General features: G+C 43.4%; 1 protein-coding gene across 1 annotated transcript; it reads left to right on the top strand.

Annotated features, from left to right (window-relative positions):
• The first annotated feature begins 15073 nt into the window (after positions 1–15073).
• LOC148148213 (putative G protein-coupled receptor 139) lies at positions 15074–49574 on the top strand. The gene is made up of 2 exons (XM_087994017.1): positions 15074–15254; positions 48655–49574. Exons 1-2 carry the CDS (start codon positions 15074–15076, stop codon positions 49572–49574), a joined length of 1101 nt encoding a protein of 366 aa, XP_087850143.1.
• Positions 49575–72089: the final 22515 nt, after the last annotated feature.

Raw genomic sequence — 72089 nt, 5'->3', positions numbered from 1 at the left:
GACTCGAGATAGAAATTTTTGTAGGTATTTTCAGCATTGGTCAAACCATTAACAGCAAAGTCGCCTTATTGACGGTTCGACATCGTTAGGTAATATTGACTTTTCAATTGTCCGATAAGCACAAACCCACCCATTTGTTCTGTTCACTTTTATGATAACTATATGATGAATGCAGTGCACAAATCACAGTAAGGGGCTTTGGAATGATGCATCTCATTACTACAACCAAGAGCAAATTATTATGAAGTGGAAGGACGCAATTACTTTCCCTTGTAATAACATTGTGAGCTAACATTCACACACAATCATGTTCATGGCAAATGTATCACTGTCTAACGTTCTACAGATAGATCTGGGTACATTGTCAATTGCTTCTGTTCTTCTTATAGCGCAGGAATGTGATGTGTCAATATCAGTGTGTACCTGATGTTAGGTATGGAGGCCATGCTTTTGAAAGACTGGCAATATGTTTCAAACAGCAAATCCTTTGAGCTGTTCACAGAAATCAATGTACTGACTGTGCCCAACCAGCGTGCGCTCACAAATCAAAAACTCAGAGCCCAACTTTGGGCATTGATTGGACAATATTTTTCATTCTAATTTATTCATGGGATGGGATTGAGCCAAAATATATTGCCCTCCCATGTTTCCCTTAAGGAGGTGGTGGTAAGCTGCCAAATAAACCACGACAAACCATGCGCTGTAGGTACGTTGACAATACCCTCAGGGAGGGAACTTGAAACAGTAACACTGAGTAACAGCAATACATGTCCCAATCAGGATGGTGGGTGTCTTGGTATTGATCGTTCTGGTGTTCCCATGTATCTGCTGCCCATGTCCTTCTTGATGGTGGTTTTTCAGGTTACTTTGTAAGAGGCTTCGGTAAATTTCTGCAGAGAACTATGTAGATGGCAAGCATTGTTGCTAGTAACTGTCAGTCGATGAGGAGTGAAGCTGCGCTCATATTGATACATGGGGTATATCTCATAACACGCATTTTTAACATGTGTCAAAATGATGGCGGACAGGCTTTCATAAATCTTGAGGAAATGTATTTTTACTGGATTCATAGCCTCTGACATACTCTTAAAGACAATGAATTTATTTCAGTTGGCAAGTGTGGTTCCGGAATAGCACAGGATGACAGACAACAACTGAGGCACAGAGAGTCAAAATGTTTCAATATAAGCCCCTCACTGGAACGGATAATGAATTTATTTGGCCCATCCAGTTCTAGTTAACAGTAATATCCAGTATATTCGTCCTTCGGAATTCTGTTGTGGCGATAGCATTGAATGTGTTGTTAGAGGTGATAGTTGTCTGACATGTGTGTAAGGATAAGGTGACTTGTCGCTTTTAAGCATGCGCCTGCATATTTTGCATGTCTCAGTAATCACATATGATGTTGAATATTACGCAATCATTGGAAAACACTCCCACTTGTGAGTTTACCGTGGAGAGATAGTTTTTTCATTATGCAGCTGAAGATTGTTAGATCGAGAACAGACATCACTCTAAGAACTCAATGATAATGACACTCTCTCTGAGCTTGGAAGTTTGCTTCGAATTCCACCTACTCCAGAGGTGTGTAACAACATATCTGAACAGATTAATATTAAAACATTTTCCCTAAGGAGTCGATTGAGGACGTCGTTAGCTCAATCAGTTGGATGGCTAGTTGTAATGCAGATTCATGACAACAGTGTTGGTTCAATTCCTGCACTGACTGTTTGTACTGTCCTGCACAGTATTGTTTCATTCAGCCACTCCTTTCTGTGTGGCACACTCACTGTCCAGTTAAAGTGCTACTTATTGTCTCTGTCTAACAAGACCGTAACCACATAATCTCTTCAGATTATGGTGCCTTACCTTTCCATTTCTTAATTACAGGCATAACCAGAAACACTTCCCCGAGTTAATCGCTTCAGCGCTGTCGTGGAGCTGAGATCGCTGCTTTCAACCATCTTCCTTTGTACCAGGTATAGCTTGAACCAGTACAGAAGTTTCTCTGATTCACATTTGCTCCACTTTAGCAATTAATTCTTGATTCCACACTTGATCAAGAGCAGTTATGTTAACTTTAAGTGCAGCCACTCCTGACTCAACTTAGAATTTAGCTGTGTGTTTTCTTGTTGTCCATGATTAAACCAAGTTTTCAATCAGGCCAGGGGATGAGTGCCCTGGCAGATCTCAAACTGAGCTTCACTGAACAAGTTGGTGCTGAGAAAGAGCTGCTTGACACCACTGCTGATGACATTTTCCATCATAATATTCAAGATAGGTGTGAGGCCAATAGGGCAGTCCGTGAGTGATGTTTTTCTGCGCATGTACAGGACACACTCGATAGTTTCCCACATTGTCAGGTCGATGCCAGTGCTGTAACCCAGCAGGAACTGGTTGAATGTCATGTTATTATGGTGCACAGCCTTTGCATTATCCAGTCCCTGCAGCCTGCTTAGAGATACCACACGAACTGAATCAAGTTAGTTGAAAACTGTCATCTGGAGGAGACTAAAATAGATCATCCTTTCGGCACTTCTGTCTGAACCATTTTGTGAACGTTTCAGCCTCATTTTTCTATTGTTGTGCTGGCCTCTTCTACCATGTGGATACCTTTGATGATAGAGTTCCGGTTGGAATGCCAGAAGTCCTCGTGAGTGTCTTTGTTTAGTCTGTCACAGGCTGGAAGTGTTGTCCTCGTCTAACTGATGTCCCTCATCGTTTATGTGCATGATGCCGGTTATAGCTGATCATGACTTTTGGTGGCTAGTTTATGCTCATATATCCTGGTGGCTAGTTTAATGCCCTCTTGTCCAATATCATATTTGTTGCAGTCGTTGCAAGGCATTTTGTACATGACGTTCAATCTACAGTTTGTGGTTACGCAGTCATTTAAAGTCATCAAGAGCTGTTTTAATGTCCTGGTAGTTTTGCGGGCTGCCATGATGCCTTGGGCCAGAGTAACCTGGTCGTCATCTCCGAGAGGTCTTTGATGTTCGGAAGGGAGACTCGAGTCTCGGGGGTTCTTCAATTCCCCTGGGAAAAAATACTGAATGTGTTCAAATTCTTCATGCCTCTCATGACCTCTACACTTCCAAAAGATACCCCTCTGTCTCCTACTTTCTAAAGATAAATGTTATAGCTTGTCCAACGTCTTCCTATATCTGAGAGCATTGAGTCCTAGGTAGATCCTTTTAATTTCTATGGCACTATTTTCCCGTTTAATAATATCCTTCCAATAGCAAGGTTAACAAAACTGAACACAATGATCGGACTACGGACTCACCGACATCCTGTACAACTGCAATATAACTTCCCAACGTCTGTACTTCATGTCCTGACTGATGAAGGACAGTGTGCTGGAAGCCTCCTTCCTTGTACTGTGTACCTGTGACTCCACTTTCAGAGAACCGTGCACCTGAACGCGAAGGTATGTCTTTTCCAGTGCACGCTTAAGACTCTGCCATTCATCATGGAAATTGTACCTTTTCTTGATCTTAAAAAATACAAGCCCTCACACGTATCTATATTAAACCACATTTACCATGATTCAGCCTAATTCCCCACCTGTCATAATTTCTCATAAACTTTCTCACTGCCCACGATACTGCCCTTTTTAGTGTGATCTACAAGCTTCCTCATCATGCTTGAACGTTGTCATTGAAGTCATTGAGAAAAAAAACAGTAATGGCCTCAGCACAATTCCCTGTGGAACCGTACTACTCACAAGCACCCAGTCCAACAAGCATCCTTCCACTATTCCCCTCTGTTTCCTACCATCAAGCCAGTTTGTATCCAACTTGTCAGCTCCTTCTGAATTCTATATAATCTATTCTTCCAGAGCAGCCTGCCATATGGAACCTTATCAAAGTTCTTACTGAAATCTACATAGACTATGTATCCCATCCGAGGAGCATTCAATATTCCCTAAACCTGTAACATTTTCCAGTCCACCCCATCCTCCATATACCTGTAATATTCTCCAGTCCATGCCATAATTTCCATTCGTGTAATATTCTCCAGACTCCACAGCTGCTGTTAAATCTACCACATTCTCGACTCTACTGAATGTTTCCACACCCGGCTCAATTTGGCCACTGTAACGATCCACAGCCTTACAGCTGTCCCTACCTCTGAAATCTCATCTAGGCACTCCAAGTCTGCAACTTGCTCCAAACTGTAAAACCCATCCTTGCGCGATTCTCTGACATTCTCTGACAGCTGGTAACTGCCTTTAACCCTGTAAGAAACTCAACCGCCTTCAGACTTCTGTAACTCTATCATCCCAACTAACCCTCAAACACACACTATCACTGAAACACTCCCAGCATTCTAATCGCGGCTTTCAAAGTAACCCTTCTTTCCCAGACTAACCAAAATCTGATAATCACTGTCGGAATTATACTTAATGACCTAGCCTCGACAGCCCTCTGCAGTTTCGCAATCCACAGATTCAATACCCACAGAGAGGCTAAATTCATCCTCATCTCCTTATTGAGTGAGTAAAATCTTGCTGAGATTTGATTGTCTCAGGTCACAGATTCTCACACAAAGTAAAACAAAGCGATGTGGCAAAAATAATTATTCAGCGTAAGGCTGTGGAGATTCTCTACATTAACATTACTAAACCACTTGACGATGGCAGGTTGGTCTGCAAAATCAAATCACAATCTATGGAATCCGTGGTGATTAATAAGTTGGATACAAAATTTTCTTTGTCACAGTTGTCACAGGTATCGGACGGTTTATTTCTGTTTCCAGGTCTGTGGCCAGGGATGTTGTGCAAGAATCAGTGCTGCAATCTCTGTTTGTCCTTTATATCAGTGATTAAGAGGAAAACGTCAGCGCTCTGATTAATAATTTGACTGACGATATGTGGAAGACAATTAGTTATTGGGCTATCTGGGAGTATTGTGGATAATGAGGAAGGATTTAAAAGACTGTAGCAGTATGTCGATCAGCTGGAACACTGGTTGGAGAAATAAAAAAAATGCATTTCATCGTGACAAGTATGAAACGAAACATTTTGGAAGTCAAATGGTAGAGTCAAATACACTACAAACAACCGACTGTGCTATACAGATGGGTCTTGGTTGCATTTCCATAGCTTCCTGAAAATAACAACACGGCATTATGTGATTGTAAAGAAGGTGTACGGCATGTTTGCCTCCCTCGTTCGCAGCATTAATTGCAGACGTTTATATGTCATGCTGTAACTGAATAAAGCTTCAATCGTCTCAGTTTGGAATGGTATGTGTCGTTCTAATCGCCACACGATCGGAAGGATGCGGAGGCTTTGAAGAAGGTGCAAAAGAGGTTTACCAGAATGTTGCCTGGATGACAATGTGACAAGGAGAAGTCGAAGTTTTGCCTGTATGCAAAGGCGTTGACTGTAAGGAGAGGTTGGACACAGTTGGATTGTTTTTCTAGAGTATGGAAGCTCAAAGGCGACCTGCTCCAGATATATGGCATTGGGAGAGGCGTGAATAGTCTGGATGGTCGGAATCTCTTTTCCAACGTGGAAATATCAAATGTTAGGGCGCCTTAGTCTCAGGTGAAAATGACAATTTTAAATTAGATGAACGACACAAGTTTTTTTTTGCACAGAGGGTGGAAGCTGCCCAGGATAATGTAGCAGAGGAAAAGTTAGCAAAGTATTTAAGTGGGGTTCAGACAGAAATACGAACTAGCAGAGATTAAAGAGATATGAGCCACGTGCGGCAGATGGTATTAGTTGATACAAGCATCATGATCAACACAGCCATGGAGTGCCGAAGGGCATTTGCTGTGCTGTACTATTCTATTTTCTAACCTCCCAGTTTCTACCATGGCAAATGCACTCAGAATCTTGGATGTGTATTGAAATTCTCTTTCATTCTTCTAAATTACAGTCTGTTCAAGTTCAACTGACTCAACCCCTTATGATTAGAATATCGGTCCAGCCCCAAGATCAACCGATCATCCTCTGCCCTGCCTGCAAAGCCAGAATTTCTTTCCCTGGGACACTAGTACTGTTCATATTATTCTATGCTTCATTTGATTCGGTACTTGTATAATTTTAGCAAGTCCTCCCTATGTTTGCAATCCATTCCCATTGTAATAAATTACAGCATCTTATTTACATGTTCTATTACCCGCTGACCTGTAAGCTGCAACTTACACAAGAATTCTCAAATCTCCTTGTGTGAAACCAAACGGTGCTAGCCCCTGGCAGTAAGTTGGGAAAAGCTAGAGTGTAATAGATAGGCTATGACGATAAATAATAACTGCACACTTAGAAACAATGGGATACACATGATTTTAGGGAAGGGAAATATTTTTAAACCTGTTTGGATTTTACATTTTGGAGTGACCATTAATGACAGAATTGATAGAGATGTGGTAGAGGACTCTCGGTTTGGGGACGTTTGAAGATCCAGAAACGTTTGGAACAATTTGAATAAGGGTTAAATCTTAGCTAGGGAGAGATTAGGGCCTCTTAAAGTTCAATGAGGTTGTCCATGTGTATCCACTGTTGATGGGGGAGATCTGAAACAAATATCTTGCTGTAGGACCTCCTATTGAGAATGATAGGAAGCTCAGGAATCACGGAGAATAAATTGTGATATCTTGGAAAGTGTTCACGTTATAAAATAAGATGTGCTGGAAGTCTTGAAATGCTAAAAGGTTTACGCAACCTGGGGACATGAGCAGACATATAACAGCACTTCATGAGATGCTCAGGAGGAAATTGAGAGCCGCTTGCAGATATATTTATATCATCGACAGGCACTAAAGACCAATGAGACTGATGAATGTGGTGCATCAGTTGTTGGAGTGGATTCTGAGAAAATAGATCATCATGCATTTGGAAAGGCAAGGAATAATGAGCAACAGTAAGCAAGGGTTTTTGCGTGTAAAGTGGTTTCTGACAAACCTGACTGGTTTTAGAGGAGGTAGAGAAGTGTATACCAAGGTAAAGCAGTACACCTTGTCTACATGGACTTTAACAAGGCCTTTGGCAAAGGTCTGCATGGCAGAAGAAAAGAACATAACAACTACGAGCAGAGGTCGGTCCTCTGGCCCTTCAAGCATGCTCCACCATTCAATAAGGTCTTTGCTTATCTATTCCTGGACTCAGAACAAACTATCAGCGCGCACATCTTACTCTTGCATTAATTTTTCTTGTCAAGAGTATGTCAACCTTAGCTTTAAAACGTTTACTGAAGTAATGTGAACTGCTTCACTGCAGTAGGAATTCCACAGATTAAAAGCGTTTTTGGTGTAAGGGTTCCTTCTCAACTTAGTCCGAATGCTGCTCCTTCTAATCTTTTGGCTATGCCCTCTTCTCCTAGCTTCACCTGCCAATGGAAATATCCTTTCCACGTCTATCATCTCTACTCCCTTCATAGTTTCATTTTTTCCGAGGTCTCCCCGATTGGTTTGAATTCCAATGAATAAAGTCCCAAAATACTCATTGTATCTCCTTATAAGCCAATCCGCTCAACTTCGAAATCGAACTTGTAAACGTCCTGTGCACCCCACCTGTGTCAATACATCCTTCCTCAAGTAAAGAGAACAAAACAACACACCGTAATCCAGGCTTCGCCAATACCTTGCACAGTTGCAAAATAAAACACACTGATCTTAAACTCAATCCATTCAATCAATGAAAGACAACATTTAATTGCCTTCCTAATTAGTTGTTTCACCTTCGGACCAATGTACTCTGACTCATGCACAAGTGCACCCAGGTCCCTCTGCACAGCAGAGTGCTGCAACATTTTACCATTCAAGTAATAATCGTTTCGACTGTTACTCCTGTCAAATTCTGAGGGTGCTGGTGTTCTACTGGTGTGGCCAAAGTTAAAATTCACACAAAACCGGGTTATATTTCAGCAATTTCGTTTGGAAGCAGTGGCTTTCCAATCAACACTCTTTTCATCTACATTCGTCTCTTTATCGATCACTGGCATGTTTTGAGTGTCCTCCATTGTGAAGACCGATCACAAATACCTGTTCAATGCCTCAGTCGTTTAATCATGTTCCATAACTAAATGCCTCAGCTGTTTTATCGTGTTCCTTAACTAAATGTTCCTCATCATCATCTAAATAACTAACATTTACTTTCGCCACACTTCTGTGCTGTAAATAATTGTAGAACATTTTGCTGTCTGAACTGGAACTGCATTTTCTTCTGTGGTAGTTTATCTCATGTTCTACCTTACTATTCTTTGTAGCGCTTTTAGCGGCTCTCTGTTGATCTTTGAAGTGTTCCCAACCTTCTCGATCCATGCTGTTTTTGGAAACTTTGTATCGCTTCTCTTTCAATTGTTAGTCTCCCTTGTTTCCTCAGATAATCATTGCATATTACCCCCTTTTCTTACAGTCGTTTCTTTTCGCTAGAATATTTTTTTTTTTTGCTGAGCATCTTGAAAAACATGCTCTGAATGTCCTGCGCAGCTCGTCAACATATTCACATTAAAATATTTGCTTTAAGTCTATTTGAGTCAAGTCTTCGCTCATTCTATTGTAGTCTCCCGTTTTTAAGCACAGGGCCTTGGCATTTGATTTTGTCTTCACACACTCCATTTGTACTCTAAATTTAAAAAAAAAAATCTATGATCCTTGCAAGAGGATTTCAAACAAACAGGTCATTAATTAATCCTGCCTCATTACATAGGACGAGATCTCGGACAGATTGTTCCCTCATTGATTCCATTCCATACTGTACTAGCCAACTATCACGGAAACACTGAACTAACTCTTCCTCAAGTCGAATGTGACCGAGCTAGTTCACCCAATATTCCCCATAACAATTGCCATGCAATTTTAGAGACTATAGTTATTTGTTTGTTGATTGCCCGCCCCTGACGTATTAATAAGTTTAGATCACACAGGGCCAGGGAGTGCTCACCATCTGGATTCAATATCTGATTGACAAATGACGACAAACTGTTTTCATAGTGGGTTGAGGTCAAGGTGCAGGCCATTGCGAAACAGTGAGCAGTGAGGTTCGGTGCTGGGTCCACTGTTGTGCATCGTTTATATAAACAATTTGTATGTGATAATAAGAGTTATGTATAGCAATTTTACGAGTGACATTGAAATTGGTAGTAGAGTGGACAGTGGTTAAGAGTGGTTTATCTACGAGTACAACGGGATCAACAATACTGCTGATCCATTGTTGAGGTATAGCAGGTGGAGATTTCAAAGACGTTGCATTTTGCGAATATAAACATTGGCGGTTTAATGAATGTTCGTGGTCTGGGTAGTTTTACCAAACAGAAAGACCTCGGGATGCAACGACACAGTTCTTTGAAGGTTGTGTTGCTATTCTTTTAATCTTTCTGTTGAATATGCTACACAGTTCATTCGAATGTTTTCCACTGTTCACTTCCAGCAGCACATTTTAGTCTGTTTACCCTGTTTAGCTTGGTTAGCTCTCCACTCAAACTCATGTAATCGACTTTTATATGATTATCAGCTGTGCCTACTGGTAATTTAAAAAAATCATAATCTCTTTGAATTCCAATATATTACAATTGCGCTGAGGATCGCTCAGTGTGATATCTCTCATTCCCTCACTTTCATCTCCTCATCGATCTGAGAGAGCTATGTTCATAACGACTTGCACTATTTGGTATTCAAAGAAATATGACAAAAAGCATTCCCCACAGTCCAGTTTGAACAACGCTCTTGCGAGTGTGACTGTCCCAGAATGTAGAAAGATTGACGTCTCCCAAAACTATTACAATGCATTTGTTACAAATTCTAATAATTCATGTTTAATGCCGTGATGAGTAATTAAATGTTGCTCAGCAGCCGAGAATCCATTCTCCTGCTGGTGCTTTGACAAGTTGTACCTAGAGTGCAGTCGGCTTCAACTGAATAATCTGAGACCTTTTTTTTTGTAATGCCATTGTCAGGATTACACAATCTGCCTTCCCATTCAGCCTGCGCCTCTGGACTGTTGTATACTATTGAATATTTATGTTCTACAGGTTGTTCACTCTTCTACCACGTCTGTCCATCGAACTTATTTCAGTTAATTTGTCCTTTCCGAAAAAAAATATATAATGTACATGTTATCAGCATTTCCTCTCACTAACCTATTAGGTGATGTACAATTTAGTTCAAACTCTTTCCATTCCTGTTCCTTTCACTTTGTCTTTTGCCATATCTCCAATGCTTTTCCGATACTTCCCTTTTCCTCTTTGAATTTCGAAAGGTTCTTTCACCTGAACAATGTCTCTGCGTCTTCTCTGATTGTTTAAATACCTTTTCATAAACATATGAATGGGATTGGCCAGGACACAAGTCCCAGCAGGGTTATGTTTATTTGATGCGTGCGATGTTGATGTTTCCCGCTGTTCAGTGTTTCTTGCCCGAGCTGGCCTTGAAGTGAGTGGCTTGCTAGACAATTTCAGAGATCAGCTGAGACTCAAACACATTGCTTTTGTTCTGGATTATATACATGTCAGACAGCTGCTGATAACAGATTTCCTACCCTGAAAGACATTAATCTATCAAATGGATATCCCTTGCTGAACAGTCTTGTGAATAACACTCGGCCATCGTCTGACCACTAATAGATCACTCACCCCTGAGTACTGATACAATTCCAACCACGTTCTTCGTGACAATTGTTTGATCCTGATACCTTCCTGAACTCTGGTGCTATCACTCGATATCTATTCATGTGTTATCCGTCTCCATGTGTGTCCAGGTTCCTCTGCCTTCACCTTTTGCAGCTACTCCAGATCCTGATTGAACAGAATTTTCCGCTCCAGAGAGATGAGGTATCAGAGGCCAAGGCGGAGACTGGGATTTCCGTGGTCTCTATGGGCCTCAGCACAATTCTCCAAGTGTAACACTCAATGAATCACTCTATTTTACGATTCTCTCTGTTTCTCTGTCTCCAGTAGGTACGCAAGAAATGCCCAACTGAATAGACTTCACAAAAGCTGGGAGTCTCATCCATCACCATGAATTCCAGTATGTCTGTTGAGCCCGCACTAGGATGAATTCATTCTCCCAGTCGAAGTGGTGTCCTTCTGTGCATGTCCGTACATATAGTAGTGATAGTTGTTCATGTCTTTTGGTGGCTATTTGCTGCTCATGTATCCTGGAAGCTAGTGTCCTGCCCGTGAGACTGATGCAGTTTTTAGTCAGAAGGATGAACGACAACTCCAGGTTTGTGAACAAAAACAACTTCGATTAGCACTGGAATCCAATCCAAAAGACAATGGACTTATGGAAGAAACGGAGCATTCCATTAGACAGAAGGCAGCTTCAGCACTAAACAGGAGAAAACAAGGGACACGCCCCGAATACCCATGGAAGGAAAGCCCTGGAAGGACTGAGAAAATGTAATGATATTGTAATCCTACCGACTAAAAAGGGCACGTGGCCGTCATTCTTAAAGAACACAGTACATTGGAAAGGCAAACTCTGTACTCGCAGACACTGATACCTGACTGCAGGTGGAAATGGATCTGACTCCACAGCATGAAAACTGGATCACAGTGTACTGCGGAATCTCCACAAAGCAGGCGAAATGAACAAGACTGACGGCTCAAGAATGAAACCTGGTAGATACAACACATCCCTGTTCTACGAATTACTGAAGGTCCACAAATCGGGGAGGTGGGGGGTGGGTGTGGGGGCTACTTCAGACCCATAGTGCCAATCATTGGCACACCGAAATACAGATGACCAGAGAAGCTTCACCAAAAACTGAAACAGTTATTAGAAACCTTACGCTACTGAATCCACTCCACCAAACAATTTTGCAGCATCACCCATGCACCAAGTTAGGGGAAGACGAAGTCATGGTTACCTTTGATGTAGCAAAATCAATTAACATCTGCCTGGCCAAAGAAACACTGACTGCACTACGAGACGGTACCAAGGACGTAAGTAACAGACAGCACTAACTCCATCAGAAAGTATAGCATCTTTAAGGTATTAGTCCTGTGTCACACTGCCCACTTCTTGTTCAACGACCAGACAGACAAACAAATCAACGGGACACGCATGAGATTATCAATACCAGAATTCTTAGCAGAAGCAGTTATCCGGAAATTTTCGCAAACAGCCCTTCACATGTTCCAAACCAATCTTTGCATCCGGTATTTGCATGACACTTTTTTTTTATTGCGAAATGGAACAAATTTGAAGAAACCTGCAAACTCAAGAACTTACTGGTATAATATTCACCAAAGATGAAGAGAGCACAAACGGACTCCCCATCCCAGATGAAGCGTTTTTTATTTGTCCAAAACATCGATTTTCCTGCTCCTTGAATGCTTCCTGACCTGCTGTGCTTTTCCAGCACCACTCTAATCTTGACTCTAATCTCAAGCATCTGCAGTACCCACTTTCCCCTTCCGAGATGTCAAAATGAAAACGTTGAGAGTTGGAGTTGTGATGTCATGCTGTTGCTGTACAGAACATTGCTGAGGTCACCATATTGATCAGCATTGATTATCAAATCTCCTCTCAGCGTGCTCTGCTCCAAACATTCCTCATAACTGCACTTTGACTGTCACAGACTAATGAATTTCCTCTGTTCTCTCTTCAGTTCAATTCTTTCCTTCCATGTGACAAGGTGACCAGAACTGCACTCAATCCACAAATTGCGAGTGAATTCATTATTTCCACATTTGCAGCAGAAGCTTCATGCACTTATATTCTGCGTTTTGGCTGATAGAGGAAATGAAGCCATTCCCTCACTTAAAGATATTATTGAAGTATTCTTTTACCTTCTGCGTGCCCCTCAATTGTTTGCCTTGCACTTCTCTTAGTTGTTTGCTTCATTCACCTGGGTCCAGGCGATTCTGTTTTTAAATTGCACGCCTTGTGTTCCCTTGTCAAATCCAAGTACATGACATCAAGTTGCAAGTTACTGTCTCAAGCCAAAGCAGAAAGATTAATTCTGCCTGATCCTTCTGAAACAAATCCAGCTCGCCTGCCTGGGACTCCCTGGGCAGAAACCCAGCAAACAAAAACATTGCATTAATGCACTAAATCTCAGTCTGGTGAGAGAAAAAAGAATGTAATTAGGAAAGAAATGGTTTTAGAGAAATTATTGGGACTTAAAGCCAAGATAGATTTATGGAATTGGAATCATGTATGAGAAATTGACCGACTGATACATTTTGGTGAAACAATCGATTCAACACATTGGGTTATCAGAAAAAAATCAATAAATACAAGATAGTGGGCAATATTAAATATTATGGAATTGGGCAAAATTCCATGTCAGCTCTCCCATGTTTTAAGAATGGGAGAGCTGACAGAAAGCAATATGTTTTTGGATCGTACGAATTATGTGGTAGTGTGGTTGTGTTCGACGAGCTGGGAATTTATGTTGCAGACGTTTCGTTTGCTGTGCCTTCAGCAATCTTTTTCATCATTTCCTTAAAAACTTCAACGAACTTTGAGACACACTATTTCCCACGCACAAAGCCCTGATGTCTACCCCTGAGCACTCCTTTGTTTTCCAAATACAAGGAATTCAGTCCCTCAGAAAATACTCGAAGAGCTTGCCCACACTGACGTCAGGTTCACCGGTGTGTTATTTCCTGGCATTTCCTTATCACCTTTCCGAAATAATGGTACGACATTAGCCAACCTCCAATCTTCTGGCTCCGCGTCTGTGGCTATCCATGATGCAGATATCTCATTAAGATGCCCAAACAATCAAATCCTTAGCATTCCAAGGGGTTTGGTGTTACCACTGATGAGGTTCCCGGGCTGTATCCGCCTTTGTGCATTTTAATACTGTAACTCTTCCTCTTCTCGATTATAGACACTTCCCAAAATATCACTATTTATTTCCACAATTTATCTAGATTCCATAAGCTTCTCCACAACTACATGAAGTATTCATATAGTATCTCATCAAACATCTGTGGTTCCACAGATAGGTGGATTTGTTGTTCTCTCCGCAATTACTCCCTCGCCCTGACTGCATTTGTAGAATCCCTTTGGATTCTCCCTGACCCTATTGACTGAAGCTTTCTCTGGTTCACATTTGCCCACTTGATTTCCATCTTGCGTATGAACCTGCTGTCATTATACTCCTCAATGGATTCAAGTGATCACTGTTCTCCAAACCCATCATATGCATTTTTCTGTTTCTTGACCAGACTCTCTGCTTCTAGTCATCCAAAATACTTCACAACTGCCAACATTGCCCTCCTCTTGAACAGTAATATACTGCTGCTAGTCTTTGTAATTTCGTTTCTGAAGATATCCCATTATTCAGCGCGTAATCTCTCCAAATTACTTTCGAAGTGCTTCGCTAAAACGTGCATTATTGGCCTTAATAAATTTAGAACTTGAATATTTATATCAGGACAATTCTTCTGCATATCTCTTTTAGAGCCAACAGCTGCTGCAGAACAAGCTCAAGACTTCCTGCAACATGCACGAAAGGCTGAATGGTCTCCCCCTGTCACTTTCTTTCAGAAAGACGGTGATAGACTATTACCCCCTGTTCCGGAGAAGCCTAAACCAATGATCTAAATGATATCTAAGTGTTACGATACGATTTGGAATCAGGGTACTTCACAATAGGTGTAGCATTACATGATGTCCATAGGCCATAAATATTGCTACCGTGATTTATGATCTCTGTTAATTTTCCAATCAGTCACGTTCTGCCGCTGGTCTCGTATAAACAGGGTGGAAAATGCACCACTCTGCAGTGGCATGGCACTATTCCCCAATACAAGCACGAAGGATTAAAAACATTGAAAGATTTATGGTCCATCCTTCAAAAACTCTCATTCATTCCATCCATACCCTCTCAGTAAATGTTACCTTTTATTAGGGCATTGAAAAGTGATGAAAGGAAGAGGTTAACTGAAACTGTTTGTACAGTGACTGTGATTAATGAGAGCCTCCATGGATTCAAATTATCCCAGTGGAGGGTTTACATCTTTTAATGAAAACTGCTCTCCATTCACAGTGTTATACCAAAAAATGAGTAAGAGCCACTAAAGCACGAGCAGGAATCAGCAGCTCCAGGGAGAGGGGAAGGACAGATCAGAATCTTATAGCATTACACGGGAATGTTCCAACAATGGATCAGAATCTGAGTACATTATACCGGAATATTGCAACAGTGGACAGGGATTTATCGTGGAATATTTGGGCTCTCTCTACATATTACGATTATTTGCCATTGTCAGGGCGAATTACATATGTACTTAACATTATCCAATATATTTATTATCCAATCCTGGCTATCGTTGGTGTCCCTGGTAAGTCTTACTTTTCAGTTATTAATTACATACACCGTTTGTGAACACAATACTGTTATTTTCATTTACTCGACTCTCCTTGCTGCTGCTGTTGTACCAGTTGAGAGTCTGAATCCAGATATTCACTCCACAAACTATCTACATCAGTCAAATTGTTAATGCTCTCTCTCTCTCTCTCTTTCCTTCTGGCAGAGTCCCTTGTGTGTCTCTATGTTGATCCTTCAGTTTCAGCTGTGAACCACAATTCATTGTATCACTGCCCCTGTTATTTGAATATTGTGAATGTGGAGATTAGTCTCTTCTGTTCTGATTACAAACATCATTTTCTTAATCTCACTCCAATTTCGAGCCAATATCTGAGCCTGAAAGAGACAATGTGCAGCTGTGGTGATCGCTTTGACCATGAACTGATTCCTGCTACCATAACTCACCATTCTAATTGTCATTCATAACAACTCCAGAATATATTTCACTGGCTCAGCCTATCTGGGACATTGACCTATGAAATACAGTCTTACTGATGTCAATAATCTGCTGCTGACAATTCCAGCATCAAACCTGAAGAAGCAAATCTGGGTTGACACTCCATGGCTCGTATCTGAAATCGCACCGAAATTTGATCCATCTTGTGCGCAGTGACTTATATTGCTATTGGGATTCGTAATGCCATTATTTTAATATTAACAAACATGACATCACCCCTTCCAGTTACTCATATTAAAATGGATTTCCTCCATGGTTGTACTTTGTCCCACAATGACTTTCACATCGACCACCGCCTCAGATACAGATGCAAGCACACATAAAGAACCTTTCCTTGAACTGGTACGTACAGATACAGAAATAAATTTGCGGGAACCCCAATTACTGCAAATCTTCACTTGTTCAGCAGATATCTAGTTCACGGCTCACAGCAATATACTGACACAGGTTTGAAATACTTCCAATGTTGGACACAAGCTTGGTTTACTGACCAATGCACGAGCACTGTCTGCACAGTTGTCTGTGCTTTTCTGTTACCTTGTCTCAGTTTCTACTGCCCGGGCTGGTTCTGTGAGGCAGTTTCAGAATGTGATGTGACGTGCCATGTCAGTTGACCTGGCAAAGCCGTTTTTCAATGTTCTCATTCTTTTGAATTAAACCGTCCAAAGCATAACACTTTTGCCTTTCTTTCCGCTATATTTCCACAACATGTTCTCAGTTAATGAATTGTTTGTTTCTATCTTTTCGTGAGTCTCCTGTCCCTCTGTATTTTTCCCTGGTCATAGTATCTGAGTCACATCTTTGAAACTTGTTCTGTGCCAGTCCTCTGAACGCCTTTGTTGGTCCCTCCCAGCTGATCGTGCAGTCAGTAACGGGGATGACCCCAAGTATTATTGTACAGGACAAGGCATCTAACTTGAAGCTGAGGGGCTTCTGGCTGACTTTTGCTATTGAAACGTTAATGGAGGTGCTGGGGATTGTTTGTTCGAGGTTGTGCTATAATTTGCCTCAGACGATCACGGGGAACTGAGCATTTTGTAACTCAATTCTGGACGGCGCATGTGGACCGTACTTACACCATCTGGGTCGGCAATATGAACAAGTGAAGCAGAGGTGCTGCGAGGCGAAGTTCTGAAACAATGGAGTGAGTGCGTGTGGGGAGAGGGCTCTGCTGTATCTGTCTGTGTCTTAAATAGACACACTCTCACTCTCCCTCTTTCACAAGCTCACACTTATACTCTCTCAGACACGCACACAAGCCCATGTATTCAAATATTTGGTGTGAATATATATTTGCTGATTTGTATTTGCAGATAGATTATATTTTGTTTAAGACCATAAAATATATGGACATCAGATAGTGTGACATTTTATGAAGTCCTACTTGGAAATAAAACGGGTCTGGCACCAGTTGAAAACACAGACAGACTCAAAACCTCCACACGCCTAAAATACATGACCTGACCAGAAGGGTCCCCTCCTTTACATCGATAATGCCTTAAGTTATCTCCAGGCAGTGATTTGACATAAAGTCTGAAATTTGAATACTGCTGTATCAAGCCCTTCACCTCCATTCTCACTGACTAAAGATGTTAGAGCCATCTTACATGTATTGAATCTATGTGCATAAGTTGCATGACATTTTGATCTTTTCCTCATAAATTATCTCTCTCTGGTCTTCATTTTCACTAACGCCTGACGAAGCTGCAGCGCTCGAAAGGCTAGTGTTTTGAAAAAATTCCCTTTGGACTATAACCTAGTGTAGTGTGATTTTTTTTTACCTTGTCCAAGCCAATCCAACACTGTTACCTCCATAGCACGGCATTCATTGGTTAGCCAATCATCTGTCCAACCAATTTTTTTTTAAGCCGGCAGGTGCTTGTATTGCATGGCCATAATTCGTGGTGCACCTTATGCCAATGCCATCTGGATGTCCAATTACAATATATCTATAAGATGCCTTTTCTCCATTTTGTTTGACACATTTATGTATAAACTTGGCAAACAATTCATACTCGACTTATCCTTCTTAAAATCATATTGACTGTAATGGACTTTACTTGGACTTTGACAATCCCCTATTATTAATCTTTTAATAACAGGTTTCAACAACAGCATCAATTCCAATAGTTTGCTCTCTACTTTATATCCCCTTGTATGGCTGGTTATTCTAAGTGCTTACATTTCTATAACCTCTACGTTCCCAAATAATTTCCCGTGTAACAGACGCAAAACGCTCAAAGATCTGCTCCGATTGCTGGGTACAGGCATGACTGGCTGAATGGATTCATTTTTGTCCTGGTTTACTTCATTTGTTGAATGTACTCCGGGTGTTTCGAAAATTATAGTCTCGATGCTCTGAATGTCCTGCTCCTTTTCCTGACTAAGCCGCTCAAGATCTGAATGTTCTCCTCGTGTTGTTGTGGAGACTTTTGGGGATTTACAGAATCGTCCTGCTATGGTGCAACGTTTCAAGAGGCTCAAGTGACTTCTCAAGAACGTCGAGAACAGGCTCGAGATCCTGAACAGTCTCCTCCTACATCGCTGAAATGAGTTTCAGAAAGTGACTGTTTTGCTCCTGGTCCAATTCAACAGAAATGCGATTGAATTACCTCCTTATGTTTACGTGCAAAAAACTCAACAAGCTTCACGTCTTTCTGCTGTTCTTGTGCAACACACTCAATGGGCGAAATAGCCTTGCTCCAAACTGACAATTTCCCCTCACTTTGTGGCTTCTTCCAATTGTAGTTTTTCATCATTGAGAAGGCTGAATAGTCTCATTCTTCTGTTGTGTAACACGATACAGGTGCTGCATGGTCAATTATGGGTCCTATGGTGTTGTATCGATGGACTAATTGTCTTCTATCTGAAACAGAAAATGAGGATACAGGAATTGAATAGCATCCTCCTTATCTGCTACAACAGGTTTGAAGACGTTTCTCTTGCTGTTCTATTGTTCCAGGCCCGATATCTGAATTGGACTCCTCAATTTGCCGTGTAATTGCTTTCTATTGGTGAGCTTTAAAACAAATCCTGTTATCCTTGTAAATTTTAATAGGTGTTCCATCAACCTGCCCATCTCTCTCTCTCATCCGTTAATATGACGTGTGCCTTAGTTGTTTAAAGTGCCATCTCGTTAAACAAAGATATCCAGGGTTTAAATCTTAGAGGTGCCGACACGTCACATGAACCAGTTCTTGCTTAAACTTCTCTCAACCCCATCTTGCTGTTCCATTAGGATGTTGATTCCACTTGGTGATGTAGAAGGAGACAGACATTGACTGAACGTGATTCCCGTGTTTAAAGGAAACAGTGTTCCCATTCCTGTTACCTGGGCTTGACAGAGAATTTTGGCTCACTGGATTTATCACTTCCTTGTGCTGCGAGAGATGCAGCAAAACCCTCAGGAGCTGGGAGCAAATTTCACTCATGGATTCAGTTCAATTTGGTCGTGTGGCTGAGTTGGCTAAGGTGCTGGATTTAGGCTTTGTATCAAAGTAAGTGTGGGTTTGTATCGTATTGCTACCACTTATAAGTGTTAAGGTGTTAAGTTGCATCTTGTTACGGGTGAGTTCTGTTCAAGTTGAACGCAAAAAAAAACCTGTTTTGTGTAAATCGATATATGATGCGTGACAGCACAGAAGCGTCAGAATATGAAATTATCACATTCACTTCATATTGGAAAGTTCCCTTTCCGATACTGGGCAGAAACAAGGCTTTGCTAATGCTTCGATGTGCACGAGAGTTCCTTCGACCACACAGGGTAGCGTGGTGGTTAGCTCTGATGCCTCGCAATGTCAGAGACCTGAGTTCAGTTCCAGTCAGGCATCACTGTCTGTGTGGAGTTTGCATATTCTGGTCTTGTCTGGATGGGTTTCTGCAAGGTTTTCCAGTTTTCTCCCACAGTCCCAAGATGACCAGTCGAGGTGGATTGGCCAAGATCAATTATCTAAAACATCGGGGACGTGCAGACTGGGTACATTACATTACAGTGTGGAAACAGGACCTTCGGCCCCACAAGTCCACACCGACCCGCCGAAGTGCAAACCACCCATACGCCTACATTTACCCCTTACCTAACACTATGGGCAATTTAGCATGGCCAATTCACTAACCTGCACTGTGGGAGGAAACCGGAGCACCCGGAGGAAACCCACGCAGCCACGGGGAGAATGTGCAAACTCCACACAGTCAGTCGCCTGAGGCGGGAATTGAACCCGGGTCTCTGGCGCTGTGAGGCAGCAGTACTAACCACTGTGCCACCGTGCCGCCCACATTAACTATGCAAAATGCAGAATGACAGAGATTGTGTAGGGTGTGAGTGTGCTGTGGAGGATTAGTGTGAAGTAGATGGGTCAAATAGCCTCCTTCCAAACTGTCGTGATTCTATGATGAATATAGTACTTTCAGAATAACCTCTGAGTTAATTCTAATCCCCTGTAATGAGTGAGGCTGTTAAATCTGTACAAACTGATCCAATAGTGACTCATTACGATCATGTACAGTAGCAGTAACACTTTGCCAGCCTGCTGAAAGGTTCTCATAGTTTACAGCAATCTCCGCTGTTTGGGGGAACAGACACTGTTGTTGAAAGATCATTGTCCTCCCCCACTCCTCCAGAGTAACAGGCGATCAGGTAAAAAACGTCACAATGACACTTAAGAAGAAGAGATAAGATGTTGCAACATGATATCAATGCTGAGATCAACCTTGCCAAACACCTTGCATGAATCTACTATTAATCTCCCAGAGCCCGCGTCACTCAGATTCCACTGAATCTGCTAAGGTGGAGATTAGGATCAGTATGAAGACGCAAACATGGAGCAAAGTTATGTATTAAAGCAAACACTGCAATGTGAATGTTGGGCATGTTATAAAATAGGAAATTAGATCTAACAGATTCTGGGCACTGCAGAAATCACGAAGCAATTCAATCTGCGTCAAACCTGCATTAAACCAAGGGAATGCTAATGCGCGGAGAAATGGATATCACGAGCATGGGTGAAATGGTTTCCTTTAACATGATGTTGAGCACCAAGTTTCAGATCAGGCTGTTTTGGAATTGGTATTGCATGATCAAAAGAGCGAATTGAAAACCTTGCTGTAAAGGAGATATTGGGAATAGTTAATTTGGCATAACAATAGACAATAGACAATAGTTGCAGGAGTAGGCCATTCTGCCCTTCGACCCTGCACCACCATTCAATATGATCATAGCTGATCATCCTTAATCAGTATCCTGTTCCTGCTTTATCTCCATAACCCTTGATTCTACTATCCTTGAGAGCTCTGTCCAACTCTTTCTTAAATGAATCCAGAGACTAGGCCTCCACTGCCCTCTGAGACAGAGCATTCCACACAACTACCACTCTCTGGGTGAAGACGTTTCTCCTCATCTCTACCCTAACTAGTCTACCCCATAGTTTTAAGCTGTGTCCTCTGGTTCGGCACTCACCCTTCAGCAGAAACATGTTTCCTGCCTCCAGATTGTCCAATCATTCAATAATCTTATATGTCTCAATCAGATCCCCTCTCAGTCTTCTCAACTAAATGGTATGCAAGCCCAGTCTCTCCAGTCTTTCAGCGCAAGGTAGTCTCGCCATTCCAGGAATTGACCTTGTGAACCTAGGCTGCACTCCCTCAATAGCCAGAATGTCTTTCCTCAATTTTGGAGACCAGAACCGCACACAATACTCCAGGTGTGGTGTTACCAGCGCCTATACAGCTGCTGACTCACCTCTTTGCTTCTATATTCAATTCATCTTGTTATAAAGGCCAGCATTCTAATCACCTTCTTCATTACCTGCTGTACCTGCATGCTCACCTTCATTGACTGGTGTACAAGAACACCCAGATCTCTTTGTACTGTAATAATCTGCCTTCCTGTTCTTGCCACCAAAGTGGATAACCATACACACTACACTGCATCTGAATACTCACCTAAACTGACCAGGTCACCCTGTAATCTCCTAACATCCTCCTCACATTTCACCCTGCCACCCAGCTTAGTATCATCAGCAAATTTGCTAATGTTATTACTAATACCATCTTCTATATCATTAATATATATTGTAAAAAGCTGCGGTCCCAGCACTGATCCCTGCGGTACCCCACTGGTCACTGCCTGCCATTCCGAAATGGAACCGTTTATCACTACTGTTTGTTTCCTGTCAGCCAACCAACTTTCAATCCAAGTTCGTAATTTGCCCCTAATACCATGCGCCCTAAGTTTGCTCACTAACCTACTACGTGGGATTTTACCTAACCCTTTTTGAAAGTCCAGGTACAATACATCTTCTGGATCTCCCTCGACCATCTTCAGAGTTACATCCTCAAAAAATTCCAGAAGATTAATCAAGCATGATTTCCCCTTCATAAATCCATGCTGATTCTGACCTATCCCGCTGCTACTATCCAGCTGTGTCGTAATTTCATCCTTTATAATAGACTCTAGCATCTTTCCCACCACTGAGGTCAGACTAACTGGTCTATAATTTCGTTTTTACTCTCTCCCGCCTTTCTTAAAAAATGGTACGACATTAGCCACCCTCCAATCCGCAAGTACTGATGCCGAATCTATCGAACTCTGGAAAATAATCACCAACGCATCCGCGATTTCTCGCGCCACCTCCTTGAGTACCCTGGGATGTAGACCATCATGCCCCGAGGACGTATCAACCTTCAGACCAACAGTCTCTCCAACACCAATTCCTGGCAAATATAAATTCCCTTAACTTCAGGTCCTTCAGCCACTGTTACCTCAGGGAAATGGCTTGTGTGTACTCCAGTGAACACAGTTTTGAAGTACCAATTCAATTCTTCTTTCTTCCCCGTAATATATTCCCCTGTTTCTGTCTTCAAGGGCCCAACGTCTGAACAGAAAACTGATTGTTTTATTTTCAATTGGAAGTGCCTAAGTCACGGAAGCCAGGAAAGAATGAAGAAGGTGATGGCTTCAAATGAACTGAAAATGTACATGAAATAGATTTCAAAAAGCCAGACAATAACTGTTACTTGCAGAATCACTCCAGAGTATGAAGTATGCGTACATCCCCTCAGGGTGCAAATAGCAAAAGAGAAAGGCAACGGAAAGATGGTTAACAATAAAAGCTTAACATTTTATTAGATCAAAGGAAGTGGCTCAGAAAAATTCCATGTATTGTTGAATCAGCGAATTTGGGACACAACAAAGAAGGGTCAATAAACTGAGAAGGAAATCAAAGAAAAGAAAACAATGATGCAGAATAACAAGAAGCATAAAGACTGGCGTAAAGCTTCTAACAATTCTTGAAAGGAAAATAAAAGCAAGATCATATGTGGAACAGTGAATGTGCGGACAGGGTATTGTTTTTAAATGAACAAAAAATGACAGAAAAACTAAACAGTTAATTGTATTTTATTCATGGAGGAAGATTTAGAAAATCTCCCATGAATAGCGTATGACCCAGGAACATGTGTAACTAAAACGCAATCATTTATGCCAGTGACGAGGTAGTAATTGGAAACAAAACTTTATTGAGTTTTGATAAGTCTGATGGACAACACACACTTGATACCGGAATATCAGAGCAAGCAGAAATCGACTTATTGAATGCCTGGAAGATCATGCATTCTTCCAAGTTAAAACTGTAAGGGTATAATCGCATTCTAATAGATTTAAAAGGGGAGGAAAGGTTGAGTCGAGAACTACAGACTAGTTATCTTGTCATCTACATGAGGGAATGTGTTGGGATCTATTACTTAAAAATGCGATATTGGACACTCAGTGCTCGTAGAACTGTGAGGCACTGGAAAAGTAAGGGAGGTCATGCAGCATCCAAGTAGCAGGAGGGATGACGTTTCGGCCATAATTACTTCATCTGGAATGTGGGCGGTGCGATGTCCAGAGGCTGTGAAAAATAGGGTGTGGGGATGAAGCTGGGCTAAGGTAGCTAGGAAGGTGATGGGTCGATACAGTGGGAAGTGACAGTGACTGGTGGAGAAGGCAGGTGGGACAGAAGATGGACGCGGTGGTAGGTAAAGATGGCCTGTCAGCCTCGTTCTGCTTCCATCCCATATTCCTGATGAAGGCCCTCTGCCCGAAACTTCGACTCGCCTCCTCCTCCGTAACTGCCTGGCCAGCTGTGCTGTTCCAATGTCACACTTTTCGGCTCTGACTCTCAAGCATCTGCAGTCCTCACTTTCACTGAGAAAATGAAAGCAAACTTCAAGGGAATGATTGACTGTTAATGAAAGGGACGTCATAGTTTACATTCTTCTTGTTTGAAGATATCTCTTGTAGACATCAACAAATAAGAACTTGTGGATGTGGTATAGTTGAATGCTCGGGGGACATTTTTAGGGAGTTCACACAGTGAGTTCTTAGAAAAAATTTTAAGCAAATGATATTGAGAGGAACCTATGCAAACAGAGTTTGTAAAATTCAGATTTTCTTCATTTAATGGGCATCACGAGATAGATGATGAAGAGTCATCTCGACTCAACGTCAGCTTGCTGTCTCTCCAATTATGCTGCCTGCCCTGATGAGCTCTCCGGCAATTGTTTTCTTTTCAGTACAGATTCCAGTATCTGCAGTACTTTGTTTCCACAAGAAGTAAAAAGATCCTGCGCCAGTTTCACAGAGTGTTGGTGAGAGGGAAGCTGTAGCATTGTGTGCAGTCATGATTTTCTGATATAAGCAAGTATATACTGATCACATATACTGAATGGGTATTCTCCAGTTTAATGCTGCAGATTCGAAGATTGTCCGATGATTCTACGTCTGTGTTCAGTGGAGTTTCAACGAATGAGAGGTGATCGCAGTGAAACATTGAAAATTCACGCCAGTGGGGACTGACTAACTCCGGAACATGAAAAAGTGCAAGCACGCAAAGTTCGGCGGCATCCCAGGATTATTCAGAATTGCAGCAACTAGCAAAATATTACCAGGGAACAATTACTGTCCAATAGAAACTAAGCAGGCAATCTATGTGTGAAGCTCGTAAACATTGTTACATTGTTACATGAAAGCTTCACCCCTGGTTTGTTATGGAGAAGGACGATGCATGTCAAGAATTCGAGAAGATTGACTGTGAAGCTCTTAAACACATTTACATAAAATGCGAGCAGGAATGATTGCTTTTGCCTCGTCTAAAATTAAACAAATCCTCAGTACTTGGTGAGTTTTATCCCATGCTGCTGTGGGATACAAGAAAGGAAAGGCCATGACACTTACCAGGATGCTGCCTGGACTGGAAGACATGTCTTCAAAAGATATGTTCAGGGAGCGAGGGCTTTACTCAAGGAAAAATCAGAAGGATGAGAGGTGATTTGATAGAGGTACAGCACAGGCATAGATGGAGTGAATAGCCAGAGACTTTTGCCCGTGGTGTAAATGGCTATCATATTGGGACATCATTTTCTTGTTTTTGGAGGAGGGTTTTGGGGAGATGCCTGATGTCGTTTCCTGCACAGTGAGGTTTGTGCTCGTGGAATGCACTGACCACAGTATTAGTAGAGTCAGATACATGAGAATACTTTAAACGAGTACTGGATCGGTACATGGAAGATAGTAAAATGAAGGGTGGCTGGCTCCGTTTAATCTGAGAGAAAGATATAAGGTCATCAAAACATGGAGGGCTGAAATTCCTGTACTGTGCTGTAATGTTCAATGGTCAATGTTCTATGCTCAAACGTTTAAGTAGAATCTGGTCACAGGGGATGTGCCAGAGGAATAGAGAACACCCTTTAGATGAAGGGTGGTGGAGATACAACAGGGAAGTATAGACCAATGAATATCAGATCAGTGTTAGGGAAACTACTGGAGAAACCAGAAAAGGAGAACAATGTTCTCCACTTGGATCGGCAATGCAGAATCAGGAATAATCAGCATGACGTCCTTCGAAGGACGTCATGCCTAATAAATGTTATTTTTTTTTTTTGGAGGTGTTCGTTTATATGTGTTGTCAGCAATACCTTTGATAAAGCCCCATAGAGTTTCAAGACAAGTTACACACAAAATCTTCTCAGTAGCAGGAGACAGGGATAAGTGTTGTGTCGCTTATTATTCACAGTAATCATCAATGATATAAATTGGAGGGTGGATGGGGATGGGTTGAGTGAGACATGTAAGTTTGAGCTTAATATAAAAAATTCCCATGTGGTTGGCAGTGAAGAGGACTGTCTTCTGTTACTGAAAGATATGGATGGATAGGTCAGGGTGGGCAGGTCAATGGAATGTAACCCTATGAATATGAGGAGATGCACTTTGGGAATCGGAACCAGACAGGGGAATCCTCAAAGAAGGGCAGCACCATTGAAAGCCCAGAGTGTGCTTTACCACAGATCCCTGATTGTGACTGAACAGGATAATAATTCATCTGAGAAGGCCCACAGGACTGTGGATCTAGCCTTTATTCATTTCAGCACAGAGAGTAAGAGCTAAATAGAATTTTATTTCCCCACAGGTGGAATGCTGTGTGCTGTTTTGGGCGCCATACAACAAGAAGAATGAAAATGCATGGGAGGGGTGCAGAAGGGATGAACAGGCATGTTCCCTGAGATGCAGCATATCACCTATGAAGAGAGGCTTAGAAGCTCGGATTGTTGGCTTTCGAGCAGAGTAGCCTGAGGGGGACGTGCTTCAGAAAGATAAGATTACAAGGGGCATAGACAGACTGGATATATCCGAGCTGCTTTTTTTTTTTGTGGTTAGATAAAAAAAAAAGGAAGCACACATTAGAAGTGAAGCGTTTTCTGTTTTAGACAGGTTTTGATGGTTGTTTTTCCAACAAAGGGTGGAATAGATGTCCTGAGAGAAGCATTACCACGGTAACGTCAGAATCGTTAAAAACGCACTTGGACAGGCACTTGAAGTAAAAAAGCATTCACAGCTACGGGCGACGTGTCGCAAAGTGGGAGTAATGTAGACCATGCTTTATTTCTGATGATACATAGTTTATGGCTCTGTGATTGTCCGATTTTGGGAGGTCAATCGTCGAACATGGAGAATGTATACCATAGAAACGTACAGCACAGAACAGGCCCTTAGGCCCACGATGCTGTGCCGGGATTTAATCCTAATGCAAAATGTAATAATTTAACCTATGCACCCTCAACTCACTGATATCCACGCGCATGTCCAGCAGTCGTTGAAATATCCTTTATGATTCTGCATCCACGACCGCCCTAGGCAATGCATTCACAACTCTCTGCGTAAAGAACCTCCCTCTGTCGTCTCCTCTATACCTTTCTCCAAATATCTTAAACAATGAATCCTTGTACCAGTCAGTCCGGCCCCAGGGAAAGGTATCTGACTATTGACGATCTATTCCTTTCATTATATTGTCTCCCTCGATCAGGTCTCCTCTCTTCTTCCTTCTCTCCAGGGAGAAAAGTCCGAGCTTATTCACCCTCTCTTCATAAGACAAGTCATCCTGTCCAGGCAGCATGCTGGCAAACATTCTTTGCAACCTCTCCAAAGTCTGTATCTTTCTTTCCTATAGTAGGCTGAACAGAGCTGGACACAATACTCCATGTGTGGTCTCACCAGGGACTTGTAGAGCTGTAGCAAAACTGCGTGGATCGTAAACTTTATTCCCCTTTTAATGAAAGCCAAAACACCATGTGCTTTCTAAACAACCCTATTCACTTTGATGCCGACTTTGAGAGAACCATGTACTTGCACATCTAAATCCCTCTGTTCCTGCACACTGCCAAGAATTCTGTCTTTAATCCAAAATTCAACATTCGAGTTCGAACTTCCAAAATCATCACTTCGTATTTATCCAGGGTGAATCCATCTACCATTTCTCAGCCCAGGTCTGCATCCTGTCAATGTCGGGATCTAGAATGGAAAAGCCCTCAACGCTATCAACGACACCTCCAACCTTTGTGTTATCTGCAAATTTAATAACCCACCACTCAGCCTCATCATCTAAGTCATTTACAAAACCTACAAAGAGCAGAGGCCCAAGAATAGAGCCCTGTCGGACCCCACTCGTCACTGACCTTCAGGCAGAACAATTTCCATCTGCAACCACTCTGCCATCCGTCACCCAATCTATTCTGAATCCAGATAGCCAAATCTCCTTGCATTCCATACATTCTGACTTGAAAAATAAGTCTACCATGAGACTCATTCATTTCAGCAAGGCATTTGATAAGGTTCCTCTGGTAATCCTTGAGAATCTTAAGACAGGAATTGATACGTGGCTAAACAGTGCATTAAGAAGTGTTATAAGAAGGGGCTGCCAATGGGAAAGTCAAGAGAAAACAAGTGCAGCTTCTTTTCAGACTGAAATCAGAGAATGGAGAATGGAGAACGGGGAAATGGCAGAACTATGGAGCAACTGCTTCAGTCCTGTCTTCAAAGAAGATGCAAAACAAAAGAAAACAAAAACGTTCTCTGAAATACTAGGGAAACCAATCCTGGTGAGAGGGAGGGGATAGAATGATACTAATACGTATAGACAAGTTAAAGCAGTTTTACAAAATGGGAATCATATCTGAGAGACTGACTGGTAGGTACATCACGGAGAAGCAAAGAATGAAATACATTTGGATTTTCAGAATGACATTTGAATAGGCCGAAGCCTATTGTACAATGTAACATCTGTTAATGATATTAATATCATCTGTTAATATTTCGACATAGTTGTAGAATTGTACGGCTGGCAGGAATCAGGAAGGAGGAATAAAATATTGTTTTTTTTGGAGGTGAAGGCACATGTGATATGACAGGGATTGGTGCCTGGGCCCTAGCTATTCCTGAAACATCACCAACATTTGGTTGAGGGAATCAAATGCAATATTCCCAAATCTGCTGATGGCACTATATGAATTTGGATTGTGAGTTGGTGAGAAGAATTTAAAGGAACTTCAAGGTGATTTAACAAGTGGAGTCAATTGGCGAACACGTGGAAGATGAAGTGCAATGTGGATAGCTGTAACTTTGGGCACTTTGGTGGAAAATAGAGAACGGCAGTCTACCAATTTAAAAGGCATTGGCTGACCAGGATACATAGACCAACAAGTGGGCAGCCGTAACACTGAAAATGATCTGGAACTCCTGGTACAGAGGTCACTGAAAGCATTATTACCGGAACAGAATGCAAGTCGGAACGTTAATGGTGTGTTCACGTTCATTTTCAGGGGAATTTGAGTTCGGGAGTAAGGATGTCTTCCTGCAACTGTACACGGCGGTGGTGAGACCACATGTCAAGCATTGTGCAGCATTGTGCAGCATTGGACTCCTTACCTAATAAAAGGAAAACTTGACATTGTGGGAGGTCAGAGAAAGATGACCAGACTGATCTTTGAGATGACAGGTTTGTTGTGACATCAGGGTTTGAGTCGAATGGACTTGTATGACATGGGTTTTCGAATAATGTGAGAGGGGATCTCAGTGAAACATGCAACATGCTCACAGGGTGAGACAGATTGGAAGCAGGGATAGTAATCTCCCTGGCTGGAATGTCTAAGACAATGAAACAGAGTATACGGTACAGGCAAGCCACTCTGCATTGTGTTGAGAGTAAAGGTCAGTATTCAGACGTTGGTAAACCTGTTAAATTGTCTTCCACATTAGGCTGTGAAACCAAGGCACTGAATATAACTAGGGATTCGAGACCCGAAAGGGATTGCGAAATTGCAGGTGTATGGTGTGGAAATAATTTGTCAGGCTTAGTTAGATTGAACGGGATAGAAGAATCATGTCCTGAAAGGATACCTGCAGTTCCTACTTTAAATGCTTCGAATGGTCAATAATTGATAACTTCCTTGTGTGAGAAGATCAAGTTAAACGATGCGTACAATGTGTGAGAAAAATGCATTGAAGACAATTTCGGCCATGGACTAGAATGGTATTTGTTCAATGTCTTCAATGGCCTATCCCTTGTCCTCTGTTTCTGTGCAGTCTGTTGGATAGCTCTGTACGTGTTGTCACAAACTCTCAGATGTACGGAAGGAAAGCTCTGCAGGATCAACATGAAGGTGTTTCACGTTCCCTCTTCTGATACAGAAGCTGGTGCTGTGTTTAATCATTTTCGACCTCGGAGCAGTTTGATAGAATTGAGTACCTTGCTCAGCTGTATCAGAGACCATTGAAGAGTTTATCACATGTCTGTGTGTCTGGAGTCACTTTCAGACAAGACCAGGAAAACAATGTAGTACTGCATCCTGACATCACACTGGGGATGGGCTTTGGTGCTTACAATCGACATTGGCTTCAAAGTTACGATTACCGATACCAGATCTCAGATCGCGATGTTTTATTAATTGTTTTGAACTTCTACCAACCTCCAGAGTATTAGCCTTGTGTAGTCCAGTGACATTTCCACAAAAGCAACATCTCCACATGGAAAACTATTCGAAGTTTGGGAGAATATTTGTAGCTTGGGTGCTCGTTGTTGTGGTTCTGTTCGCCGATCTGGGAATTTGTGTTGCAGACGTTTCGTCCCCTGTCTTGGTAACATCCTCAGTGCTTGGGAGCCTCCTGTGAAGCGCTTCTGTGATGTTTTCTCCTGAATATTTAGCACTATAAATGCCTGAGGAAACGTCACAGAAGCGCTTCACAGGAGGCTCCCAAGCACTGAGGATGTCACCTAGACAGGGGACGAAACATCTGCAACACAAATTCCCAGTTCGGCGAACAGAACCACAATGGAAGACTATTGAACACCACGCTGAACTGGTACTTTCTGTGCTGCTTGATAGCTTGGTCAAAAGAACTCCCACCAATTTGACTATCGTGATGAGACTGAGGACGTGGCAACTATTCAGATTGTAATTATTCTACTCTGAGTGTCCTGGAAATGGTTGACCTTTTTTCACAATGCCAGGTCCATGTCAAAATTGGAGCTGGAATGAGACAGCTTGTTTTACAGCACAGGTCTTCAGTTCTGTTGCAGGAATGTTGTCAGGGCCCATTGCCTTTGCCATATCTCCTGTACCGCTGTTGCTGACGCCATGTGCAGAGAATCTAATCGAAAACTGCCAACTGTGATTTTGTCGACATCATCCACACAACACTTCTGGTTGTAAACGGTTTCAACACTGCAACATTGTCTTACAAACTGATGTGCTGGGCTTTTCAGTTCTTTGTACGGATAAGCAATTGGTGAGTTGTACGACTGGTAGGTTGTAAATTAAGGCACTGATGTGTGGTCCTGGATACCTGGGTTCATATCTTGGCAGGGAAGGTGTCGGAATTCAAATCCAACAAATATTTGGAATCTTGAGTAAATAATGTAACAAATGCTCACAATATGAAAAATCCATCTGCTTCATTAATGCCCATTAGGAATGTAAACTACACTTTCTTACTTGTTCTGGCCGATATGTGACTCCAGACGCATAGCACAGTGTGAGCTCAGTGAACCACTCTGGTTTCTGATGTGGTTATTTTGATTTTCTCATTCTGTTAGGGACTCGCCATGGTGTCACGCCTCCAATGAAATTCATTTCTCAAAATCCTTTTGCATATTATCTGAAGCATTTACCTTCCAGGAGGCGCATCTTCTGTGTTTAATGTGAATGCATTTATCTCTGTTTCTCTCCTTGTCTGTGATTACGAGCTCTGTGATGTCAGTAATACCAGACTTGTGTCGTTTCAGTATCAATGAATTTGTGCATCTTGCGTTATCGCTCACTTCACATTGTATGACACTCGATGTCGAACAGGGTGTTTCAGGGGCTTTGACGCACGCCTTTCAAACTTGTTCAACAGAAGCAATTGTTGGAGAACGGAAGCAAGTTTGGCCGCATCTGTGGAGTCAAAGCAGACTATGTTTTTAAGTTCCAGAGACGATTCATTTTCGCTTTTATTTTCTCCAGCTATTTTTATTTTCATTTCGAATACCCATCGTAATTTGTTTAATTTAAAAGGTGAGCTGTGCCTCTTGTTGTCTGGAGAAACTCAGCAAGTCTGGCAGCATCTGTGCAGCCAGCGAAACACATTGAATATTTCACATCCAGTGTGACACTTCTTCACAACTGAAAAGGATTGTAAATTTGGCTTTTCAATATCTTCACATAGGTGGGGGGTTAGATGACTGGAAATACAGCACGTGTAGGAGCAATGCCACAACGCAATGGGACTTTAGTTATGGTGAACGAGATAGAGCTGTTAGATTAATGTAAATTAGGATGTGAACGAATGGGGTAAGGACGTGCTGACTTTTGAATGAAATAAGCAAGACTCAACCACACAATTTCCAAGGGAAACCAAGTGGGAGATTGCTTGACAAATGGACAATAGTCATAATGCGAATCAAGCTGAGATGCTTTGGTTTGAATATTGACTCTGACAGGCTAGAACGTACCAGAATCTAAAGTGAGGTCTTAGAGGAGCTTGGATTGTGCTTCATTGAAAATCAGCAGCAGCTTAGGCCCGAAATGTCAGCATGAGAGCAAGGTAGATTAGTGAAGTGTGAAGCAATGAGAAGGCCAGGCTTATCCTTACAGACAGCTGGTTTTTGGACCTTAAGCAGTCTTATTTTTTGACATCGTAAAAGTAAAGGAGACTGCATTGTGAGCAGCAATTACATTGGACTGGATTGAAAGAGTACAAGTGAAATACTGCTTGATCTAGAAGGTGTATTTGGGGCCTTGGACAATACAGTGAAACGGTGAAAACGAAAACGTTGCATCTTTTGCAATTGCATGAAAAGTGCCATTGGGGTGTAGGAAAGTGTTTGGGGTGGTGAAAGGGGTCAGAAGTGTAGTGCTAGAAATGTCCAGCCGGCCAGGCCGCATTTGAAGAGCAGGGAAATCGGCGTTTTATCTCTCCACCCTTGGGGTACACAGCCTCATTCGTGATGAGGACCTTTTGCCCGACTCTAACCTCCAACATCATGCCGTCCTCTCTTTCGCCACGATGGAGGGTGTTCACAGAGGGAATGGCCCCTGTGAATTCCCGACAGTAGATGGAAGGGGAAGATGTGTTTCATGCTGCTGTCCTGCTGGTGGAGTTGGAAGTGGTGTCGAATGATTCTGTGAATGTTGATTCTGGTGCAGTCGGATGTGAGGACAAGGGGATCTCTCGCATAGTTGTGAGCTGGAGAAGAAGGAGTGAGGTCTCAAGCACAGAATATCGGACAGGAACAGCTGATGGCCCTGTCCATGAGAGTTGGGGGAATTTGTCATTGACAGAAAAGGAAGTCATGCGGGAGGCTTCCTACTGAAATATGGAATCATCAAACGGAAATGACAGAGAGACAGGAACTGGAAGAATTTTGTCAGATGATAAGCATCGGTTTATATTCTCCACTTTTTTTCTTTAAAGAATTCGTTAATCACATACTCCCGGTGTCCCTTATATACTTTGCTGATTTTCCCGCGTCCAAGTGTCACACATTAATCTTGAACTACATCTCAGATGATTTGTTGTTCAGCCACATGCAAATGATTTAAAATAATCAGACCTCGAAATTACAGCTTTGTATCTTATGTGGGATGCGAAAATATATCCAGGTGAATGTCAGTGGGTGCAGAGCGGCAGACTCTTAAGCAAACATGTCATAGCACTCAACAATAAATGAAAAGAAGGGCTCGATAAGAAGATGAACTACCCATACTTCACAAATGCTTTCAAGTATTCTCCTCGATCACAAATTGGTGAGAACTAGTGTAGGACAGATTTGCGATGTTTATTGTCGTTCAAGATTAACATGTGTCCCTTGGATGCGAGAAATTCAGGAACATATATAAGGGACACCTGGAGTATGTGACTCGGTAATTCATTAAAGGGGAAAAAAAGTGGAGAATTTAAACCAGTACGTAACATTGTTATTCACGAGGGAAATTATGTGTGTTTCAATGATATAAGCAAGACGGTAATGGGAGGCAAATGCTCAAACGGTCCCTCACACAGGAACAAGGATTTTGATAAAACGGTGAAACTAAGGGTAGACAAGTTAGCAGTTTTTAAAAGAAGTGTTTACAGACAAACTGAGCATTGCGTGAAATGTTCCATAACTGGCCAGATTGCATGAGTATTCCAACGAAAGTGAAGAATCTTCCATGTCGCAAATGCCTTCTCAAGAGAGTGAGACAGAAAAGAGGTAATTATGTGAGAATCTGTTTTTTTTTTTATTAAGGAATTCCAGGGCATTTCGACAAGCGTTAAGCAACATCAGCATGGTTTTGAGAAAGGGGGATGATGATAGCCCTGTAGGATCATGCAACATTTTACCCGAAATCCTTGCAGACAGTTCATTAGGGTTTCAAGAGACTATCCACAAGTACCACAAAATAAAGGTCCCTACACAAGCCAGGAGCCCCCAGTATGACGGATTATATTTGAGCATGGAATGAGGATTAATTAACACAAATACGTCTGAGAGTCCGGAGTAAAAGGTCCTTATCAGGATAAAATGATGTATTTCCTGTGTTACCACAAATATCATTGCAATGGCATTAGTTATCAACGTGTGATGATGCTGGGGTCTCTGTGCGATAAATATCTAAGTTTGCTAATGACTCAAATATATAGGGGAAGTGCTGCTGCAATAAGGATGTGAGGAAACTCAAATTGGATGTAGATCAGCTCTGCGACTGGGCAAATAATACACCGATGGAGTTTATTCTAAAAACTAAGCATGAGGTCATGTACTCTGGCACTGACAGCCAGAAGTCAAGCTATTCTTTAATGTGGAGGAAATCAAAGAAAATTGCAGCACAAAGAGATTGGGGTGTTTCTGTGTATGAAATAGGAAACAGTGTTGCTGAGAAAACGGTGGACTCTGTTCATTTGCACTCCGTTGGTCTTTCCTTGTCCAGGTTGACGTTGACAGATGTGAACAGGGCGGTTAATTCAAAGTAGACAATTTTTCATCCTTTTCTATCTTGTTATCTTTGACAGTCTTCAGGAAGTTTTGGGTGGAATGGATGGAATGGCGAGAGTCTTCTAGACGTTGGTGCAGCTCTTTGGCCAACCTGCAAGTTGGTGTTCCATGTAGCGAGACTATGGGTCTCAGAAGTCTCCTGGTTTGTGTATTTTGTGTAATCCGTAGATGCGTGGTTTGTTGGATCGGTCTGGTTTCATTTTTTTGCAAGTTTTTAAATAGGGCTGTGATTCAGTTCTCGAGTCTATCAGCGCGTGTTGTTAAGTTTTGGGATCGGCAAGTAGTGTGTACGCTTTGTCAATGTAGGACCTTTGATTTAAAATGACCGTCAAGCGTCTTTTTTCTGCAGATAGATTAACAATGAGTTGATCTTTATTGTCATTTTTTCCGTGCGCTCCTTTCTTGTGTATTGAGTGTGTTTCTTTTCTTTTCCTGCTTAATGTTGGAGTGACTGTCTCTCCGATGGTTTGCTGGGTATATTCTGTGATTTGGCTGTTTTTCAATGTGGTTTCTCAAGCTGTTAAGAAATCGTTCTTGTCCACATCTTAATCCTCTCACTAAGACGGCTTTTTAGTGTCTATTCAGGATTGGTAAGATACGTTTATTCTTAAAATCCATGCATCTGTGTTGTCTGTGATGTTACTTTAGAACATAGAACATATTCAATACACTGCATTACAGGGCCATTTGGCCTTCAATGTTTCGCCGCCCTGTCATACTAATCTGAAGCCCATCCCACCTACACTATTCCACGTCCGTCCATATGCCTGTCCAATGACGACTTAAATGCACTTACATTTGGAGAATCTACTGCCGTTGCAGGCAAAGCATTGCATACCCTTACTACTCTCTGAGTAAACAAACGACTTCTGACATCTGTCTTCTACCTATTTCCCCTCACTTTAAAGTTGTGTCCCTTTGTGTTTGCCGTTCCCATACTTGGAAAAAAGCTCTCCCTGTCTACCCTATCTAACCCTCTGATTATCTTGCATGTCTCTATTAAATCACCTCTCAACCTTCTTCCCTCGAACGAGAACAGCCTCAAGACCCTCAGACGTTCCTCGTAAGACATTCCTTCCATACCAGGCAAGCTCCTGATAAACCTCCTCTGCACCCTTTCCAAAGCTTCCACATCCTTCTCATAATGCGGTTACCAGAACTGTGCACAATACTCCAAGTGTGGCCTTTGCAGAGCTTTGTACAGCTGCAGAATAACCTCCTGGTTCCGGAACTCAATCCCACAATTAACAAAGGACAAAACACTGTTTGCCTTCTTAACAACCCTATCAATGTGATGGCAACTTTCAGCGATCTGTGTACATGAACACCGAGATCTCTCTGCTCATCTGCACTCCCAAGAATCTTACCATTAGCCCAGTACATTGCATCCAGATGACTCCGTCCAAAGTGTATCACCTCGCACTTGTCCACATTAAACAATATGTGCCACCTCTCAGCCCAGCTCTGCATCCTATCTATGTCTCTCTTCAACCTACTACATCATTTTTCACTATCCACAACTCCACCGACCTTAGTGTCGTCCGCAAATTTGCTAACCCACTCTTCTAAGCCCTCAACCAGGTCATTTATAAAAGTGACGAACAGCAGTGGACTCATCACTGACCCTTGTGGTATGCCGCTAGTATCTGGACACCAAGATGAACATGTGCCATCATCTACAACCCTCTGTTTTCTTTCAGCAAGCCAATTGCTGATCCAAACTGCTATTTCTCACACAATCCCATTCCTCTGCATTTTGTATAATATCCTACTGTGGGGAACTTTATCGAACGCCTTGCTGAAATCCATACACACCACATCAACCGGTTTACTCTCATCTATCTGTTTCGTCACTTTGTCAAAAAAGTCAATAAGGTTCGTTAGGTACGACCTACCCTTCACAAAACCGCGGTGACTGTCCCTGATCAGATTGTTATTTTCTAGATGGTTATAAATCCTATTTCTTTTAACCTTTTCCAACAATTTACCAACAACCGAAGTGAGACCCACTGGTCTATAATTACCAGGGTTGTCTCTACTACCCTTTTTGAACAAGGGAACCACATTTGCTATACTACAATCCTCAGGCACTATTCCTGTACACAATGATGATTTGAAGATCAATGCAAAGGATCGGCAAACTCTTCCCTTGCTTCCCAGAGGATCCTCGGATCGATCCCATTCGGCCCAGGTGACTTGTCTATTTTCACATTCTGCAGTATTTCTAATAACTCTTCCCTGTGAATCTCAATCTCTTCTAGTCTAGATGCAAGTATCTCTGTATCTTGCTCGCCAACATTTTCATTTTCTCTCGTGTAAGTTTGTTTTTCTGCAGATCTAGGTTTCTGGGTTTTTTTTGTGTTTGTCGTTTTCTAATGTCGATAGCATGTTCTATTTTGTCTCTCCATTCATGGCCCTTTGCATTAGTGTGTGAAGGTTTTTGGTAGAAAACTTCCCTGTTGAATTTATAGAGTCTGTTGTGGGCCTCATTAATCATTTACTGAAGCATTCTGTGGCAATTTTACTCTGCCATTCGCTTGGTACGAGGGTGTACAAGGATATCTGTATTTACCCTCTTACTAAGATGGATAATAAGATGCTACTTAAGACATTTAGGTAGCAGCTGCTTCGTTCGTCATTCGTACATGAAGTCCAGCTGCTCGTGGGCGGACCTCTGTTTATGGGCATTGATTTCTCTTTGACAAAGTCCTTTGACGTAACAGCTCTGTTCACATCTATCAACATCAATGTGGACATTGAAACAGTGACTACACCAAAAGACGAACTAATGACATATACACCAAACTCCACCAACTTCCTCAGCAAGGACAATATCTTCAAGCTATTTAATCCATCCCTTAACACCCACTTCAACTTCAAACAAAGAAAACCTCCAGACAAACCAACAGAATATCCATGGGATCTCCAATGTTCGGTATTCTCTCAGAGGAAGTAATGCAGAGACTCGAACAGACGGTTCTGCCGTCCAACCAACCCAAAATTTGGGTCCACTTCGTGGATTACTCCTTTGTCATCACTAAACGAATCAAATTACAGGAAACTTTCAAGACCATCAATATTATGCTAACCAGCGTAAAATTCACGAAAGGGGAGGAAAACAAAAATAAATTGACGTTTCCAGGTGTCGCAGTAGAGCGAACAGCCAATGTGGAACTTCAACCCAGCATCTACAGGAAAGCAAAACATACGAAACAAATATTGAACTCCTGAAGCAATCATCCCAATGTTCACAAACGAATCTGGATTACAAGATTACTTCAACGAGCCATCACACACTGCAGCGCAGAAAAACTTCAAAGAGCAGAATTTATCAACTATACAGTGTATTAAAAATAATGGGTACCCAATGCTAATGGACCGCTGGTTTTTCAGCAACAAGCCCAAATCATCAGACCAAACACGCCCAGACAGCCGAGCCACTTTCCACTACATCTAAGATACCTCGGAAATTACTGCCAGTGTGCTCCGACCCTTCGCATCATAAAAGGCCGAACACATACCAACACAATAACAGAGCAGCTAATGAACATGAAAATCCCTATACAAGCATCAAGGAAAACTTACATCACTTTACAAATATGTTGCACGAGGTGTACAAACATTACATTGGACAAATATGAAGAAAAATGGCCACCAGGACATATAAACATCAACTCGTCACAAAAATGCATGAGTCACTCTCACTGGTGTACTTAGATACAGATGAGGAGGGCCAATACTTTGACTGTGACAACACACCCATCCTAGGGTAAGCCAGAGATACGCACGTGTATTCCTCGAAGCATGGCATTCCATCTGGAACTCTATCAACATGCAGGTTCACTTGGATTTCATTTAGCATTCCTGAGGCAAAGAACAAGCAATAACATCACCGTATTAATTAATGACACCACATCAAATGACATAACCAAAAAAGGATTCCCAGACACATAATTAGCAAGCAATCTATAGCAGCAGTGCTTCAATCCTGAGGATCGCTGAAGATGTTACGTAGTATGGTGATGCAGCGCCTGAAAACGACCCTTCCAGCTCAGTGAGCAAACCTACATCCAGAGCAGGGAGATCTGGCCATTTGACGACAAAACGTTATCGAAGGTGGAAGACAGAGTGTGGTGGTACAAGACTGCTTTTCAGACTGGAGGTCTGTGAAAAGTGGTGTCCCACAAAGTTCGATACTCTGCCCAATAAGTTATTTGTAATTTATAAATATGATTTGCATGTGAACAAAGGAGGTATACTTAGTCAGATGACAACAAAATTGGAGGCGTCGTGGGCAGCGAAGAAGATTACCTCAGAGTACAACGGGATATTGATCAGATGAGCCAATGGTGTGAAGACTGGATTTTAATTCACTTGAATGCGATGTGCTTCATTTGGGAAAAAAATCAGACCAGGGTTTATACAATTAAATGTAAGGCCCCCTGACGATTGTTGCTGATCAAAGAGACGTTGCAGTGCAGGATCATAGTTTCTCGAAAGTGGAGTCGCACAAAGATATGGTCGTGAAGAAGGCATTTGGTATGCGTTCTTTTATTTATCAGACTGTTGAGTACAGGAGTTGAAGTTCATTTGTGGCTGTGCAGACCATTGTTTAGGCCATTATTCGAACTGTGCGTGTAACTCCATTCTGCTTCCTATCAGACGGATGTTCCTAACCCTGAAATGATTCAGAAAAGACTTAAAAGGAATTTGCCAGGGTTGGACTATTTGAGCCGTGTCAAAAAGAAATCCAACATATTTGATGATCATGATGGGGCAGATGGGGATGGCAGTTGGGCAGAATGTAATTATCCTCTTCTTGGGGACTGGGCAAAGTTAAGTCATTTTCCGAATTGCTGGGGAGACGTCAGAGTTCGAGCTGGAATGAAACAGCTTCCACAGTGACTTCATTTATGATGTAGCACAAGTCTTCATTCCTTTTGGCTGGAATGGTGTCAAGACCTTGATCATATCTTCTGTGTTCAGCTGCTTTTCCACGTTATGTGCAGCGGATCGAATTGATTAACGACTCGCACATTTGAATCACTGGTCATCTTGATGACGTTGCGGTAGATCATAGACTCAACATGTCGGGCTGAGGTTGACACAGATACGACAACCTTATCATATGTATAGGAATGCACAGCTGTTCCTTTACTTGGGATGGGGATATTCGTGGAACGTTCTCCTCCAGTGAGCTGTTTAATTTTCTATCACCATTTGTGACTGATTTTTTTTAAAATTAGATTAGATTACATACAGTGTGGAAATATGCCCTTCAGCCCAACAAGTCTACACTGACCCGCTGAAGCACAACCTACCCAGATCCAGTCTCTTACATTTACCCCTTCACCTAACACTATGGGCAATTCAGCATAGCCCATTCACCGAACCTGCACATTTTTGGATTATGGGAGGAAACCAGAGTATCTGGAGGAAACCCACGCAGACACGGGGAGAATGCTCAAACTCCACACAGACAGTCGCCTGAGGCGGGAATTGAACCCAGGTCACTGGCGCTGTGAGGCAGCAGTGCTAACCACTGCTAACCAGTGCTAACCACTGTACCACCGTGCCGCCCACAATGTGGTAGGACTGCAAAGCTTAGATCTGATCTGTTATTGTGGGGATCATTTCTTCCTCTCTACCTCATTCTAGTTCTGCTGTTTGGAATGCAAGGAGTCAAGTCCGACCGTTTTCTGGCTGATAATCGTCTGTTTTAGGTACACATGATTCTCACCCCAGCATGTTCACCACACTCGTCACTGACTTGAGTGTAATGAAGAATTAGTGGTGAAAGATGAGTTGCAAGGTCATAGACTCTTAACGTAGTGCAATATATAAACAGACCCTTCAACCTAAATCGTCCATGCTCACCAGTTTTCCTAAACGTAGCTAGTCCTATTTAGCTTCATTTGGCACTTGTCCCTCTGAAACTTTCCCATTTATTTATTTACATCTCACTGTCTTTAAAATGTTGTAATTTTACTTGCCTCTACCACATTGTCTCTTAGCTCGTTACATGTACATACTACTCTCTGTGAGAAAAAGCTTCCACTTAGATCTCGTTTAAATCTCTTCGCTGTCAAAGTAATGCTCTGCCATCCGCTTTTGGAGATCTTGCCCCTGGGGTAAAAACCTTTGCTGTTCTTCCTATCAATGTCTGGTATGATCTTATAAACCTCTAGAAGATTACCCCATATTTTCCAATGCAAACGAGAAAAAGTCCGACGCTGCACATCCTATCACTGTGTCTCAAATCATCCTGTCTCCGTCACATCAATTTAAATATGTCTTACCATTTCCCGTTTATAATGTTCTTTAGTATCGCAGGGCGACAAGAATTGTACTAACCGTTGTACAGTCATTACTTGGCGTCGCAACTCCTATTCTCAGTGCTCTGACCAATGAGTGTAGCATGCCTAATAATTTCATACCATCCTTGTCAATTTGCGATAACATGTCAAGGAACTCTGCAACTGCACCCTGGTTCTGTCTGATTAGCAGCACTCCCAGGGCTCGATTGTTAATTGTGTAAATCCTGCCCTACTTTTTCAAACAAAAATGCAGCAAATGACAAAAAAATGTACGATACACCATCTTCCATTGTTCGGCGCACTGGCCCAGTTGAATGAGATGACATTGTCGGCTTAGATAACATTCTTCACACTTCAATATATCGCCAATTTTGAGTCGTCTAAAAACTTAGTATCCCTGCTTCCTATCTTCTCATCCAGCCTATTCAGAAAATTACAAACAACTGTCGATCTTTCAGCGATCCTTGTGGCACGCAGCTGCTCACAGGCCTCTCGTTGCAACAAAGAACCACTGCCATGCTGTTAAGCGAATTGTGTATCTAATTGGCTAGCTTTCGCTGATTCCGTTTGAAATGTCTCCCGTGCAGAACCATGTTTGGCCTCGCTGATGTGCATGTCGACAACGTATGCTGTTGTACCTTCATCTATCTGCTTTGCCACGACGAGGAAAAGTTATGTCAAGTTTATGAGAGACGTTTCCCTCACACACCAAGTTATGCTGACTATCATTAATCAGTTCTTGACTTCCTGAATGCATGTCGGTCCTCTATCTCAGAATTTTCGCCCAACAGTTACCCACCCTGTCAACAGACTCACTGTTCACTAGTTCCCTAGATTTTCCTTTCTGCATGTTTAAAAATAATGTCACAACGTAAGCTGTCGGCCATACTTCCAGCACCTCAACCGTGGCTGTCGATGATACAAATGTAAAACTGAAATAACTGCAGACATTGCAGAAACTAGAACAGAGATTGCTGGTAAATTTCAGCAGGTCTGGCAGTATCTGTGCAGAGAAATGATAGTTAACGTTTTGGATCCCGTGACTCTTCTCCAGAACTCCAGAACGATGCAAATATCTCAACTATGGCGTCCAAAATGTTTCCCTAGCTTCCCACAATGACCCGGGACAAACTTGTACAATCCCTGGATATTTATCTCTGGTTAACATATTAAAAACCTCCAGAATTCCTCTTCCATCATGTGGCCTCATTGCATAACATCACGACGTGTACTTATTTCCCCGAGTTCCAGAGCTTCCATGATTTTATTCACAGTGAGTACTCGTGTAGGATTTCACCATGGAGCAGGAGCAACCTGTAAGACAGCGGACCCAGGGATTCCGAGTCATTGGGAGTATTGTGAACCTAGCATGACCAGGCACTTGAGAACTCGTAGTTAAATCGTGTTTCTTTATTTTTACACTTTCAACGGAAGGACAGCCGTGCTTTAGACTTAGACATTTCTTCTATTTTGTGAAACGATACTGTTCTATGGGGAGGGCAGGTACCTTCATACCTTATGTTGTGTGATGTGTTGCAAAATGTAAACCTTGAGTGAGTACAAGTGACAATTAGTCTTAAAGAGCAGGTTATTCTGCAGTGTTTCCTTACATATATGACTGTTTGATTTTTGTTTTAATGATTGCCTACAGTGTGGAAAAAGGGCTTTCGGCCCAACAAGTTCACACTGACCCTCCTAAGAATTATCCACCCAGACCAATTTCCCTCTGACTCACGCACCTTACACTCTAGGACAATTTCGCATGGCCAGTTCGCCTGACCTGCAAATCTTTGCACTTTGGGAGGAAACCGCAGCACACCTACATGGACATGGAGAGAATGTGCAAACTCAACACAGACAGTCACTCGAGGCTGGAATTGAAACCGGGTTTCTGGTGCTGTTAGAATGCAATGCTGACCACTGAGTCACCGTGACACCCGTTTTTACGAGGCCGAATTCAAAAACAAGTTTTTGTTTGCCATTAATATATTTGTAAACAATCTTCCTATTCTCGTTTAACCTGATGGAGATTTTATCTTCGCGAAACATTGATTCTCATGCTCCTCGGATGCTGCCTAATTGGCTGTGCGTTTACCGCATCACACTCTTCGACTCTTGTCTCCAACATCTGCCGTCCTTCCTTCCAGAATCAAACATAATTCGGCTAGTACTTCCCATGTTATTTCCACATATCTCCCCATGTGATAGTAATAACACTTTCAAGTCATTTCCATTTACCTCTGGAAGATAACTGAATAATTTAACCCAGTTTTTAAAACTTCCTCACTGTCCAATTTAAATTGAGGTACGTCTGATTTAGAATCTTCTGGACTTGGTTTTCCCTCTGTGTTGAAACCAAGAGCATAGTCTCCTTTTGCTTTCCTTCCCCGTCAAAACACCTCTTGAACATATTCGCATGACACACTTTGTGAAATTCCGTTGTGTCTGGAGTTCACTTCACTACATTTTTGCTTTCGACTCGATAATCTCCACTAAACCTTAATTGTAAAGGTTCACCTAACATTGGGAATACCATGAACACCTTATACACGGTAGCAGAAACTCCAGTTTTTGATTTCCTGTCTGCTTCCTGTTCCATTGTATGCTGTGATACATTCAAATGCTGTCTAGCGATCTCCCCACTCTATTTGGTTGTGACCAAACATTTTATGCATGGTCCAAATAGGTGTTCTGTGAATTCTGACTTACCAATTTCTCCTCAAACATTTTTTTGCGATCTTCTCACTTGATGCCAAAAAGTAATTAAAATGGACTGAATTTCATTGATTCATGTGTTGTTTCGCTGATCACTGTGTTTCGTTATTTCCAGTGGTCTCTGCCCTTCTGCAAATTTCCCACTCTTTGCGCGACATTTTAACCGAACTTTACTTAATTATTTTTTTTGTCTCACCTTGAATTCTCGTTACTCAGAACTTTTCTGGAAATAGTCCTTCAGAAGTACATATCTCGTTATCTTTCAACATCACAGATTGAGAGCAAACTGCAAATCTTAATATTGTAACCTCTTAAACTGCTGCTCCTGACATATGCGAATAAACTTTTCATTCACAGTAAATGATTTCAGAAGGTGTGTTACCTCCTCTTTCAATACCTTTGTCCAGCTTGTGCATTCTGGTGTACCTTTTTAATCTTTATTGTGATTTTTCGCTGCCACTCCAAACAAATTCATTGGCTTATTCTTAATTTTTATTCCTACATCTGTCTTCCCGGTATTTTCCTAACCCACCAACATTGTGACTTCACTTGGCCTATCTTTCTGCAGTGAAAACGCTGGAGGTTTTCTTTTAAACTTTACTTTCCACTTCAAGGGATTCCCTTTTATCCTGTGGTCGATTATCCTTTTGATCTTCACTAAGAATTATGTTTCGCTTACCGTTTCCCGAATTTCTGTCGCTGATGGAAAGAAGTTTAGTTTGAAATCCAACCTTTCTTTAATGAACCCATTCATAAATGCCAGCCATTCCAGCTGCTAATCTTGTCTTTTCAATTCTCTGCACTTCCACGTGAGTTCTCACTGATGTAGAAAGTGAATTTTTGGTCTCCTTTCTTCACGCCACTTTCTGAAGTACAATCCACCTCGTCCGCCCTTTCTTCTCTCTCTTTCCCTACAATTCTCCTTCTCTCTGTTCCCTATCTCTCTCTCTCTTTTTTATTTTCTCTCTGCTTTTTATCGTAATTCCATGTCCTTTCCCTCAATCTCAGGGTGCGGCATGTTCAACTGAATGTTAGCTATATCTAAAGATTCTGATGGCGAGTGCTTCACTCAGAAAGCTATAGAAACATATTCTACAACTGCGATCTGCCCAGCTCTTGTTCTGGACAAATATCTCGTCCGGGTTTATAGATCATTGCAATGGTGTAGTCTGCACAGTGTTCCCCTCTGGGCCGGTTGCTTGATTGGACAGAGCAGAACCGAATGGATATCTCCTTTGGATTTATGGTGTTTGAGTTGTTTTCGTGCGGTGAATTGATAATGTGACACAATAAAACTGTTCAGTACGGAAATGTCTTTACATAATTTTCTCATTCTTATGATTGGAACTTCGTCTCACTCCATTGACGTTACAGTGTGACCATGCACAGTACATCATGTTGGTGAATACCCATGTCCCATTGTCTTCGGGTCTCCTCGACGAAATGAAGAATGGCATCTCGGGTAAAGGCTTTGACAAACGGTCCAGTACACACTGCCCCTCACATTTCGCCACCACCAACCAATCAAATAAAATATCCCGTGTGCACTGAGTGCAATTATGCCAGTGGGAACATCACGTAAGTCATCATCAGGCAGATGGAGCAACAGTTTCGATGTCTCAACGGGTCAGAGTGAACCTTCCAGTAGACTCTGTATTGTGAAGTTCTGTAATTCTTCCGTTGATTATCATTTTCAATTTTTTATTTTTTCCTGAAACATTCACAGGTTCTCAATGAACTATGTTATGTGCCAACTGCCAAATCTCTATTGCTTATCATATTACAGGCTCTCCGCATCCGGTGACAACTTCGTTTCCTGACTATATTAGCAGCACTGATGAATTTAATGAGAATGAATTTCTTCCATTTATTAAACCATTGGGAATGTTTGCAAATAGTTGTGGACTCAGCACTGATTACTGTGTCACTGTAGTTGTTAATGTCTGTTAAACTCAGAGACTAATTTATCAATTTTATTGAGTCTTCCGATTCTGTAACCAGTCCACCTATGTTCAGATTTGAAAGTCTAAACATTTCTTAACACTTCCTATGTGACAGGCATGAGAGATTAAACGCTCTCCTCCAATAGCTGAGTAACAGCTTCGAATGGCTGAATGTCGTCATTCTTTTGCTGTTTGGAACTCTTGATGGGCTGAATGATCTGCTTCAGTGTCGGTGTAGGTGTGAATGGTGCTGAAAGTTTTTGAACCATCAGAGAACAGCCCAGCACTGACTTTACGATGGAGGCAAGGACATTGATTTTGCAGCTGCTGGATGCCCAGTTTCCATTTGCTCGGTCCTTTGGAAGTATATCCAACTTCACAGGAGTTCGTGCCAGACAACAGATTGGGCTGTATCTTCAATTTTAAACTGAGAAATTCACAACACGAGGGCTATGTGCTGGCTCCTACTACAGATATTGTTTGGGGCAGATCCATCTGTGACAGGTAGTTTGGCGAGAATGTTTGTTCATCCATCAATTCCCACAGTCTGGCTGCTATGTGTTTGAGTCCTCTCCCTGCTCTGTCAGTGGTTTGCTTATATAGACACTCTTGGTGATCAACATTAAAGTCCTAGACCCAGAGTACGCTCGGTGTCATTGCCACCCTAGCGCTTCTTCATTTATTTTCAGCATTGACAGGGATATACTTGTTGCAAAACAACTGGTGTGGAGGACAGTGGATGTCCACCATCAGGAGATTTCCTAGAACTGTTACCATGAGATGTCTCTAGTTTTGGAATCAATGTTCGGCATTTGCAAAGTAATTCAGACCCTGAATGCATACCACGATGTAGCCAGAGGTGGTCTGTCCTATCGGTTGGACAGGATATACTCAGGGAAGGTGATGGTACTTCATGAAACATTTTCCATCAGTTTTGATTCTGTGAGTATGAGAGCTTCAACCTTTTTCCTGACTGGTCATTTTGAGGAATAAAGGGAACAATGAAGCAAGGAATATTTGGTGAAACAGTTGAACGAATGGTCTTCAATCAAAATGTGTATGTTATCCTTAAAATAGATCAAGGAGTTCACTGCATACTTTGAGGGGAAGTTCATATGATTTAATGGCATTAGAGAGAAATGACTAAAAGATGTCTGACATTGGAAATTGAACATCTGAATCATTTCATATTTTTGAGTGTTATACAAAAAGTCAAAGGAGGTGGGGGAGATGTCGGAATAAGAGATGGCATCTGTTGGATGGTTAAAAAAAGGATCTTTCATGAAATGATCGAGATATTGTCTTCGCTGTATTAGTATTGCAACAATGTGCCAATTGAGTCAACATCCCGCACGTCCCCCCTCAAACCCCATCCCTCCAACCGTATCAAGGACAGAACGCCACCCGGTGCTCACCTTCCAGCCTACCAACATTCGCAAAAACAACATCATCCAAAGACATTTTGTCACTTCCAAATGGAGCCCAACACCCGTGATATATTTATTTCCACTTTCCACAAAGAGCATTCCCTCCGTAACTAACTGGTCAGGTCCGCACCCCCAAAACAACCCACCCTCCCCTTCCTGGCACTCACCCCTGCCGCAGCAGGAATTTCAAAACCTGCACCCACTATCCTCCCTCCCCTCCATCCAAGGTCGCAAAAGAACCTTCCACATCTATCAAGTTTTAAAAACACATCCACCAATATCAATTATTGCACCCGTTGCTCCCAAAGTGGTCTCCTCTACTTTAGAGAGACTGGACGCCTCCTAGCAGAGAGCTGTAGGGAACATCTCCGGGACACGCGCACCAATCAACCCCACCGCCCTCTGGCCCAACATTTCAACTGCCCCATCCACTCTGCTGAGGACATGCAGTTCCTGGGCCTGCTCCACCGACGCTCCCTCACTACCCAAAGCCTGGAGGAAGAACGCATCATCTTCCGACTTGGGCCACTTCAACCCCAGGACATCAATGTTGATTTCACCAGTTTCCTCATTTCCCCTTCTCCCACCTCACCCCCCTTCAACCATCCAGCTCAGCACTGCCCTCATGACCTGTCCTACTTGCCTATCTTTCTTCCCACCTATCCACTCCACCATCCTCTCCGAAGTATCACATTCATCCCCATCCCCATTTTCCCATTGTAAGCTTTGCTACCTTCCCCCACCCTCCTCTTTGACCTAACGCCTCCATCTCCACCCCCACTCACCTACTGTACTCCATGCAACTTTCTCCCCACTCCCATCCCCCCATGTATTTCTCCACTCTGCATGCACCCTGCCTTTATTACTGTTGAAGGGATTTTTGCCAGAAATATCAATTTTACTACTCCTCGGATGCTGCCTGCCCACTGTGTTTTTCCAGCACCACTCTAATCTAGTCTCTCTTCCCCGGACCATTCAACTACTGACATGCACCAGAAAATTGTGGTACCGACATTCTTCAGAACATTCTACACCCGACACTTTCTGAAACAATCCAAAAATAATTTTCCCGGAGCATTCTATAATTGACATTGTCTGGAAAGTTCTATCACTAACATTGTATAAATGATCCTATGACTGACATTGCCAGGAATATTCTTTCACTGACAGTATTTATGAACGGCCGAATGTCAGTGATTTGAACCAAAGATACGATCCCGAGGGGCAATATCCTTTTGCAAGTAGAAGCAGGTCCAGTTCGGACATTTAATGAAGTGAATACATTTTCCCGACGTTTACATTTCTACATGACAGAGCATCCATCACAATTTAGACTGAAAGACAGAAATTTCCAAACTGCGCTTGTCCTTTAGAAACTGGATGAGAAACCTTCAGGACTGCAAAGTTTTCACCCTCTGCACTTGAACTCTCGGGTGAATGAGTGTGTGGGAATGTTCGAGAAAGTATCTGTTATTGTGTCTCCGTGTGCTTGGTGAGGGAGGTTTTCTTGCGTTTTATGTCATACTTTTGTCATTAAGTCAGACCTTGCAATTTATCATTTCAGCTCCAATTATTTGACCAAGTCTATAAAAGCAATGACACATTCAAAAGTGTCACTGGGTCCTCAAAAAAAAAACCGGATAATTTGACTCCAGGCTGATATATAATTTGTGTGTTTTCCATTCTCACAGTTAACATAGTGACGATCTACGTCCTTCTTTCTAAAGATTGTGGATTGTCTCCATATGTCAGACATTACCTGGGTGCCATGGCAGTGGCAGATCTACTGGTCATTATCCTCGACTTGATATTAAGACACATTCCTGTTGTTTATTACGAACAGTTTTATTTCATGTATTACATCCCTGTGTGTAATATCCACGCTGTCCTGCTTTATGCAGCCATTGACTGTTCTGTTTGGTTCACCGTCAGTTTCACTTTTGATCGATTTATAGCAATTTATTGCCAGAAGCTGAAAACTAAATATTGCAGTCAGGAAACGGCGGCTGCGGTCCTTGGAACAGCGACAGTGTTGAGCAGTTTAAAGAACATTTTCTGGTACTTTATGTTCACAGCTAAGTATTGGCTGGAAAACTTCCCCTGGTTTTGTGATGTAAAAAAAACTCTTCGTTACTCCAGAGTCTGGATTGCAATCGAGTTCCTACACCACATTCTAACACCGGCTCTCCCATTTCTCCTGATATTGCTGCTCAATGTTTTCACCGTCAGACACATTTTGTTGACCAGCAGAGCCCGCATGAGACTCCGGGCTCACAATAATGTGAAAGCTCAGTGTGACACAGAAATGAGAAATCGACAAAAATCTGTCATTTTACTGTTTGTGATCTCGGCAAATTTCATCCTGTTATGGTCAACGTTAATGGTGTATTCTATATGGTACCGGATGCATCTTATTGGGTTTTATGCTATTTTTCTACATAGATTTGTGACGGAATTGGGCTTCATACTGCAGCTCCTCAGTTGCTGCACAAACACTGTGATTTATGCTGTAACCCAGAAAAAGTTCAGAAATCAGCTGAAGAATGTGTTGAAATATCCCTTTGCCCAAATTCAAAAATCAATTACATTCCCTCAAAACTCAATACCTTAAGGTCTTTCTCAATTCAATTCATTGTTTCAACAACAAAACAACCTGCCACCGTGATAACCGATTGAGGATCGTGCTGTTTTGTCAAATCTTATCCCACAGGGAATTATAGGGACACATTTCAAAGCTTCTCACAATTCAGGGGCCATTAAGCAAAGAAGCATCCCAATATCTGCATGGTTCACTTCAAATTGTAAACAATAAACGTGTTTATTAAGAAGTTCCAAGCAACAGAGTGAGCTATATTGTTATTTCTGTTTATGTTGAAGAAGCTGAGCTGGAGAGAGACTGACTCAGCACCAAGTCCTGGACCTCAGGGAAAGTAAGAGTAACGGAGCTGATCTCAGGTGATTAATTTAAGTCACTCCATCTCTACTTTCACCTCTGGGTCACTCAGATCGATCTGGCCTTCGGCAGAATTCAACTCATTCGCTTTGTCGGTTTCTATCCATATCTCCTTCCAGCGCTCACACTGTCCCTCTATATATATTTCTCTCTGCTATTTCCGTTAACACACTCAGTTTTTTTGCCCATTCGCCATTCTCGTTCACATTCTCTCTCGGTCTTGCACTCTCTATCTCTTAATATCCCTCTTTCCAAACCTAGCTTCTTCGATTCCTCTCTCATCTTCTGTTGTAAGGAAACAGAGACAGGATTTGGTGGTGCTGTGCATTATTGGTCGTTGACAGAGTAACAGAGGGAACGTTGTGGGGTATCAGTCCGTTGCTTCGGTAAAAAGCTAAGGATTGGGTCCAATGCGTTCACAGGGGACACAGTGGGTGTGAGAACATTGAACGTTACTCAGGTGCAAATGTACGAATTGCGCCACGCTGTGGCCACGATATAACAGTGGGATTGGAACAACAGGGGATTGTGTGCGGATGGGGACGGAGGCCATTTCTAGAGGATTCGCTGAGGAGGGGTTTACAGGCCAGTGCTCAGGTTAGTGAGTGTGGGCGTAAGTGATCTTGACAGAGGGGCAGTGAGTGGGATGGTGTGTGTGACGGTGGAGTAGTAGACGTGGAGGTGAGAGTGACGCTGGAGAAGTGTGAGGCTGAGTATGTATGGCGGAAGGGGAGTGTGCACAAAGTGAAAGAGTTTGTGGAGAAGTGAGCCTGAGGATGGAGTAGTGCCCAGGGAGAGAGACTGACGTTGCAGTAGTCTGTGGGACAGTCCGCGTGGTGGTGGGGAAGTGAGAGTGGAGTGTGTGTGATCGAAGGGAAATGAGCAGGGAAGTGAGTGTAACATTGTTGGAGAGTGCAGAGGAGTCAGCATGATGATGGGAGATTGAATGGGTGTATTTGCATAATGGTGTGGATGTGCCGGGGAATGAGTGTGACGGTGTGGGAGAAAGTCCATAAGTGTGCTGAACGTGAGTGAGTATGCAGATCAGTGAGCATAACGGTGGGTAAGTGAGCGGTGGTGTGTGCTTGATTAAGGGGTAGTGAGCGAGGGAGTGAGCGTGGCCCTGTGAGAGTGTGCAGAGCAATGAGCATGATGGTGGAGTATTGGCTGGTGAAGTATGTCTGAATGTGGGAACGTTGAGGGTAGAACTGAGTACGATAGTGGGGGAGAGTGCAGAGCAGCTCGCATGATGCTGAGGGAGTGTGCACTGGAGTTACTGGACAGAGGGTAGTCTGCAACTGAGTGAGAGTGTTGGTGATGTATTGTACAGTGAGTGTTGGTGTGAGGGTAGGTGAATGTGTAGGGGTGTGGGCGTGACACTGGACGTCGGTGCTGGTTAGTTAGTGTGACAGTGGGGGTGTGGGACCGTGACATTGAGCGAATGTGCAGGGGAGTGAGCATAAAGGTAGGTGTCTGTGTGGGGAAGTGATTATGACGATCTGGGAATGTACATAGGAGTGAAAAATACAGTTCTGACATTAGGATGGTAGAAGTGTCTGCGTGTGAGTGACTGAGATGGTGTTGGATTGTTTGGGCCAGTGAGCGTGGTGATGACCGAGTGTGCTGAGATGTGAACGTGACGGTGCAGGAGTGTGCAGAGGAGTGTACCTGACGCTGGAGTAGAGTGTGGGCGAGTGCGAATGACGATGTGAGATTGTACAAGGGAGTGCGTTTGATGGTATGGAAGTGTGTGAGGGAGTGCACATGTGGTTCAGGTGTGTTCTGTGGAGTGTGAGCGATGGTGGGGTCTTGTGCTGGGGAGTGTGTTCGACAGTGGGGAGCTGTGTGAAGAAGTGAGTGTGACAGTGGAGTAGTGTGAGGGGACTGAGTGTGACAGTGGGTTAGTTTGCAGGGAGAGTGAGTGCGATGATCGTGGAGTCTGCATGTAATGAGAGTGACACCGATGGAGTGAACAACGAGTGGACATGACGGTGTGCAAGTAAGCAGGGGATTAAGCCTGATGGGTGGTTGTGTGCACGGAGGGTGAACGAGATGGGAGCGACGAGTGCAGCAGCATGAGCTTGACAGTGGGGTAAGTGGAGGACAATGAGTTTGATGGTGGGTGTGAGTGCGGTTCTGAATATCTGGGAGTGGAGTATCCACGGAGAGTGAGTGTGACGGTGCGGGAGTGTGAGAACACTGAGCGTGATGGAGGGATAGTGTTATGGTGAGTCAGCATATCGGTGGGGAAATGTGTGGGCAATTGGTAGTGGCGATAGCGGCCCGTGAAAAAAATGGGATCTGTGCAAAACAGTATGAAAATGTGCAGAGGAGTGAACCTGATGGCGCAGAATTATGTGAGGGAGTCACGATGATGTTCGGGACGTGAGCCAGAGACTGAGTGTGATGGAACAGATGTGCAGGGAAGGGGAGTGTGCGTGATAATGAGTGAATGAGTGTAATCGTGGAAGAGTATGAGGAATATTTATATTGACGGAATGGATGTGAATGAGAGAACGAGTGTACTGGGGAGATTGAGCACAGGAGCATGCCTGAAGGTCGGTGAGTTTGCCGGGGATTGTGCATGATGATGGGGAAATTAATGGGGGTATGCATGATCAAGTGGAAGTGAGCAGAGCCGTGACCATGACTTTGGGAGAGGGAGCAGGGGAATGTGTGTGATGGTCATGGAGAAACCGAGGGAGTGTACATGTTCATGGGGTAGTGAGCGAGGGAGTGAGCATTACGGTGGCAGAATATTCTAAGCAGTAAGCATGGCGGTAAGGGAGTCAGTGATGTAGTGAGATTGATGGTGGGTAGTGTGCTGAGACAGTGAGTGTGAAGCTCAACATGGGTGGGGGAATGAAAGTGATGGAGAGACAGCATGCACAGAAGTGAGTGAGACTGTGTGGTAGTTTGCGGGGGAGTGAGTGTGACTATGGGTAAGTGTTCAGTAAAATGATCAAAACAGTGGGAGAGTGTGTGCGTGAGTGAACGTGACGGTGAATGAAAGTGTGGAGAGTAAGAATGATGGTGTGGTAATATTTAGGGGAGTCAGCATGACGTTAAGGGTGTTTGTTGGTGAGTGGGTTTGTTGGAATGCAAGTGTGTGGGGAAGTGAGTGTGATGGTGGGAGAGTGTACAGGTTAGTTAGCATGAAGTAGGGCGTCCGTGCTGGGGTGTGAGCGAAACCGTGTCGTCCTGTGCACGGCAAAAGTGTGTCGGTGGGTTCGTGTGCAGCGAGACTGACATTACAATCGGGGAATGTGCGGGTGAATGAGGATGAGGATGGTGGAGTGTATAACAAGTGTGCATGACCATGTAGAATTGTGCGCAGGAGAGACTCTGACGTTAGCAGAGTGTGCAGTGGAGGAGGCGCGACATTCGGATGAACGGGGGTGAGTGAAAGTGATAGTGGGGGATATGCATGGAGAGCGATTGCGATGGTGGGGTACTGTGTGTGAGAGTGTGAATGACAGGGAGGGAGTATGTGAGGGACTGAGCATGAGGGTATGGATTTCTCTGGCTGAATGAACGTGATACTTGGGCAGTATTCACTGGAGTGAGAGCGACAGTGACAGCGAGGAAGTGTGCAGGAACATGAGCGTCACAATGGCTGAGAACCATCACAATGGGTGATTTGAGGGTGCAGGTGGAGGCATGTGTGTAAGAGTGAGCATGATTGTGGTGTAGTGTGTAGTACGAAAGTGGGGGAGAATGCAGAGAAAGTGAGTGTGATAGTGGCAGAGTGTGCGTTTGAGTGGCAGTGACTGTGGGGGAATGTATGGCGACTGTGCATGATGATGTTAAAGTTACGCAGAAGAGTGAGCCGGATGTGACGTGAGTGTACTGCGGAGTCAATGTGATGGCAGTGGAATCTGCAGGGGATTGAATGTGGGAGAGAATGTGACAGTGGAGTGTGCGAAGGGAAGTGAAAAAACCGGATGAGAGTGTGCAGGGGAATGAACGTGATGCTGGTAAAGAGTGCAGGGAAGTGAGTGTGGTGGTGTCATAATGTTTGGGCGAATACGTGTGACAGTGAGGGAGTATGCAGGGGTTTGAGACTTTAGGTTTGGGAGTGTACAGGGGATTACGTTTGATGGGATGTTACTGTGTGGCTGAGTGAGTGTGAGAAACCATAGAACAACACAGGAGAGGACAGATTATTTGGTTGCTCGAAATGGGAAACTAATCTGAAATCTATAAAACGACACTACTCCATGTTAATCCATATATATATCCAATGAGCATTTAAGTGTCCTTATATTTGGCGACTCTACTACTGTTGCAGGGAGGCTGTTTCTCGCCCCTACTATTCTCTAAATTAAGGAAGGACCTCTGAGAGCTGTGCTCTATCAATCACCCCTCAGTTTAAAGCATTGTACCCTCGTGCAAGCTATTACCATCGGAGGAAAAAGGCTCTCACTGCCCATCATACTTAACATTTGCATTATCTTACATGTCTCATTTAAGTCAACTCTCAACTTTCTTTACCCGACCGAAAACAGCCTCAAGTCCCTCATGCCTTCCACATCTGACCTTCCCTCCTTAGCAGGCAATATCCCAGTAAATGTACTCTGAACCCTTTCCAAAGCTTCCACATCATTCCCATAATGCGTTGACAAGAACATTCCACAATACTACAACTGCAGCTGCACCAGAGTTTTGTACAGCTGTTATCCATAACTCTGCATGACCTCATTCTCTGAAACTGAATCCCTCTCCTAATAAAAGCTAACACACCTTGTGGCTTCTCAATAAAGTTATCAACCGTGGTTGAAACTTGCAGGAATCTATGTACATGGATACCGAGATCTCTGCTCGTCTACACTACCAGGAATCTGACCATTAGCCTTGTGTTCTGCATTCTTGTAACTCCTTACAAAGTGAACTATTTCACACTTTTCGTAATTACCACCTCTCAGCCCACCTCTGCACTTTATCTATGTCCCCCTCTGACTTAAACAGCCTTCAGCACTATCCATAACTTTGCAACCTCATTGTCATCCGCAATTTTACTCACTCATCTTTCTCCGCCCTCATCCAGGCAAAGTATAAAAAAGACAAACAGCAGTGAACCCAACACAGATCCACTCGTAACTAACGTCAGGATGAACATTTCCCATCAACCACCGTTCTCTATCTTCTGTCAGCGAACCAATATCTGATTTTCACGGCCGAGTCGCCCTGAATCTGATAACTCCGAATTCTGTGCAATAGCATACAGTGGGGAACCTTATCAAACGCCTTACTGAAATCCATATGCATCACGACAACCGCTTTACCCTCATCCAACTGTTTGCTCACCTTCTCAAATATCTGAATAAGGTTTTTGAGGCAGAAACTAACTTTGACAAAACAGTGTTCCCTGTCACTAAACATTCTTATTCGTTCCCAGAGGATTTGAATCCTATATGTTTTAACCTTTTCCGACGCATTACCCAGAACCGAATAAAAAATGCCCACCCGTCTACAATTACCAGCATTGTCTCTACTCTCCTTCTTGAACAAATGATCACCATTTGCTAACTTCCAGTCTTCTGGCACTATTCCTGAAGGCAAGAACGACTAAAAGAACAAACCCAACCGCTCCACAATCACCGCCCCTTCCCGCACAACCCGACCTCGTTTCCCAGAGAATTCTAGGTAAATCCCATCTGGCCCAGGGGACTTATCAACTTTCACACTTTCATGAATCGCTAATACCACGTCCTTATGTACCTTAACCTCATTTGTTTTCGTAGCTGGTATCCCAGAATGCGATACGACAAGTCATTGTCTTTTTCCAGGTGATAATACTGACAACAAATACAAATAGATGCGGTGTGTGTGTGAGGGCGTGGGCATAATGGCGTGGGAGCGCCTTTGACAATTAGGTAATGTGCAGCGTAGTGACTCGTGGTGGGGTGTGTGTAGTGGAGTTAGTGTGACAGTGTGCAAGTTGTGGGGGGCATGACGGTGAGGGAATGTGCGGCGGGGTGAGCGTGACTGTGGTGAAGTAAATGGGGAGTAAGTGTGATGGTGGGATTGAGTGTGTCACTTTGAGAGTGTCTGGGAGAGTGCCCGTGACGATGGGTGATTGTGTGCCATTGAATGCACAGTAGGGTACACCATGGTGGATGATTGTGAGGGTCAATGAGCAGAAATTTGTGGGAGTGTGTGGGGACTGTGCGTTAAAGCGGAAGGGTGTGCGGGGCATTGAGCTTGTTGGTAGACGTTTGTGTCGGAGCGAGAACATAACGGTGTGGGAGTGTGTGACAGAGATAGCATGGTGGTGGGACAGTGTGCGGTACAGTGAGCGGGATGTTGGCGGTGAGGACAGAGGAGAGAATGTGACGGTGGGCAACTGTGTGGTGGCGTGAGCATGACATAGGGGTGTGGGCGTGAAGTCAGTGAGCTCGTCGTGGAATGAGTTATGAGCGTGCACGATTATGGATGAATGAGCGGGGATATGAACCTGGTGTCTAAGTCTCTTTGTGGAGTGTGCATAATGGTGGTGGAGTAGGCAGCGGAGTGTCTGCGATGGTTGATGAGAGATAAGCACACTGTGCATGGGTAATGTAGAAAGTTGCGGACTGAGTGCAATCACGGGGAGTGTCTAGGCAAGAGAACGTGACTGTGTGATTGTGTGCGGATGAGTGAGTGTGATAGCGTGAGTGTGCGGGGAAGTGAAATGGGCGGTGTGGGAATGTGTGGGAGAGTGATTATGACGGTGGAGTAATGTGCGGGCGAGTGAATGCAATGATCTGGGAGTGTGCGGGGTATTGAGTAAAACAGTGTGGGTGTACGCATGTGATGGCAATGAAGGTGTAGGCATGTGCAGGTGGCATTATTGTGGTGGTGGTGGAGTGTGCTGAGGTTTGAACGTGATGTTGAATGAGAGTGACTCGATTAATATTAATGGCTTCCGAATGTATGAGGAAGTGAGCATGAGGACGGATTATGTGTGGAAATAGAGTGTGTTGATTTGAGAGTGTGTGGGTTGGAAAACATGATGGTGGGGGTGTATGTGAGGGTCTGTCATGGTCATAGAGTCATAGAGTGCACTGAAGAGCTTGTGTGGGAGAGAGGGAGATGGAAGGAATGTGCAGATTAGCGTGTGAGGGAATGAGAGTGAAGCTGGTGAAATGTGTGACAGAGTCCGTGAAATGGTAGTGAGTTGTGAGGGGGATTGAGCTTGACAATGGAGTTAGTACCCACGATGGTAAATGTGACGGTGGTCGTGTGTGCGAGTGTGTGAGCATGATGGTGGGGATAGCGCAGGACAACGATCACTATGGTGTTGGATTGTGTGTGGGAGTGAGCATGGTGCTGCGTTGTGTATGAGGGAGAGTGTTTGAAAATTGTGGAGTGCGCAGGAGATGGCGTGGGATAGCAGTAGAATGTGTGGTGCATTAAGCATTATGTGGAAGAGTGAAGAGTTGTGTGCAGGCGATGAGCGTGAGTTTTGGGGAAGTTTGCTGTGTTGTGATTGTAGTTTGAGAGTGATGGTGAGGCAAGTGTGCGGGGCACAGAGCGTGCTCTGGGACAGAATGCGTGTAGTGAGAATAACGGTGGGCAGATGTGTGGGAGGATGTGAACGTATTGGTGGGGACATGCGCCGAGGAGTGAGTGTGACTGTGTTGGAGTGTGCTATAAGTGAGCATTTTGGCGAAGAAGTGTGCAATTGAGTGAGGTTAGATATTGGGAAGTGTGCGGGGTGCGTGCCGGACAGTGGGAGAGTCTGAGAGGGGTGTGAGGGATAGTGAGCCTGGGGGAATGCGCATAGCAGTGTGTAAGGAAGCGAACGTGACAGTGGGGGAATGCACAGCACACTGAGTTGGACAATGGTGGACTGTGAGGGAGAATGAGCGTAACCATGTGGGTATTTTTGGGTGAGTGAGTGCTACATTGCGGGAGTGAGCAGGCGAGTAAGTGGGATGATGGCGAAGTGTGTGCCTTTGTGTGCAGGTGAGTGAGCCCGGCAGTATGGTAGTCTGCTGTGAATTGAGTGCAATTCTGTGGGAGACTCCGGAGAGTGATTGGAACACTGGGTATGTGATACGGCCCTTGGCCATGATGGCGTAGAGTGTGCGGGTACTGCGCATGCCCGTGCAGTGTTGTGCGGCAGGGTGAGCTTGACAGTTGGAGAGGGTGCAGGTTTCTGCGCCGAAGTCTGAGGGAATGTGCAGGGGACTGAGCCTGATAGCTGTCTCCTGTGCGGTGGAGTCAACTGGATTGTGTGAGTGTGTGTGAGAGTGTGTGTGTGTAATCTATCTGGGTAAGCAGGCGAGTGTGAATTTGGTGGACAGTGAATGGGGGAGTTGGTGTGATTGTGGGGGAGTGAACAGGGCAGTGAGTGTGACAGTAGGGATGTGAGTAGGGAGTCAGCATGATTCTTGGGGTGCGCATGGGGCATTATGAATTTTGGAGGTGCAGTGGACAGTGAGGAGTGTTACATAAGATTACAACAGGATCTTGCGGGTGTGTGAAGGTAGTGAGTGTGAGAGTGACTGTGAGTGCGACGGAGTGAGCGTGACAGAGAGTGAGCAGGAGAGTTTGCATGGTGTGTTGCGAGGGTGACTGCGTGCGGCAGTGTGCACGATTGTGGGAAAGTGAACAGGAAGGAAGCTTAACGGTGAAGCAGTGTGTGGCAGATCAAGCATAGAATTGAACTTTTGTGTCACGGTTAGGGAGTGTGCTGGGAAGTGTCTGCCATAGGGGGATGTCTATGTGTGAGTGAGTATGATGTTAGGGGAGTGTGCGCAGGAGTGAGAATGCCATTGGAGGACTGTGTGGGGGACTCCGCATGATGGTGTGGGAATGTGCATACAGGTAAGTGTAACGGTTTGTGGAAGAAAGGTGTGCGCATGGGAGTGTATGAAGGAGGCAGAGTGCCGTTAGGATAGTGTGCTGGGCAGTGAGAGTGATAGTGTTTCTACTCGGGGGACGTCATTCACTTGGTCATCCAACCTGTTGAAAACCCAGCAAGTTCACACTGTAGAGATATATTTTATATTGCGCAGACTGCATGATGTGCTGCATAAGTTCCTGGATAGTGAATTGTCATCAACGTATTCACACTGAGGAGAGGTCTTGTAAGTGCTCAAACAGGGGGAATCAATGCAAAAGATCGTGGGAACTGTCTCATCGTCAACATATTCGCATGCTGAGAGAAGTCTCAGATGATTTCACTGTGGGACTGGATTCGGGTGGTCGTCGCAACTCTCAGTATACCAGCAAGTTGACACTGCAGAGAAAGCATTCACCTGCTCCATATGAGAAAAAACAGTTATCTCACTTTTCGAACTGCTGAGACAGCAGAGATCTCCGACTGGGGTACAGGCCTTAAATTTGCTACGTGTAAGAACGGAAACCATTCACTGATTGACCTGCTGAGAAAGCAAAGAGGTCATATATCTCAGCAGGGTTTGAAATTTGCTGTTCCTCACATTGAGGACTGAAATCAAAGCTTTAATAACTTAAAAAAGTTAAATAAATGAGCTTTTCTGAAACAGAATGTGGCCGATCATTGCGAAGATGTGATTACCGAGTTTTTGAAGTATCAGCACAGCTTCGATAAGGGGACATAATATTAGTCAAATATGTTTTAATTCTTTGAGGTGATTATGAGCAAGTTAGACAACGGAGATCCGGTGGATACCATCTTTTTGGATTAACAGACGGAATTTGGAAAGGTGCAGCATGGAAAGCTGTTAAATGAGAGCCATCGTGTTATGAGTAAGGTACTGGCATGGATTGAGGTTTGGATGACTGGCTGAGGAGAGAGAGCTGGATAAAGGGGCGTTTTCTAGAATGGTAGACCGAGACAAGTGGAGTTCAGCAGGCGTCAGTGTTGGTACCACAACTATTCACATTATGCATGAAAGATTGCTCAAAGGAATCAGACGGTGTTATTGTTACGTTTGCAGATCATACATTGACAGATGGAGGGACTGGTCGTTCTGAGGAAGCGGGAAGACTGAACAATGACTCGAATATGCTGGAAAAAGAAGTGGCCTGAGGAATACTATGAGGGAAAGTGTGAGTTCATACAGTTTGGTCGGAAGAATAGAGACATAGACTATTTTTGAAGAAGGAAAGGCTTTAGAAATGTGAGTGCAAATGGTCTTCGGAGATCGTGTTTAGGATTCTTTTCGGGCAAACATACTGGTACAGTTGGTGGTTAGGAAGGCAAACACAACGTTGGTCATTATTTCAAGAGATCCAGGAAACAACAGTTGAGATGTCCTGCTGACACAATAAGAGCTTAACTGCAATTGGAATATTTGAGTTATGTTGAGCAACGTGCCTAACGAAAAATGGGTTGGAGTAATCCATTGGAGGGTCACAATCGGCTGCTCAGTGGTTAACACTGCTATCTCACACCCTCAAGCAGTTAGGTTCAATTACAGCCTCTGATGACTCTCTGTGGGGTTATTGCACATTTTCCCTAGTTCTGCTTGGGTTTCCCCCCACAGCCCAAATGTGTGCGTGCTATGTGGATTTAACATGCTAAAGTATCCATAGCGTCTATGAATGGCTACGTAAGGTGGTTGAACCATATAAAACACAGAGTTACAGGCTATAGTGTGATGAATTTTTGCGATGCCCTTCCGAGGTTCAGTGTGCACTTGTTGGAACGAATGGCCTGATCCGACGTTTTAGGGTTTCTATGAGAATAAGATTGATCACAGGAATGACAGGCTTCTCATGTAAGAATAAACGAGAATCATTAGATATTTAAAAATGCGTTCGAATGAATCTAGCGAACAGGACAACGTGTGAAGTAGCATTCCGAACAATGCGGTCATACAGCCAACGAGGATGTATGAGATAGCCTTGGCAAATAGTTGTTAGGACCATCCAAACATATCTAAACGCATATTAAGAGCAAGACAACAAATAGGGCCGGTTTCAAGTAAAGAAGTCACCTTTTATTTTGAAATGCAGGAGGTGGGAGAGATAGTAAATGACTGTCACAATTAAGATATTACTGTGAGAACAAAATAGAGAGTGGAGAACTTGCGAAAATATTGGTATTATGTGAACAGTTAACTTTACAAAAATGGAAGTGCTGGAGGTCTTTGGAAATATAACCTTGGATATTTCTTCTGGATCAGATCTCGTGTGTTCCACTGAGGCATCATCTATAGTAGTGCCCTGTCCTGTAATGTTCAAGGTATTATTAAGCAAGAGACAGTAAAGCAAAAATTTCATAGAATGGTGTTAGGAATAGAAGTTTAGAGTTAAACGAAGAGGCGAACAAGGCTGGGACTTTCTACATTGGAGTGAAGGAGGTTGAGGGGAAACCTAAAGAGGTTTTTAAAATCATTAAAACTACAGGTGCCTGTTACGTTGGAGGAGGGATTGCAAAATTATGTTTAAGGTGAGAGGAGGAAGATTTAAAATGACACTGGGATAAGTGTTTTACACTGTGAGTAGTTCGTGTGTGAAATGAAATACCTGAGTAAATGATGGATGTGAGTCCAGTTACAACATTTGAAAGACATTTGAATAATAGAAACGCATTCAGAATGGACTTTATTCAAGTACATGGGAAGATCTAGACCGCCTTGCCGAGTCTCCTCGGTCTCGGGATAGATCAAAAGGATCACTAGGAGTACGGTCTGTTTAAAGCACGGTTACCAGTTTAATAACTTAAGACAGCCTGGCGCTGATTTGTCCAGAAAGACAGAGGTTAAAATCTTCTGTGTTCCGTGAAGAAATGGCGAAATAACATTCGAAAATTACACATTATTTATATCTTTTTAAAGAGAAAGTGCAGCCTTAATTGCAAGAAAAGACCAATGAACATACAATATGGAGCAATACAACACAGAACAGGCCCCTTCGGCCCACGATGTTGTGCCGAACATTTGTCCTAGATTAAGCACCTATCCATGTACCTGTCCAATTGTCACTTAAAGGCTACCAATGATTCTGACTTTGCCACTCCCACAGGCAGCGCCTTCCATGTCCCCACCACTATCTGGGTAAAGAACCTACTCCTGACATCCCCCCATACCTTCAACCCTTCACCTTAAATGTATGTCCCCTTGTAAATCTCTGTTGTACCCGGGGAAAAATGTCTCTGACTATCTACTCTATCTATTCCCCTGATCATCTTATAAACCTAAGACCGCGTTAGGGAACTGGAGCTGGAGTTGGATGAACTTAGGATCATTGGGGAGGCAGAGGGGATCATAGATCGGAGCTTTAGAGAAGTAGTAACTCCAAAGATGGCAGATAGATGGGTGACAGTGAGGGGGACTGGGAGGAAGCAGCCAGTGCAGGGACCCCCTGCGGCCGTTCCCCTCAAGAACAAGTATACCGTTTTGGATACTTGTGGGGGGGACGACTTACCAGGGGTAAGTAACGGGGCTCAGGCCTCTGGCACGGAGCCTGTCCCCGTTACTCAGAAGGGAAGGGTGGAGAAGAGCAGAGCAATAGGAATTGGGGATTCAATAGTTCGGGGCACAGATAGGCGGTTTTGTGGGAACGAGAGAGACTCACGTTTGGTATGTTGCCTCCCAGGTGCAAGGGTACGTGATGTTTCTGATCGTGTTTTCCGGGTCCTTAAGGGGGAGGGGGAGCAGCCCGAAGTCGTGGTCCACATTGGCACCAATGACATAGGTAGGAGCAGCGCTGAGCATGTTAGACAGGCTTTCAGGGAGCTAGGTTGGAAGCTCAGAGTTAGAACGAACAGAGTTGTTGTCTCTGGTTTGTTACCCATGCCACGTGATAGAGAGTCGAGGAATAGGAAGAGAGAACAGTTAAATGCGTGGCGACAGGGATGGTGCAGGAGGGAGGGTTTCCGGTATTTGGATAACTGGGGTTCTTTCTGGGGAAGGTGGGACCTCTATAAACAGGATGGTCTGCACCTGAACCAGAGGGGCACCAGTATCCTTGGTGGGAGGTTTGCTAGTGCTCTTGGGGGGGGGGGGGGGGGGTTAAAATAACTCTGCAGGGGCATGGGAACCCAGACTGTAGCTTTAGGGTGCAGGACCTGGAGTGTAGGGAGGTTAGGAACATGGCATCATTTTCAAAGGAGGGTGCCTGTAAACAGGAAAGTGGCTTGAAGTGTGTCTACTTCAATGCAAGAAGTATACGAAATAAGGTAGGTGAACCTGGAGCATGGGTTGGTACCTGGGACTTCGATGTTGTGGCTATGACGGAGACATGGGTAGAACAGGGAAAGGATTGGCTGTTGCAAGTTCCAGGGTTTAAATGTTTTAGTAGTGTCAGAGGTGGGGGCAAAAGAGGGGGAGGTGTGGCATTGCTTGTCAAAGATAGTATTACAGCTGTCGAAAGGACGATGGATGAAGACTCGCCATCAGAGGTAGTTTGGGCTGAGGTTAGGAATAGGAAAGGTGAGGTCACCCTGTTAGGAGTTTTTTACAGGCCCCCTAATAGTCCTAGAAACGTAGAAGAAAGGATTGCGAGGATGATTCAAGAGAATAGTGAAAGTAATAGGGTGGTTCTTATGGGGGACTTTAACTTTCATGATATTGATTGGGAAAGCTATAGCTCAATTTCGTTAGATGGGTCAGTGTTTGTCCAATGTGTGCAGGAGGGTTTCCTGACACAATATGTAGATAGGCCAACAAGAGGTAAGGCCATACTGGATTTGGTTCTGGGTAATGAACCAGGCCAGGTGTTAGAATTAGAGGTTGGTGAGCACTTTGGGGACAGTGACCACAATTCGGTGACTTTTACTCTAGTGATGGAGAGGGATAAGTGTGCACTACAGGGCAAGAGTTATAGCTGGGGGCAGGGAAATTATGATGCGGTGAGGCATGTCTTAGGATGTGTGGCCTGGAAAAGTAAGCTTCAAGGCAAGGGTGTAATTGATATGTGGAGCTTGTTCAAGGAGCAACTATTGAGTGTCCTTGATAAGTATGTACCCGTCAGGCAGGGAGAAAAGGGTCGAGTGAGGGAGCCGTGGTTTAATAAGGAATTGGAATCCCTTGTTAAATGGAAGAGGGCGGCCTATGTAAAGATGAGGCGTGAAGGTTCAATTGGGGCGATTGAGAGTTATAAGGTAGCCAGGAAGGACCTGAAGAGAGAGCTAAGAGCAGCAAGGAGGGTACATGAAAGGTCCTTAGTTGGTAGGATTAGGGAAAACCCTAAGGCATTCTATAGGTATGTCAGGAATAAAAGAATGACTAGGGTAGGAATAGGTCCAGTCAAGGATAGTAGTGGGAAGTTGTGTGCGGAGGCTGAAAAGATTGGGGAGACACTGAATGAATACTTTTCGTCAGTATTCACTCAGGACATTGTTGTCGATGTGAGTACCGAGTCACAATTAAGTAGAATGGATGGCTTTGAGGTATGTAGAGAAGAGGTGTTGGAAATTCTGGAAAGGGTGAAAATAGATAAGTTCCCTTGGCCTGATGGCATTTATCCTAGGATTCTCTGGGAAGCAAGGGAGGAGATTGCAGAGCCATTGGCCTTGATTTTTATGTCCTCGTTGTCTACAGGAGTAGTGCCAGAAGATTGGAGGCTAGCAAATGTGGTTCCCTTGTTTAAGAAGGGGAGTAGGGATAACCCTAGTAACTATAGGCCGGTGAGTATCACTTCTGTTGTCGGTAAGATCTTAGAGAGAATTGTAAGGGATAGGATTTATGAACATCTGGATAGGAATAATATGATCATGGATAGTCAGCATGGTTTTGTGAAGGGCAGGTCGTGCCTCACAAACCTTATTGAATTCTTTGAGAAGGTGACTAAGGAGGTGGACGAGAGGAAAGCAGTAGATGTGGTGTATATGGATTTTAGTAAGGCTTTTGATAAGGTTCCCCATGGTAGACTACTGCAAAAAATACGGAGGTATGGCATTGAGGGTGAGTTGGAGGTTTGGATTAGGAGTTGGCTGGCTGGAAGAAGACAGAGGGTAGTAGTTGATGGCAAAGGTTCATCTTGGAGTGCTGTCACTAGCAGTGTTCCGCAAGGATCTGTTTTGGGACCATTGCTGTTTGTCATTTTTATAAATGACCTGGAGGAGGGGTTAGAAGGTTGGGTGAGCAAGTTTGCGGATGATACGAAAGTCGGAGGAGTGGTAGACAGTGAGGAAGGATGTGGCAGGTTACATCGGGATATTGATAAGCTGCAGAACTTGGCAGAAATGTGGCAAATGGAGTTCAATGTAGCTAAGTGTGAGGTGATTCATTTTGGTAAGAGTAATAAAAAGATGGGGTACTGGGCTAACGGTCGGATACTTGGTAGTGTGGATGAGCAGAAAGATCTTGGTGTCCATGTACACAAATCTTTGAAAGTTGCCACCCAGGTAAATAGTGCGGTGAGGAAGGCATATGGCGTACTGGCTTTTATTGGTAGAGGAATTGAGTTCCGGAGTACTGAGGTAATGTTGCAGTTGTATAAGACTCTGGTGCGGCCGCATCTGGAGTATTGTGTGCAGTTTTGGTCGCCATACTATAGGAAGGATGTGGAAGCACTGGAACAAGTGCAGAGGAGGTTTACCAGGATGTTGCCTGGTATGGTTTGAAGATCGTATGAGGAAAGGCTGAGGCACTTGGTGCTGTTTTCATTGGAGAAAAGAAGGTTTAGGGGTGACTTGATAGAGGTGTACAAGGTGATTAGGGGTTTAGATAGAGTCGACAGTGAGAATCTTTTTCCACGTATGGAGTCAGCTATTACAAGGGGGCATAGCTTTAAATTAAGGGGGGGTAGGTATAGGACAGATGTTAGGGGTAGCTTCTTTACTCAGCGAGTCGTGAGTTCATGGAATGCCCTGCCAGTAGCAGTGGTGGACTCTCCTTCATTATGGGCATTTAAACGTGCATTGGATAGGCATATGGAGGATAGTGGGCTAGTGTAGGTTAGGTGGGCTTGGATCGGCGCAACATCGAGGGCCAAAGGGCCTGTACCGCGCTGTATTCTTCTATTCTAAACCTCTATCAAGTCACCCAATCCTTCGCCGTTCCATTGAGAAAAGGCGTAGCACTCTCAACCTATCCTCTTACAACTTATTCTCCATTCCAGGTAACATCCTGGTAAATCTCCTCTGCACCCTCTCCAATGCTTCCACATCTTTGCTAAAATGAGGCGACCAGAACTGCACACAGTACTCCAAATGTGTCCTTAACAAGGTCCTGTACAGCTGCAACATCACTTCACGACTCTTTAATTCAATCCCTCTGTTAATGAACGCTAACACCCCATAGACCTTCTTACAAGCTCTATCCACCTGAGTGATAGCTTTCAAAGAGCTATGAACATAGACCCCAACATCCCTCTGCTCCTCCTCCTTACTAAGAACCCCACCGTTAACCCTGTATTCTGCATTCTTATTTGTCCTTCCAAAATGGACAACCTCACACTTGACAGGATTGAACTTCATCTGCCACTCCTCAGCCCAGCCCTGCATCATAACTAAGTCCCTTTGCAACCGACAATAGCCCTCCTCACTATCCACAACTCCACCAATATTCCTATCATCTGCAAGTTTACTGACCCACTCTTCAACTCCCTCTTCCAAGTCATTAATAAACATTAAAAACAGCAGAGGACCCAGAACTGTTCCCTTCGGAACTCCACTTGTAACTCCCCATCAATTTACACCCTCGCTTCTCTCAGTATTCTGGGACTGATCCCATTATGTCCTTGAGACTTGTCGATATAAACGCTTTTCAGAACACCCAGCACATCCTCCATTTTTTAATAAAGAAATGACGTGGATTATCAACAGATCCTTCTCTAGACTCACCAGCCACGACGTCCTTCTCCTTTGTGAATACCAATACAAAGTATTCCTGAAGGGCTTCACACCACTTTCGCCAGCTCCGCAATAAATTCTCCCCATTGTCCTTGAGTGGGCCTATTCTTTCCACTGGTTAATATCTTAATCCCGATAAATTGGTTTGGGTCTTCCCTTCATCCTGTTCAGCAAAGTCATTTCCTTTATATCCCTCCCAACTTTTTCTTTACATTTTTCCTGTGTGTTATGTTTTTAGAGGTCTCTGACTGTCTTGAATTCACATTCCTACATATGCCTCATTTTTCTTTTTGCCCGTGCTCGCAATGTCTCTTATCAGCAAAGATTCCCAAATCTTGCCATTCTTACCCGCTATCTCTATGCCTAGATCTCATATTCCTAAATGCCGTAACATCTCAATTAGTCTGATGGGCATCTCAGAAAATTCTTCCAGATTCATCAGAATAGCGCTTATTGCTGAGGTCCGTTTTAGCTTTAGCTGAAACTCAGAACCATATACAAACCTTCTTCAGCTGCATGTGGTTTCTATTTCTTGCCATTTATACTCTTTATTTTACTTTTCGTTCGCTGTTTCGGAAATAAATCTGATAAAGGTCGCTTGTCATTTCTTGCCAGAATCATTTCATGCTGACTGCTTGCTTTGTAATTTCGATTTAGATTTCATGCCTTTACATTGCATACTCCTCTCGGCTTTGTGTAAGTTGCTTTCCTACTGTCTGGTGTAAGCTTTACTGTTCTGTCTGTGCGTTTTTAGATTTCAAAGGAGCTCTGGATTTAGCAGCCTGATGATTTTTACTTTGTGAGTATGCATTTTCTTGGAACCACTTTAATCTCTCCTCTGAATGCCTGCCAATCCACTGATTCTGATTTATCTTCTAGTTATTGTTTCTGTTCACTTCAATGATATCTCTTCTCAGATTATCAAAGTTCGACTGTGTGATATTAAACCACCAACTCTAAGTCTAGCTTTATGCTTTACAATACTTATGTAGAAATCAAATGAATTACGATCACGAGTCCCTAAATACTGCCCTTTGCTCTCCAAGATGGCAGTGATAATGAGTGTGGGCAGTGTTTTCTGAGGAGTGTCATGGTGCTCACATCTGCTGCTGAGTGTCGGTGGTGAAGGGAGGGAGTGAATGTCAGTGTCTGTGTGATACCATGAATGTAGGCCAGATTGTTTCAAACTGCAGATCCCTTACGTTGTTTGCATAAAGCAAGGTATAGAATGGATGCAACCAGCTAGCGCTCACAAATCCCAACACTCCTTGTCCAGGAATGGGCATGATTGGACAATATTTTTCATTCGAATCTATTCATGGAATATGATCAGATGCCCCACAATTTGGAAACAGGCTATTTCGCCCATCAAGTCCACACTGATCCTCCACAGAGTAAATCAGCCAGATCCATTCACCTACACTTACCCCAGAATAATGCATCTAACACGATGGGGAATTTAGCACAGCCAATTTATCTGACCTGCACACCTTTGGATTGTGGGAGGAAGCTGATTAAAACTGACACAGACACGGGGCGAATATGCAAACTCCACACAGGCAGACGCCCAGGGTGGGGATCAAAGCCTGGGTCCTTGAAGCTGTGTGTTAGGCGTTCTACCCACTGTGCCACCGTGCCACCTATCCCTAATAACCCTTGTGAAGGTGGGAGTGAGCTGCTGTATTAAACAGCGCAGTTCAAGCACTTTCAACAGGCTTTACAATGCCATTAGCAAGGGAAATTGAAACAGTGACACTGAAGGAAAAGCAATATATTTCCAAACTAAGATATCGTGTTGCTTTGAATGGAACGTGAACATGCATCTGCTTTCATGTCCTTCTTGAATGTCAAGATTTCAGAGGGACATTGTTCTGAGCCTTGTAAAATTTTTGCAGAGATCCATGTCGATGGCAGATATTGATACGACTGATTGTCAGTAGATGAGAGGTAAAAATGCACTCACACAATTAAAGGGGGTTATTTCATCGTACACACATTCAAATTGCGTCTTACAGATGTCGCACAAGCTTTAGGGAAACATGAGAAATGTTATCTTTGCAGGAATCCTACCACTTGACATATTCTTCCAGCCAATAGCTGTAAATGTGTGACTCAGCAGGTCAGGGAGTATCCGACGTACAGGAGAGTCGACGTTTTAGCATAGGCCCTTCACAAGAATGGGTAATTAATTGATATTGCCAGTCCAGTTCTGGTTAACGGCAATCCCTGTGATATGAGTAGTTGAGAGTTCGATGATGGTGATGGCATTGAATGTTGCAGGATATATGTTCAATTCTGTATTGTTACAAGTGATCGTTATCTTGAAAAGATGTAATGCAAATGTTACTTGTCAATTTTACAAACAGGGCTGCATATTTTGCATACCTGAGCCACCACGAGTGGCGGTGAACATGGTCATATCATTGGCGAACACCCGCAGTTGTGATTGTACGGTGGAAGGATGGTAATTTATGAAGCAGCTGAAGATTGTTGAGCCAAGGGGAGAGAACAGTCTTATGACACATTGATATTGTCCCTCCGTCTGAGCTAGGAGTTTCCGAGGTTTGTAACTGCTTGTCTGAACAGATTAATATTAACATATCTCCCCTCAAGAGATGAGTGACGACGTGCTTATCTCAATCAATGGGACGGCTATTTTATAATGTAGACTAATGCCAACAGTTTTGCATTCCTGCACTGACTGAGGTGACTGGAAAAGACTGTCCTACTCAACCTCTTCCTTGCTTGAGGCAGGATAACTGTCCAGTTAAACGGCAACCAGGCGTATCTGTCAGACTGGAGAGCAGTCCGATAATCCCGCACGAGCATAGTGCTTTACCTTTCCATTTCACATCTTCAGACTTACCCATAAACACCACCCCTGGGGAACCGCTGCAGAGCTGACCTGGATCTGAGATGGCTGCTCTCCAGCAACCGCAACCATCTTACGTTGCACCAGGTATAACTTCAACCAATGCAGGGATTTCCCTGATTCCAATTTGCTTCAGTTTTGCTGTTAATCCTTGGTCAAATACGGGTATGATAATGTTAAGTGTCGTCACTCTCGCCTCACCTCCCGATTTCAGCTTTAAACAAAATGTTGCCCAACTTTAAACGAAGGCTTCAATGAGGTCAGGGGATGAGTGACCCTGATAGAACCCAAATTGAGCTTCAGTGAGCATGTTGGTGCTGAGGAAGTGCTGCTTGATCCTACAGTAGATGGCGCTTTTCATCACTTTATTAATGTTAGGGATTAGAGCAATGGAGCAGTCATTGATTGTCTGATGTTTTGTCTCTGTGTGTACAGGACACACATGGATACCTTCCCACATTCTTAGATAAAGGCCAATGCTGTAGCCCAGCAGGAACAGATTGAATGGAATGTTATCACAGCCCACGGCCTTTTCATGATCCAATCCTTCCAGTCAATTGTCGAAAGCACACAGTGATTCGAAATAGTTGAAGACTGCTATCTGGATTATACTCAAAAAAGATCATCCCATCTACACTTCTGTCTGAACATTGTTGTGAATGTTTCAGCCTTATCATTTCTATTGTCGTGTTGGGGTGTTCCATCATCGAGAATAACTATGTTTGTGCAGCCGTTTCCTACACTGAATTGTTTGTTTGTCCAGACACCGTTCAACCAGACTTCATGTGATAGGATGGCAGCGATGGGGTCGGATGTGTTGGTTGTGGCCGGTCACTTGCAGCTTATGCTTTTTGTTGAAGAAGTTGGTGATGTTTTGGAAACTTCATCCCACTTGTAGGTGTGCCTAGTGCTACTTTTGGTAGCGCCTCCTTATTAGAACATAGAACATTACAGGCTCTTCCACCCTCGATGTTGCGCTGACTTGTGGAAACAATCTGAAGCCCATCTATCCGACAGTGCTCCATTTTCATTCAAATATTTATCTGATGAACATTTAAGTGTCTTAAACGTTGGCGAGTCTCCTTCTGTTGCAAGCAGTGCATTCCATGTCCCTACGACTCCCTGAATAAATAAACTACTTCTGACATCTGTCCGATATCTAGCACTCCTCAATGCATAGTTATGTCCCCTCGTGCAAGTCATCACCGTCCAAGGAAACATGCCGCCGCTGTCCACCCTATTTCATGCTGATTTTTCTTCAAACTCAATTAAGCCACCTCACACATTTCTTCGCTCTACCGAAAAAAGCCTTAAGTCCCTCAGCTTTTCCTCGTTAGACCTCCTGTCCATACCTGGCAACATCCTAGTAAATCCCTGCTGAACCTTTTCCAAAGCTTCCACATCATTCCTATAGGGCAGTGAGCAGAACTGCACACAATACTCCATGTGCGGCTGCACCAGAGTTTTGCGCAACTGCAGCATGACGTAATGACTCCGAATCTCAATCCGTCGACCAGGAAAAGCTAACTAACCGTATGCCTTCTTAACAACACGACCAGTTGTTACGTTCAGTGACAACTTTCAGGCATTTATGAACATGGACAACTATTTCTTCATTGAACAATAATTTATCAACTGGGTTGATGGTCAGAGTAATGTGGAGCAGATGCCAGACTGTGTTACTGAAAATTGTGCGAGAGTACAATTCTACCTCTGTTGGTAATGACCCTAATCACATCACACAGCCGCGTATGGAGTTACACGATCAACTCAAAATCTGTCACGTCGAATAGCACGATGATGGTATCACACACACACACACACACACACACACACAGAGGGTGCTCGCTATGTAAAAGTGAGTCATTGACTCAACATATGCTGTATGCAGGAGTCACTGTTACCAATATGGTCATCGATCAATGTGTCTGTGGATTGGTGAGTATGAGGTCAAGTATATTTATCCCTCTTCGTCGTTCCCTCCCCATCCAATGCAGACTCAGTCCAGCAGTTGTGTCATTTTTGACTGGACCTGCTCGACTGACAGTGCTGAAACCCTCTTAGTGCCAGTTTTGAAATGGCCCTCACAGTAAACATTATCCTCATTTGCTACTCTCTCAGTGCTTCTGAAATTATTGTAAAATGTAGAGGGATACTGATCCATCAGCTGAGGGACGGTATTCAGCAGGATATTTCCGTGTGAATATTTTTTCTTTGACACCATGAGGCTGAGGGAGGAGAGTCAGCAGGAGGTTTCCTTGTCAGTGTTTGATTTGACACCTTGAGGCTGAGAGAGGGCAGTCACAAAAAGAATTCCATATCCGTGTTTGATCTGACACCATGAGGTTTCATTGTGTCATTTGTTGCTTAAACAGTTTGTCGGGCAGCTTCGCGAATTCCGGCCCGAGCCGCCAAATGTTACAAAGGAGCGGGTTGCAGGTTCCACAGTGTTTTTTTATTGTTATCGTTGTCAATCGAAGGGCCTCTCCTGTGCTATATGATACTGACACCGTGTCTCTTCTAATTGGACCCTACGACCCCTTATTCCTTCAGTTAGTCCAACTACCTTGTCGATTCCACAGAT

This window comes from Chiloscyllium plagiosum, unplaced genomic scaffold (genome assembly GCF_037043375.1).
Source record: "Chiloscyllium plagiosum isolate Xiang-an unplaced genomic scaffold, Cpla_swu_hap1 HiC_scaffold_14, whole genome shotgun sequence".
Classification (NCBI taxonomy): Eukaryota; Metazoa; Chordata; class Chondrichthyes; order Orectolobiformes; family Hemiscylliidae; genus Chiloscyllium; species Chiloscyllium plagiosum.
This window is presented reverse-complemented; position numbering and strand designations above follow the sequence as displayed.

Coding starts and splice junctions, on each gene's coding strand:
- LOC148148213 (XM_087994017.1), top strand. CDS start 15,074: ATGGATCAGAATCTGAGTACATTATACCGGAATATTGCAACAGTGGAC. Junction 15,255..48,654: donor GGCTATCGTTGGTGTCCCTG/GTAAGTCTTACT, acceptor CCATTCTCACAG/TTAACATAGTGACGATCTAC.